Source organism: Nicotiana attenuata, unplaced genomic scaffold, assembly GCF_001879085.1.
Source record: "Nicotiana attenuata strain UT unplaced genomic scaffold, NIATTr2, whole genome shotgun sequence".
In the NCBI taxonomy this organism is placed as follows: domain Eukaryota; kingdom Viridiplantae; phylum Streptophyta; class Magnoliopsida; order Solanales; family Solanaceae; genus Nicotiana; species Nicotiana attenuata.
The window spans coordinates 8,844-73,968 of NW_017672337.1; the positions used below are offsets into that span (position 1 = coordinate 8,844).

The window sequence follows — 65,125 nt, forward strand, 5'->3', positions numbered from 1 at the left end:
GAGGCTTTTATCAGTTGGTCCCTTGGAGGTAGGTGAAGCTGAGGGAGAGTCATGCAATTGAAGCGAAAGAGACATGTGAGTTGGAGCAGATTCAGAAGTAATACTCCGGGATGGGGCGTACTCACTCCCCAAAGAATGGGAGGCAGCTCTATCAGCTTCCCGTATTATCTTGCGGGTCTTTTTGATATTCTCCCGAGTCTAGGGAGTGAGTTTAACAACCCGCTTCCCTTTTCCCCCTCGGGAGGAGCCATCCCTCCCAGGTTGTTGTTCTTTTCCCCCTCGTTGCTTTACCATGATCTGCAAAGGAAAGTCTATCATTGTTAGTTGAGGCATATGCAGTGAATTGTATGGTACAGTTGAAAGCATGGGTGAACAACAGAATGCAGAATAGAAAAGGCGCGGACCGCGCAAAAGAGTCACGCGGACGCGCTGGACTGGCGCGGACCGCGTAAAATTGGAGCGCGGACCGCGGTCAAGATGCACCAGAGACACCACTCTCTGAATCTCACTGACGCGGTCCGCACTGTTTTGATGCGCGGCCGCGCTAGACTGGCGCGGACCGCGTAGAAATGATGCGCGGCCGCATAGGGCAAAAACTGAACTGAGGACAGGGATTTTCATGTAAGTCCAATTTATTTGCTCAAATTATGGGTCCTAGTTGTCCCTACTCAGTTACTAATCAAGAAATCATACCCATTGTTTCACATAAACACACAAAATCTACCCTAACAGGTAAAACTAAGAGAGAAAGAAGAAAATAAGAAGTTATACTAACAAGAAGAAAAATAAAATAAACTAAACTAAACTATGAATGAGATTAGTGAGGAATGTTACCAGGGGTTGTGAGAATTTTAACTACTTGAAGCACGTTGTTGTTTTGGTGCACAGTGAAAAATTGAGAGCTCAGGTAGAAAATTGGCGAAAAGGTTAAAATGAAGCCTAGGGTCTCTATTTATAGAAAACAATCTGGGCGCCACTACTTATCCACCAGTGCGGCCGCGCAGAAATGGCCGCGGACCGCGCTGGATTTCCAGCACTCTTAGTTGCCTGAACAACCCACGCGGACCGCACTGTTTTGATGCGCGGTCGCGTGGGAAACTTCAGAGAGTATGCATTTTGTCCTTCTCACGCGCGGACCGCACAAAAATGTCACGCGGACCGTGCAGAGAACTTCAGAGACTCAACTTCCATTGCACCAGCCTGCGCGGACCGCACTGTTTTGGTGCGCGGCCGCGTAGGCAAACTTCAGAGACCTTATGATTTTTGCTACTTTTGCCCTGCACTGGTCCAACCTCAACCCTACAACATCTCACAAACCATGAGTTAAAAAATCCTGATCTACAACAAAAAAGTAAGAAGAAAGAAAAAGATATGGGTTGCCTCCCAAGAAGCGCCTGATTTAACATCGCGGCACGACGCATTTTACCACAATATCACTTCAAATGAAGGAGCGCCACCACGTGGCTGTCATCAATCTTCCCCAAGAAATGCTTCACACGATGCCCATTGACTCGGAAAACTTCACCACTTTTGTTCTTTAGATCAATAGCACCAAATGGGGTCACCCCAACAACTTCAAATGGACCACTCCACCTAGACTTGAGCTTTCCCGAGAATAACCTCAACCGGGAGTTGAAGAGAAGAACCATGTCACCCACCTTGAACTCTTTACCCCGAGCATACTTGTCATGGAGGTACTTCATCTTGTCCTTGTACAAAGACGAGCTGGAGTAAGCATGAAATCTAAACTCATCAAGCTCATTCAATTGCTCCACTCGGAGATTTGCTGCAACATCCCATTCCAAGTTCAACTTCCTCAATGCCCACATAGCCTTGTGTTCAAGTTCCACTGGAAGATGGCAAGCTTTACCAAACACCAACCGATACGGAGACATACCAATTGGAGTTTTGTAAGCCGTCCGATAAGCCTAAAGAGCATCATCCAATTTCTTCGACCAATCGGTCCTATTAGCATTCACCGTTTTGGACAGAATACTCTTTATCTCCCGATTTGAGACTTCCACTTGTCCACTAGCTTGTGGATGATAGGGGGTGGTCACTTTGTGATTAACGTCCATACTTAGCAAGCAATGAATCAAAAGCCTTGTTGCAAAAATGGGACCCCCATCACTAATAATGGCCCGGGGAGTACCAAATCTCGTAAAGATACTCTTCTTCAAAAATGCTACAACACTTCGGGCTTCATTGTTGGGAAGAGCCACGGCTTCCACCCATTTTGAAACATAGTCCACCGCCACGAGAATGTAAGTATTACCACAGGAGCTCACGAACGGACCCATGAAATCGATGCCCCAAACATAAAAAATATCCACCTCAAGAATTGTATTGAGGGGCATCTCATCCTTCTTGGAAATACCGCCGGCTCTTTGACATGCATCACAACTCTTCACTAAGTCACTAGCATCCTTGAACAACGTGGGCCAATAGAAGCCACAACTCAAAACTTTTGAAGCCCCCCCCCCCCCCCCGTGATGACCACCATAGGGAGAGGAGTGACAAGCCTCCAATATGCTTATTTGTTCACTTTCCGGCACACATCTCCTTATCACTCCATCCGTGCAAATTTTAAACAAATACGGATCATCCCAATAAAAATCCAAACTATCCCGCTTGAGTTTCTTCTTTTGGTTGGAAGAGAGCTCGCACGGGATGTACCAGTCACAATGAAGTTGGCGATGTCCGCGAACCATGGCATCTCGCACATAAAAACGGAAAGAAGCTGCTCGTCAGGGAACCTATCATTCATCTCAATACCATCACTTGGTCTCCCATCTTCATCTAATCGGGACAAATGGTCGGCAACTTGATTCTCGCTTCCCTTTCTATCCACAATCTCTAAATCAAATTCCTGAAGGAGTAGCACCCATCTCATCAATCTTGCTTTCGAATCCTTCTTAGTCATCAAATACCGAAGGGCTGCATGGTCCGTGTGTATGATCACCTTTGCCCCCATAAGGTAAGGTCTAAATTTCTCCATCGCGAACACAATAGCCAATAGCTCCTTTTCTGTCACTGTGTAGTTTCTCTGGGCCTCATTCATAGTCTTGCTAGCATAATACACAGGATGGAACATTTTGTTGATTCTTTGGCCTAGCACCGCCCCAACCGCTACATCACTCGCATCACACATAAGTTCAAAAGGCAAGTCCCAATTAGGAGCAGTGATTATAGGGGTTGTTGTCAACTTGTGTTTCAGTAACTCAAAAGACTCCATGCATTTCTCATCAAAAATAAACTTGACATCCTTCTCTAACAACTTGCAAAGCGGGTTCACAATTTTGGAAAAATCTTTAATGAACCGCCGGTAGAAACGGCATGACCAAGAAAACTCCTCACCCCTTTGACAGAGGTAGGGGGAGGGAGTCTTGAGATGACCTCTATTTTTGCCTTATCAACTTCAATTCCTTGCCTTGAGATTTTGTGGCCCAATACAATTCCCTCTTGCACCATAAAGTGGCATTTCTCCCAGTTGAGCACAAGGTTGGTTTCTTCACATCTTGCCAAAACCCTATCCAAGTTTACCAAACATTCTTCAAATGAATCTCCCACCACACTGAAGTCATCCATGAATACCTCTAAGATATCCTCCACCATGTCGGTGAAGATTGCCATCATGCATCTTTGAAAGGTCGCTGGGGCATTACATAATCCGAATGGCATTCTCGAGAACGCGAACGTGCCATAAGGACATGTAAAGGTTGTCTTCTCCTGATCCTCTGGGGCAATGAGAATTTGATTATACCCCGAGTAGCCATCTAGAAAACAATAAAAGGCCCGGCCCGCAAGACGGTCAAGCATTTGGTCCAAGAATGGTAGTGGGAAATGATCCTTTCTTGTCACCTTGTTCAGCTTTCTATAGTCCATACACACTCTCCAACCCGTAACTGTCCGAGTAGGAATCAACTCATTGTTGGCATTGGTCACTACCGTCATTCCACCCTTCTTTGGCACACATTGGACCGGAGAGGTCCATGAACTGTCCGAGATCGGGTAAACCACACCGGCGTCAAGCCACTTGATAACCTCCTTCTTTACCACTTCTTGCATCACCTCATTGAGTTTCCTTTGATGTTCAAGAGATAGCCGTGCATCCTCCTCCAAAATGATCTTATGCATGCAAAATGCGGGGCTTATTCCCCTGATGTCTGCCAAAGTCGATCCTATTGCCCTTTTTCGCTTTTGGAGCACCTCCACAGTGGCCTCAACCTGCAAGTTAGTAAGGCAAGAAGAAAGAATAACTGGAAGAGTCGAATTAGAGCCCAAGAATTCATACCTGAGGTGTGGAGGAAGTGGTTTCAACTCCAACACCGGTGGCTCCTCCATTGATGGCTTGGTTGGCAGGCTGAGGATATGGTGGAGGTGGTCTAGGCAAGGGTGCCTTTACCTTGGGCACCGCCGGCTCGGGTATATCAATGATGTGTTCCCTAGACGGGTTCACGGTCTCTTGAGTCTCTACCCCGGCCTCTTCATCAATATCAATCCGCACATCATTTGTCACTGTTGGTTCAACCACATTGTCAACATTCAAGGGTGCTTCATCATCATGCAACTCAACTTCATCATTCACAACTTGATTCTCAATCGAGGCATGCACATCACCGCCTCTTCCACTCCTAGTTGTAACCGCCATCACATTGTTACCCCCCTTCGGGTTCACTACCGTATCACTTGGTAGCGCACCTTTTGGGCGGGTATTTAGAGCTTGAGAGATTTGTCCTATTTGCACCTCTAGGTTCCGGATAGATGTGTTATGTGAAGCTAATTGTGCATCGGAATCTTGGTTCTTTTTCATCATCTGCTCGAAGATTATTTCTATCCGTCCCATATCACTTCCAGAAGAACTAGGCCCTTGTGACTGAAAGGGGGGTGGATTGTTTGGTTGTTGGAACATGGGGGGCCTTTGAAAGCCTTGCCCCCTACCACCATTATTCCACCCTCCTTGATTGCCATTGTTGTTGTTCCAATTGTTGTTGTTCCCACTCCAATTGCCTTGGTTATTGCCTTGATTACCCCAATTGTTGTTTTGATTGCCATTGTTCCAATTGTTGCCACCCTGTTGTTGATTGTTGTTGTTTCAATTGCCACCTCCTTGTTGATTGCCCCAATTGCCTTGAGGGCGCCATTGTTGATTTCCTTGATTTCCTCTATTTCCTTGATAGTTATTGACATATTGGCACTCCTCACTTTGATCATCAAAACACCCATTCGAATATCCACCACCATCGTTGTTGTTGTCAAATTGGTCACCGCTACCTTGAGGTTGTTGTTGCCCTCTTTGTCTCTTTTTTAGCATAGAAACATTCTCCATTGCATTGACTTGGCGCGGGTTTTGTACTTGTTGCAATTGCGCCTTCGCCAACTGATTCATTGTTGTTGTAAGTTCGGCTATAGCTTGGCCGTGATCACTCAACTCCTTATGCAGATGGATGACCGTGGGGTCACCTTGGGGTACATTTGCTCGGCTTTGCCATGCCGACGAGGTGTCCGCCATTTCATCAAGTACATCACATGCCTCTTGGTAAGAAAGTTTCATAAAGTTCCCACTGGCCAATTGGTTCACAATGCATTGATTTGTGGTGTTGATGCCCCTATAGAAAGTTTGTTGGATCATCGCCTCAGTCATGTCGTTGTTAGGGCATTCCTTCACCATTGTTCTATATCGCTCCCAGATCTCATGCAATGGTTCCGTTGGCATTTGCTTAAAGGCTAGAATCTCATCCCGAAGAGCCGCCATATGACTTGGAGAAAAGAACTTGGCAATAAATTTGTCCGCCAATTCATCCCATGTGGTGATAGAATGATTTGGTAACCTTTCTAACCAGTCCAACGCTTTGCCCCGAAGAGAAAACGGGAAAAGCCTCAATCTCAACGCATCCTCTGACACGTTTGTTTGTTTGCTGCCCCAGCAAGTATCTACGAACCCCTTCAAGTGCTTGTATGCATTTTGGTCGGAGGCGCCCGTAAAATATCCCCTTTGCTCGAGCAAGGTCAACATGACATTTGTGATTTGAAAGTTCCCCGCCCGGATTCGGGGAGGAACGATGGCACTTGCGTACCCTTGATTAGGAAGAACTCTTGGGACCGCTCTTGGCGGTGGCGGAGGAGGGTCTGGAATAGGATTGTTGTCATGTACATTAGCATTGGCATTTCGACCTCGCCGTGGTACTTGAGGTACCGGAAGCTCATCTTGCTCAACATCTTCAACCTCCTCCCCCGCCAAGGCATTGCCAAGAGGGTCATTTCCGTTTAGAGCCATGTGTACCTGATGGATCAACACAAACAAAATTAGTAAAAAGAAGGAAAGAGAAGCAAAACACAAAACTAGCTACACAAATAGTCAACACCGTAAGCTCCCCGGCAACGGCGCCAAAAAGTGATTAGGTCGCAGCGGACTCAACCTTTGGAAGAGTGGGCGCTAATACTTTTACCCAATAGTGGTATCGGGGTCAATTTCCACAGGGAGCTAGAAAGGGAGTTGGATATTTGTTTAGCCTAGAATTGCGTGTTTGCTTCTAATTGATCTTCTATCATTTTTGGGTTTTTGTGATTATCAACTACAATTTAACAACTACTAATTATAACTAAATTATGCGAAGAGATTTAATCTAGATTGTATGCAAGATAGAGAAAGGCACTAAGGTCGTGGCATTTACCTAGGTGGTCAACTAACGGGTCGAGATTCCTAATACGAGAATGATGATTATGGGGCTTATGATATAACCGTTGCACGATAGCACTCACTCTCACACCTCTCGATAGAAAGAGTGATTTTGCCCAATTGACTCTCTCGAGACCAATTGGGTAGGCTAACAAACCAAGCAACTTAGGGTTCAAGTTGGGTAATCACTCTCTCGAGGTCTTACCCGTTAATTGGGACTACCATTCTCATGGCTCCATCCCAATTCCTTGTTGGGTTAACTTTGGAGTCATAGACACTCTTTCTCAAGAAGAGTCAAGACTCACTAAGCTAGACTTAGTGTTTGCAACCACCAAATCCTAGTTAAAACATAAAATCAACCCAAATATCAAACACCCAACATCATTCAAGCACTAAACAATCACACCCATTAATTACCCACACTAGGGTTGAGCCACAACCCTAGCTAATGGGTTTAGCTAGCCATAATAGCAACAGAAATTAAAGAAGAAGTAGACAAAATCAACATAATAATTAACTAGGAAGCTAATCTACACGAATTCACGTTAAAACAAGATTAAAATGCCCAAAATAGGCTAAAACTTGAATCTCACGAGTGCTGCTGCTATCTGATGTCTAAAACTTAACCTAGAAATAATAAAATATTCTATTTATACTATGTCAGAAAAATCGGACAAAAATACCCCTGCGGGGCTGGCGCGGACCGCGCATAAATGCAGTGCGGCCGCGTAGGGGTCTTGGCCTTCTATCATTCACTTCTGGAACTGGGGACGCGGACCGCACAAAGAAGTAGCGCGGCCGCACAGGCTAAGGAGCGCGGACCGCACAACATTGAAGCGCGACCGCGTAGACACCAGCGCTGACCGCGTAGAAATGAGCGCTGACCGCGCTTGGAGACTCCTGAAATGGGTGCTCTCTGAATCTCCTAGCGCGGCCGCGCAACATATCAGTGCGGTCCGCGCTAGGTCCTCCTGTCCCTACTTCAATGATTTTTGATACTTGAGCAGGTTTCACTCCGTTGCGAGCTGGTTCTTGACTTTCGTCATCTTGTCGCTCAAATCTGCAATCAAGCGCACTTTGTAAGCATTCTGAGTCTATTTCATGACAATTCATACATAAGGCATAGGCAAGTATGGGCATAAAACGTGTTAAAATCACAGTTATCAGCGCCCCTCAACTGGTTGCAATACCATTTTAGATGAGTGATCGGGTCTCCGTGCCCGTCGTAGTTTTCAAACTTAGGGTCTTAAAGCGAGCCGGAAAGTGCACGTGAGGGAACATAAAAGATCAAAGTAGGACACACTCTTCTGGCCGCTTAGGCCTTGCATATTTTTTTAGGCTTTGCTCCAGACTCTTCATCTTCTGAGCCATTTCTTCCTGCTCGGTATTCTTAACAACTCTTTCTTGTTCAGCTGGGAAGTCATATTGCGGAGGTTGAGTAAATGAATCTGGGTCGACGTATGTAATTTTCGATGGAAACTGTGGACCTTGGAATGTGACAGTTGGAAGCTGAGTGTACCCCTTGAGTATATTTGATTGTGATATGGTGAAGACGAGTGCTGCAAAGAACACTACCGACGGTGCCCTTGAGACCGGCGCCTAAGGGAGAATCACAGGATGCATTCTAGGACCATTAGTCGGCATAGACATGTATCCATATGGGATGAACAACTTGGTCATATGGATGTTAGTGGCCTCGCCCGGTATAGGAATCAACTTAGGAAATTCAGGTATAACACTTGTCGGTTCTTTCCTGTTAGACCAAGCATCCCACATTTCCAGCACGCGGAGGCATAACATTCTGTTCTTTTTAACCGCAGCTTACTCTGGCGGCGAAATAGCCCGTGCCGGGCTGTCCTCGAGATTAACAATCAGAAGATTACCTTCAGAGACCATTGAAACCTTTCCCTTTGATCGAGCGAAGTATGTATGAGAAGCCAAAATACCACAAAACCAACCACCTAAAACATAACCTAACTTTATTCACACACAACAAAATTATTAGCTCAAAGCATTTAACAGACAGAGAACTGCACGCTGGGATGCAATGCACCTAGTAGTTAAAACGCTTCTATGCCTTATTTATCCTCATGAAAATTCTTTTTATTAATTAATTTTTGTATGCACTATATTATTTCGATACCAAGATGTAAAAAATCTTATGATGGGTAACCAAACCCAAATGGTTTAAAGTAGAATTCACATAAAGAAGACACTGGGCACCATTGTCATTTCAGATCTCAATAAAATAATAGAAAAAAGAAAGCGCGGGAAAGAGCAACCCCCTCTCAACTCCCCCCTCCCTTGCTCCCTCGTTTCAGCCTCTTTCCAGACCCTAAGACACTCATCAGAAAAACCGAACTCTATATCCAACTTCCGATTTCAATCCCTTCCCCAGCTCAAATAGCTATACCTTACTCGCCGGCGTTCACATCGTAAAAAGGATGAACGGCGGTGGAGATAATAGGCGCCGGGACTGGCGAGACACCACGAGGATTTCAAAGAAGCAGAAACTCATCCTTAGCTCCGAAGAACAACTCGAATGCAAGCTCGGATTCGATGTTTTCACCGAAGGAGATAAACGACTCGGCTGGCTTCTCACTCTGGCCTCTGTACTACTGCACCTCAAATTTTACCTCTTTTTTTTTTTTTTTTTGGAAATTTTAATGAATAAATGAATTTTAATTCTTTATGTTTTCTGATTCAATTTTGTAGTCTTCATGGGAGGATCAGGAGACCCGCAAAGTGTACAGTTGCGTCGATCTTTATTTCGTTTGTCAGGTAAAAATTATACTGTGATTTTGTTGATTATTTATGTGAAAAAAAGAAAACGTTATTTTTTGTGAGTTATTGATAGAATATTCTTACTGATGGTGTTTGTTTATTGATCTGAGAAAGGAAAAAATGAATTATTAATGTCTGTGGGGTTTTATGTGGGAATTTTTGATTGAAGGATGGTTCAACATTCAAAGCGAAGTATAAATTCAGGCCATATTTTTACGTGGCAACAAAGGTCAGTGATTTTTCTTGTGAAATGATTTAGCTTTCTATACTCAAAGAGAGGAAGGAGCTCTTTTTTTTTCTGGTGCACATTTCATATTTTTGTTGATGGTTGTGCTTTTGTTTGACAGGATAAAATGGAAATGGATGTGGAAGCATATTTGAGAAGGCGATATGAATCTCAAATTGCAGACATTGAAATTTTAGAGAAAGAGGATCTTGATCTTGTAAGTCTCTCAGCATCAAAGTTAGGATTCGCTTGTTTCACGAGTGCTCTCACTTTCAACAGTTCCATGTTGATGGAGTGTAGTGTATATGAGTGGGATCCCCCCCTCCCCACAAAATAAAAAGATCTATTGGATGGGTAAAGTGCGCCCAGAAATGCAGCTGGCCCATAACTTGATTTTGCATTCTATACACTTCCTATTTCCTGTTACTAGAATATTTTGTCAGCGGAGTCATCATTGTTTGAATGCTATGCACTAGAGAAAATAGGTCACATGTCTAGTCACGACGTGGCAAACTGGAGTCTGGAGATGTATATAGATTTAGGGAACTGGAACCACAGAAAAAATGCGGTGTTTTATGTTGTTATGTGTTTAAGCTTGTAAAACATGCTCAAACTGTTGGACTTTTTGAGCTCAGTACACAATTGTATGCAGCCCCCCTTGTAATTATCTCACAGGCTACAGGACATTCTTGCTGCTGAAATCAATATAGAACATTTAACAATAAAAAAACATGCTCAAACTAACACTGTTAGAGAGGTGTTAGAAAATAATTTACCCCCTTCACCCTCCACTTGGTATTTCCTTTCTGATTTACTAGGTAAGAGGAAACAACTTAACAAGGAATTTAATGAAACCATTTACGTTATCTATGGTGAAATAAGCATGAGAAATAACTTATTACACTGTATGGAAAGAAAGAAATAAGAGGTGTTTTGAAGGCAAGAAGGAGCAGCTGCAGTCTGTGAAATGTCGTTGTTTGCATTATTTGTACCATTGGAAAGATGAAAATGTTGTCATGAATTTACATAACACGCTGGACACGCTAGACTGTGTAGGATTTTAATGTTTTTAAGCCGGCACTATCTCTGTATTTACACAGTATCAAGCTGATACTGTTTTGATAAAATCTTCACCTTATCCTTAAAAAGAAAACACTAAAAAGGAACTTATATTCTAGCTTTCCCTGCTTTCTTTTTATTTAATGAAAGAAAGTTGGTGGCACTGATTTTTCTACCACAAATAAAGAAGGGTGTACAAGGGGCAACTACATGGAGATGTATATATATTTTGATCACCACAGTGTCTGGCCAGCTTGCACTCACCTGGACTAATTCCATGGGATACTTGTTACCTCCCACTAACATAGGTCGCCGGGTAACTCTGTCCACCAAGGTTTGAACAGATTGGAAGAAATTACCTAGTGTTTTTGCCTCTGTTGGGATTTGAACCTGAGACTTCATGGTACTCAATCCACTTCATTGACCACTAGGCCACACCCTTGGATGCAACTGCATGGAGATGTATATAAGTTGTCTTTAAACTGTTAATGAACTTAATTTAACTTTTATCCCATATATTAGTGTGCTTCCTTTTCAAGAAAGCTTGAAACACATAGCAATGTCCTACATTTTTGAGCTGCTGAGATTTTGCAGGAGGTTTAGAATTAGGTGTCAGCCTTTAGCTGCATTTCTACTAGCTTACAAGCTCAACTTTTCTCCATGGATTACAAATGTATAAAATTTAGAGTTGTCTAATCTCAAGGAAACTTTAAATAGCTGGATAGTTCTTAATATGGTTCAGTAAGCAGGGAAAGTAGGTCGGCATATGGCTCAAGTAAGAAGTAGATCTAGAGTGAATTGCACTTGTAAGGTCTGTGTATCTACGTTGTATTGCTCCAGACATAGTCACAAAAAAATGTTAAATGGCACATCACGAGGACAGGTTAAACAGCCAGGTTTAGTATTGATCCTGTGGTGAAAAAATTTCTAGCTATTGAAACTTCTACATTGTTGTTAAAAATTTCGACATCTGTTTACTGTTTGTTCTGGTTCATACCTACACTGTTTATTTTTATGCCTTCAGTATCTCTTCTGATGATTTTTTTGTCTTTTTTCAGAAAAACCATCTATCTGGCCTACGCAGATTGTATTTAAAAATATCATTTGATACTGTCCAACAGTTGATGCACGTGAAGAGGGATCTAACACATATTGTTGAGAGAAACCAAACGAAGTTTGATACCATAGAAGCATATGAATCTATACTGACAGGGAAAAGGTACTCTCTGATATTCTGAAATAATATCTATTAGCCATAAATGTACATTTGTTAAATACATAACGAAGTTCACATACCTTTTGAATGATTATCAGTTGTTTTCAAAAGTTTTACATTTCCTTATTAAATGACACCAATCATTTCATTTACGTTTTATTATGGTGGTACGTCAATCTTGAGGTGATTGTTTCCTGACATGCAGCAAGCAGCGAAGTCAAGATTTTATAGATTATATCACTGATCTACGTGAATATGATGTCCCGTACCATGTTCGCTATGCTATTGACAACGGTGATGTCCTTTCCAATGTTGTTCATTTTTCTGAAGTCTCTTGGTCAACACTTTTGTAATTTTTGGATTAACTGTTTTATGTGCTCTGATCTTAACGTTGAGATTTATATTTATTAGATGTTAGATGTGGCCAGTGGTACGATGTTAGTGTATCTAGTTCTGGGGTTATGTTAGAGAAGAGGACGGATCTCTTGCAGCGAGCTGAAGTTCATGTCTGTGCCTTTGATATCGAAACAACGAAGCTTCCTCTTAAGTTTCCTGACGCCGAATATGATTCCGTAATGATGATCTCATACATGGTTGATGGCCAAGGCTATCTCATTATTAACAGAGAGGTTCTCATTCTGTACTGCGTTTATGTAAACTTACATTTATTTTCTAATTCTAACTAAGTTTTGTGGATTTTGTTTTCCTGCCCATTATAAGAATCTGAGAAGTTATTAGTGATAGGCTTCATGATCTACATGATTTCTTCAGGTCTTCTTCACTGTGTTTGTCCATTTAGGGTCTTAGCATAGATTATATAGCTGGTTGTTGTTAATGTGATTCCTCTCTGGAGCGGCTCCCTAAGTAACATGTCTAAAAGAAATATGCTTATTTATTTTGGATATGTAGATTGATTATTACTTTATGCAATTATAACCTATTTGTTCTGATACCTTAAAAAGAACTAGTTCTTCTGAATTTTTAGTGTGTTGCGGAAGATATAGAGGATATAGAGTACACCCCAAAACCAGAGTATGAAGGGCACTTTAAAGTAACAAATGTGAAAAATGAGGTAATGGCATTATCTGCAACTTTGTACAATGTATATCTTTGCGATTTAGAATCACAATTCCACTATTGTACAACATTATTTTTGTCACAGGAAGGGCTCCTTAGACACTGGTTTGCACATATGCAAGTGGTGAAACCCGGCATCTATGTAACATATAATGGTGACTTCTTTGATTGGCCATTTTTGGAGACAAGAGCAACTCATTTTGGCTTGAGTATGAAGGATGTATGTAGCTCATTACTCTTAGACTGTTTTATGTTAGTCCTCTCGAGTAATTTATCTTTGAGCATTTTTTCTCTCTTTTCCTTTTTATGAATGGTTCTCTGGAATGATGCTACTTTGTTATTTTTGTTCCTGTCAATATCTAAATAATATGACTGTTTAATAAAGTTAAGAAAATTTTCCCGAAGCACCTAATTGAATATCTAACATTGCTCTCTATCCCATATCAACTTCACAATAATATAATTTGTCTGTGTCTAGGGGCAAAGATATATGAATTGTTTCCTTTTCTGAGGCATTAGACAAGTACCTTTTGGCTCAGTATACCAATGCTGCCAAAAAATCTTTTGTTTTCTGATTTTTCTCTGAACTCTTGCAGCTTATTGCTGTAATTCCAACAATCATGTAGTTCATAAAGGTTTCAGGTTCTTGTTGTGTTATGTTGTTGAGAATAACTTGTAAAATCGTCATTTTCGAAATTAGTATTATTTTCGTTTCTTTGCTTTTATGTTTTGTAGTTTCTCATTTCTGGCTTACACCCATGATACACACAAATTCTTTTTAATTTATCACTGCCCCTCTTTTGAGCTGCAGGAGCTTGGATTTTCTTGTGACAAGAATCAAGGGGAATGCCGTGCTAAATTTGCTTGCCATCTGGATTGTTTTGCTTGGGTCAAACGTGATAGTTATCTTCCTCAAGGAAGTCAGGGTCTGAAGGTGTATTTCATAACTTCTTTTGGTATTTTTATTGCTTATGCTCTCTTATTCTTCTTTTTCCCCGATTCCTTGTGATTTTACCTTTTACTGAAGATTTCATGTATTCCAGTAAGATCTTTCTTGTCTTCACACTATTTCTCTGCTTTTTTAGGGCTGCTGGTTGATAAAGTAATACTAAACTTTAATATTTTCTGTGAAATTCCACATATTTTTTGCCTAAAGAGCTCAAATCTGCTGAAAGTATTTCTCTTCTTTCATTATCTGCTTAGCTACGCTTGAAATTTATATGCTTGGAAAGATTCACGTTGGGCTGGAAGGTGGTTATTCCCTCTATAATCAGATTACATTTCTTTTTGCTTCTTCAGAATTACATAGGTTCCTACAGTACTTCCTTTTGAGGATAATTTTTTGGAAATCCAAAGAAATCGCTTCATTTTCTTTTGCTCATGAAATTCCAGCATATTTGGATAAACTTTTATATTGTAACTATATCTGACTCGGCATTGTGATCTCCGATGTAACTATTGCCATATTCCACTTCTAACTCAGGCTGTTACGAAGGCCAAGTTGGGTTACGATCCTCTAGAAGTTAATCCTGAGGATATGGTTCGCTTTGCAATGGAAAAACCGCAGGTATGAGCTACTTAAAATTGGTTTGTCTTAATAAGTTAACTTAAAAGATGATCTTTTGCTATAAAAGTGCTAAGACTTATGATTGATATACAGACCCGAGCTCCTGCTTGACAATTTATGATGGAAAATATGTGTATAGCTTCCATTATATATGGATTTCACAATCTTCATCAAATGTTCATTTGACTATACCAGTAGCTCGACCAGATCCAAGACTTATGTATGAGCTTTAGCTTGCAAGTCCATTTAGTTTCCCTGCTGCATCAATGCATGCCTTTGAACTTTTCTCTAGTCCAAAGACTGCTCACCGTTAAAAGGGATGTTTATTTACTTCCAAGTCATCACTGTTACTTTGTAATATCTGCCCCATTTTTGCACATTTCATGGTAGAATTTGAGGATTAATTTCTCTGGTTGCATGTGGTAGCCAAATTACCCTCTCTGATTTGAGGGTTGTGATCCATTTGTCTTCTCTCGATAGCATTTTGGAATTCTTACAAATGTCTTAATTTGCTTCGTCAGCACTCTTTCAGTACCACTATTAAGATGCATAGCCAGAATATATAAAGAATTGACCTTAGTAGATTCCTAATATGAACTTCTGTTTGGGTTGCCAATTCTTTTGGAGTATTCATCCATGGAATTAGCGGCCAAGAGTAGAGCTCATTCCACAATTGTGCTTGTGTAACCCTGATTTCCATTCTGGCTAATACTATAAATCTATAATTACTATTTCTTCCCCTCAAACAATTGTGATTTGCTGAGAAATATATGAGTGCTTAATCTGATAAAGGAGAAACATATAGAGAAGTGGAATACATTCGTGTCTTTTGCACTTCATTTGCTGGAGGACGTACAGTCTAGATAACCTAACACTTGTTTGTTTGAATGGTTTTGCAGATGATGGCTTCATATTCTGTTTCAGATGCTGTTTCAACTTACTACTTGTATATGACTTATGTTCATCCCTTCATTTTCTCCCTTGCAACCATAATACCTATGCCGCCAGATGAAGTCTTACGCAAAGGAAGTGGGACTTTGTGTGAAATGCTTCTTATGGTCCAGGTAGATGGCCTTTAGAAGCCTTTTCCTGATTTCTTTTCTGGTTCTCTGTTAGTTCCTTGTTTATGATTTTTAGTTTCATAGTTGGTGCCTCTTCAGTGTTTGAATTCATTTGACTTGGAAAAGAGGACAAAGAAAATCCCTACTCATGCATTCTGCTTTTCATCTGCATGGTAACGGTCTTGTTTTGGTTTTCTTCTGCATTTCTCGTTCGTGCAGGCTTATAAGGCAAATGTTATCTGTCCAAACAAGCACCAGTCTGATCCAGAGAAGTTTTATGGTAGTCAACTCCTTGAGAGTGAGACTTATATTGGTGGTCATGTGGAATGCCTAGAAAGTGGTGTATTCAGATCCGACCTTCCAACTAGTTTTAAGCTCGACCCGTCTGCCTATGAGGTAAACCATGTTGTAAAGATTTCTCTTCCTCCAGATTAGAAAAATTTATGCCACTACGACTTTATGACCTATTCTACTAGATACTATATTTCTTCACCATTTTAAAATATTACTATAATCACTTCTTTTACTAATATAACACTCTATGTAAGCTTTCTTTTTTCTGTTAATCCTCCACGGATATTGAAGTAGGTAATCTATTTCGGGACAAAGGAATAGAGGAGTTGTTCCTCCTCAAACCATCTACTCCTATTTGATAATACTATAAACTTTTTGGCACTAAGCATGAAGCCTTGGCTTAATATATGGATGTCTGTTGATTATATTTTCATGAATATTGACTTTGAAGGGAATAATATATTTGCTCTCCAACTGCCTCTTGACAAACATAACAAAATATCATAATGACGTGAATATATTTCCATCTAGTCTAGCAGATTACTACTCTATGTTAAGGATGAACTAACATTAGCTTGGACTCTGTTGCCTGGGTTGTTTCTTTGAAGAAAATGTCTTTGTTGAGCTTTACTTTAAACGAAGCTAAGCATACAAACTTTAAGATCATGCTTAGAGTAGACTAAGTTATCGTTTTTTGAAGATTAAGATGTATGAATCTGAATACATATCATATTATCTCTAAATCTAAACACGGGATAATTAAGAATCTTTGTTTTCTCATCCTATGAATGTATATATTTATCTTTATTTAAAAATTAGTAAAATAAAATTCAGAAAAATAATTACTCCCTCCCGCCATATTATATGGGTATGACATAGTTTGACTGGTACGAAGTTTAAAAAAGAAAGACTTTTGCAACTTGTGGTGTAAAACAAGCCATAGACATTTGTACGACTATAAATCTATTTATTAAGCATAAAATGATAAGTTTAACGTTAAATCGTTTCTAAATTTAGAAAGATGTCAATTCTTTTTGGGACAAACTAAAAAGGAAAGTAGTTCCACATAAATTCGGTGGGAGTATTAAGTATGATATCTACGAAGTGTTAGAGAAAATCTTAATTTACATAGTGCTGTAAAAAGTTGTGTTTGATGAAGTATGCTCCAACGACAGTGATGGAGGTGAGGCTGTTGGCGTGGTGGCAGGTGATGGTAGTGGTGCCCGATAGTGGTGGTTGTGAAATGATGGTTGGTGGCGGTTGTGTGGTGATGGTGCAGTGGCGTGTGGTAGTAAAAGATCACCTTGGCAGGAATCTCTAAGTAAAAAACATTTTCAGACTATATACAGATTTCTAAGATAAAGTAGATGGGTGGTGAAGCGGCTATGAAGGCACATGTACACCTTCATTCCTCATTGCGAATTAGCTGAAAAATGCTAAAAATGGATATTGGGAATGGAATAAGGATGTCTTTGGGAGGGAAGAGCTGAAAATGAGGGAGCTGTGGGAGGTGGAAAGAGTGGAAGGGGTGAGGGAGCTTGAGTAAAGGGAAAGGGCAAGGGAGAGGAATGAGGAAGTAACGTGAGAGCTAGCTTTGGTAGCACTAGCGTAAGAGACTAGTTGAGGCAGATATTGAGGGCATTTCGATCAAAGGAGGAGGATTTTGTTACTAAATTCAATCATAGGGTAGCGGTTGTAAATAAAAGAAGGAAGCTTATAGAGTCCTTATAAGTAGATGCGGTGCTTTTTGACGAAGAGGAGAAGGTAAAAGGGACAACAATGACATTTTTAATGTTTGTATATGCAGTAAGTGAGTTGGAGACTTAAATTGAGCGGATTATGTTCAACCAAATAGGCGAGGAGAAGAGAGAGAGAGTGGTTGGAAAGGGCTTTTGAGGAAGATGAGGTGAGGGGAAAGGTGGATAGCTGTGCACGAGAAGTCTTCGGGGCATGATTATTTTACACTTGCTCTCTAGTTTCTTCCACAATGTTGGAGCACAATTAAGGAGGAGGTGCTAGAGACTATTGCTGCATTCCAATAACTAGGACAATTCCAGAGAAAACATCAATGTAACATTTTCCGGCTGTCAACATCACCCTTCTTGTAAGCGCTCCTTAGAATGTGAACTGTTAATTTGTTAGAATATTAGAGGTAGTGTTAACTGTTTGTCCCTGATAAGTTAAGTATAAAATGTTGTTTGATGGAGCAATATAGAGAGAGGAAGAGGGATTTACATATGGTGTTCATCGACTTAGAGAATACTTACGATAAAGTGCCGAGGGAGGTGATGTGGAGATGTTTGGAGGCTAGAGGTGTTCCTGTTGCATGCATTAGGGCTATTAACGACATGTATGATGGTGCTAAGACTCGGACGAGAACAGTGAGAAGGGACTTGGAACACTTCCTGGTTGTGATGGAGTTGCATCCGGGGTTAGCCCTCAGCCCATTTCTGTTTGCCCTGTCGATCGACGCGCTGACGCGTCACATTCAAGGGGAGGTGCCGTGGTGCATGTTATTTGCTGATGACATTGTACTGATTGACAAGACGCGATGTGGTGTTAATTAGGTTAGAGATTTGGAGATAGACCCTGGAGTCTAAAGGTTTCAAATTGAGCAGGATCAAAACAGAATACTTGGAGTGCAAGTTCAGTGGCGCGTCTCAGGAAGTGGACGAAGACGTGAGGCTTGATTCACAAGTCATCCCTTGGAAAGAAAGTTTCAAGTACCTTGGGTCTCTTATATAAGGGAATGAGGAGATCGACGAGGATGTCACACACCGTATTGGGGCGGGATGGATAAAATGGAGGTTCGCTCCCATGACCAGAAGATGAAGGTGATTGAAATGAGGATGTTGAGATGGATGTGCGAGCATACCAAGTTAGATAAAATTAAAAGTCAAGTCATCCGTGAGAAGTTGGGTGTGACCCATGTGGAGGACAAGACGAGGGAGGCGAGACTTAGATGGTTCAGGCATGTGAAGAGGAGAGCCACTGATGCTCCGGTGAGGAGGTGTGAGAGGCTGGCTTTGGAGGGCCAACAAAGATGTAGAGGCAGGCTGAAAAAGTAATTAGAAGAGGTGATTAGGCGAGATATGGCGTTGCTCTAGCTTACTGAGGACATGACTATGAATAGGAAGGTGTGGAGGTTGAGAATAAAGGTAATGGGTTAGGTAGCCAAGTGTTGTCCTTGTTTGTGACAACATCTTTGATACACCACTTAGTGTCTTTCGTGTATTTTCGTATCCCTAGACTTCTGTTCTACTTGTTGTTGTCTTTGTTTCGGTTTTCTTATTGCATTACCTAGTGCTAAAATTGTATGTTTGCTTCGGTTGTCAGATCGGTTTGCTTGTTATTGCCCTTTCCCTTTTCCCTTCCTGAGCCGATGGTCTACCGGAAACAGCCTCTCTGCCTTCTTAAAGGCAGGGGTAAGGTCTGTGTACACTTTACCCTCCCCAGACCCCACTTGTGGGATTATACTGGATATGTTGTTGTTGTTGTTGTTTGTCTCTCACCCTTACAAATTATTTGATATAAAACCTTATAATGAGTACATCTAATAAAAGTTCTTTTCGTCCCAATTTTTATGTTCTTGGTTGCCTTTTATGGAGCTCAGCAGTTTAATGTTTTTGTGAAGTATTAGATTCGAGTTTGATGGTTAGTTGTGAAAATGGTGGTTGGAAAATGTATAAAGGCTATAAAGATGTCAGATGGAATGAGAGTACATGTTAATTTTACTATTTTGAATCACAAATTTTGTCATTTAAATGACCAAGCGTATGACCTCCTTGCTTAAATAACAATTTTATTTTTCCATCTCAAAAAAAGAATTTGTGTCATTTAAGCAAGGAGGTCATACGCTTGAATAGACTAAAGCACAAATGCAGGGTAGCGAGTCGGCCAAAGAGTACAATAGATATCTCATAATTCATTATCTAGTATCAACTACTCAGGAGTTGGTTGTATTCTTGTTGTGTACACTAACTACATCCTATATTCTTTGAAGACTTGCCTTTTAAAATCTTTGGTGTATATTGTAATTAGCTTTTGATACTTCCGAGGGTTCTTCTATTCCATTGTACTAGTGACTAACATTAAGTTTCTCAACTTCTCCAGCTATTGATCAACAACCTTGATAGAGATCTGCAGTATGCCATTGTAGTTGAGGGGAAGATGGATTTGGAATCTGTCATAAATTATGATGAAGTGAAGAATGCCGTTATGGAAAAGGTAATGCGTCCTTCGTTTTTCATTTTTAATAGTTTTGGCTGAGTTGAGGCATTCAGCCATCTTTATGTGTCTTTTATCTGCCGCATGAGAGATTTGACAAGTATTCTCCTGGCACCGAAGGCCATATCCGACATGAGTGGGATTTGTTGTCTTGGAAGTTCGAGATTTCCTTTTTGTTTTCCTCTTATTGCGTAACTTAATAATCTGAGAAAAACTTTAGATGTATGCTGAATCTTTATCTCCTCTCAGACCATTTTTTTTAAAATCATAAGCGTCTTAACTATCTAATTGCAGTTAATGAGATTGCGAGATAATCCTTTAACGGAAGAATGTCCCCTCATATATCACCTTGATGTCGCTGCAATGTATCCAAACATCATATTGACAAATAGGCTTCAGGTATGTCAGTTTTCATTTTCATTTTTTGAAGAGTTTCTCTGGCGTGTTAGTGTACATGACTTTTGTTACTTTCTTTTGCCCATATTGAATGAATTCTTTTTCCTGTTCTGAACAGCTTAGATAAGTTGGAAGTCTGTCTTTCAGTTTTAAATGGAGGAAATTGTGGGCCAACAAGTTATTTTTGTATGTGTATATTTTAGGAAATTGATAAGGTAAAAAGAATTCCCCAGACCCCACACCGTGGGAAGACACTGGTTTTGTTGTTGTTGTTGCTAAAGTAAAATGAATTTGGGAGGGTAAAACACACTTTAAATTTTTTTCTCTTTTTGAAAAGTATATGTTAAAATTTATTTTAGGGAAGTGGACATATCTTAAAGAATGTCCCAGAGGGAGGTTGACTGTTAATTCAGAACAGAGGGAGTACTTTTTGCCAATTTGTTCACTACCTACCAAATGTCAAGACAAATACTATATCCCTTTTTTGGACAAGGTAAATAATTTTACTAATGGTGGGGAGGCCCCATATACTAGCCGTATGGCAAAAATAAATTTTCTTTTAACATCTTTGTTTGTCTGGAATGCAAAGAAAACTTTGCTACAGATGATGTTTATCACAAGTGATGCCTCTGTTTCGAACTGGAACCTTGTGTACATGCTTCTGGTTCTAAGATAAACTTTGGTTTGCCGCATAGGGCAGCACAATAATTTGACTACTAAAGCAGTACTATCTCTGTGCGGTTAACTATGCTGATGTGGAACATATTGACATTAATATTTCAAACTACACTCCAGTAGCAGTAGCAGAGGCAATGATTTCACTAAGGGGTGTCAAACTATAAAGAAGTAAACACACGAAGAAGTTAAGGGGGTTCAACATAAAGTATATATACATAAAAATAAAGTTTTGACTCGGCTACACAGTGTAATTTCTCCGGCGAAGGAGTGTCAATTGACACCCCTTAGCCTAAGGTGGCTCCGCCACTGTCCAGTAGCTGGAATAAACAGGCGAGAATTCGGTGGTAAGGAAAGAACAATTAAGGACTAGCAATACATGATGCTAGATATTGAAGACTAGTAGGGTTTTGTTGACTGCTTAATGCTTATCTTGCATGACTTTTAAACCTTTTACTTTTTCTTGTTGCATTCTGCTTTAAAGTCAGCACCTTGGTCTTTGGTGATTAATTTCTTGTAATTGGAGATAGTAATTGCACACTACCTTGTCTAAAGGACCTGCTTAAAACTGGATATTTGCAACAATCTTGGGATGAAGATAACTCACATGCTAGTCATTAGAACAGTAACTAAGGGCATTCTGGAACACCAAACTTTAAAAGAATAGAATCTTAAGAATATAATTATCTGTCAATTAGAGTTTCTAGAGGAGACAAGGCAGAAGACAGGGTATGAGTAATAAAAGTTTCAATCAGAGACTCGCTAGAAGAATGTGAATCATTTAAATAGTAGATTCTAAGGGGCATACTTCACACAAAAACAATCATATCTGGAGTCGATTAGAATGAAATATCTATTTCTTCTACTTCTACCCTTCGTGTGGATCTTTTATAGCTGGCACCCAATCTACACTCAAAACATCAAGTGCTGAACAGCTGGCACATACTGACTGTTACTTCTGTTTCCTCCCCTAATGGATGAGGAACTTGATGTTGGGGGCATTGCATCTCTTTGTTGTGCATGTAGTTTGCATTTTATATTTGGTGACCATTTTAAATTAACTATAATTACTTGATTCCATCAGCCACCATCAATAGTTTCAGATGAGATATGCACTGCATGCGACTTTAATCGTCCTGGCAAAAAGTGTCTCCGGAAGCTTGAATGGGTTTGGCGTGGTGAAACGTACATGGCAAAGAGAAGGTAAATTTTTTAGTCATCTATTACAAAATAGGCACCTTATATGGATTGCTACTGAAACTTGAAATTTTGTTTATACCAAATATCAGTGATTATTACCACATAAAGAGGCAGCTCGAGTCTGAACTTGTCGAAGTAGGAGATGGTCAACGATCACAGTCTTTTCTTGATTTGCCTAAAGCAGATCAACAAGCAAAGCTGAAGGACCGCTTAAAGAAATATTGTCAAAAGGTAAGTGCTGAGTTTGGAGTGCGATCTTCCTTTCACTTCCTTTTCTGGCACAATTGAATGGTCCATTTCGTTCTATTTTCTTAGGCATATAAAAGAGTCCTGGAAAAGCCGGTCACAGAACTTCGAGAAGCAGGGATCTGCATGCGAGAAAATCCTTTCTATGTTGACACCGTACGGAGGTAAGACCTGGTTATGTATCGTTTGTTCATCTATAGTATTTTGATTTGCTGTACTATGACACCATCAGTTTGGAATTTTTCAGCTGTTCCCAAGTTTTCTCATATGAATTTTTGTTTTCTGTTAAAAGTTTCCGAGATAGGCGATATGAATACAAAGGGCTTAATAAAGCTTGGAAGGGTAAGCTGTCTGAAGCAAAGGCTAGTGGAAATTCCATAAAAATTCAAGAAGCACAGGTGCATTCATGTGTCTTTCTACTAGTTGAGCTCACTCTGGTTTTGATGAGTATAAATAATGTTATATATCACTAATCGATCTACATTTTCATTGATTTTCACAGGACATGGTAGTTCTGTACGATTCATTGCAGCTGGCTCATAAATGCATTTTGAATTCCTTTTATGGTTATGTCATGCGAAAGTATGTTTATTTGCTATTTCTCAGCACACTGTCCTGTTCTGTTCTATGTAGCAATATATTTCTTCAGGCAATGTCACTACAAAGTTTCCTTTCCCCTTCTTCAGGGGTGCAAGGTGGTACTCAATGGAGATGGCTGGAGTTGTTACGTATACGGGCGCAAAAATCATTCAGAATGCTCGGTTATTGGTTGAAAAAATTGGAAAACCCCTCGAATTAGACACAGATGGTATCTGGTGTGCATTACCAGGCTCTTTTCCTGAGAATTATACATTCAAGACAAAGTATGAATTAGTTCTTAAGATGCATCGTTTTTTCAAGTGTTATTGCTATCACCCTTTCTTCTATTCTTGTAATCCGTGGGTATATATTTATTTTCGAAGTAAAATTCTTTTTTGTAAAGGTTTATCCTTTATATTAAGAATTTTTCTCTGCTGTGATAATGGATATCATGATGATTATGGATATGTATTTCAGAGATCCAAAAAAGAAGCTGACGATCTCCTATCCTTGTGTTATGCTGAATGTTGATGTGGCAAGAAACAACACCAATGATCAGTACCAGGTTTGAGGGGACACCGGTCCTGTACTTTGCTTGTTTCACTTTCAGATGGTTCTTGCATGACTGTTATTACTTGTTGTAACCTTAAAGAAACTAGAAACATCGTTTTCTACTGTATAAAAGAAACTATTGTGTTCTTCCATTTTTCAGACTCTGAAGGACCCCATCAATAAGACGTATACAACACACAGTGAATGCTCAATTGAGTTTGAAGTCGATGGACCATATAAGGTGAAGCACAAACACCTAGCACTTATCTTTAAACAAACTTCAGTGTTCATTTTGTCATTCCTTTTTGGAACTTTCTGCTGTTTAATAAGGCATGATAACTCACTAGAACATAAACTTACCAATTTCAAAAAAGAAAAAACTAAGGCATGATAACTATGTTGATCATCCTTCTAATTTGTTCTTCTGCAAGTAGGCAATGATTCTTCCTGCTTCCAAGGAAGAAGGTATTCTGATTAAGAAGCGCTATGCAGTTTTCAACGATGATGGTACGCTTGCTGAGCTTAAAGGTTTTGAGATTAAACGTAGAGGTGAGCTAAAGCTCATCAAAGTTTTCCAGGTACTCTCTTCATTTGTTGAATACCCAACTTATCCTTTTCTTTCGGGTAAAAGTTGTTTCTTCTTCTCTTATATACTTTCTGAAATCGTTTTCTCAGTTATTGTGTCCATTCACTTGTCACCAATTGCTGTAAAAAAGAAAGAGCATATCCAGCCTTCATGTTGTTTTAGTTTCTGATTCCAGCCGTTTCCTGATTCAGCATAGATTCCATTTTCTTTTGTTGTTATGTCGCAGCTGTCAGGTTCTGAGACCCTTTACCATATATATATTTGAATCTGATAGATCTGTTCATCTAGAGCAATATTAAATAGTTCGGTTTGCGGAATGATAAGGGGACAGCATTTGCTCCTTATTTTAACATGTAGAATACTTGGAGTAGGCTTCTTTAAATGATACCACCAGGGTATTTGAAGAAACTCATCTAAAATGTAGTTCTTTTTTCTTTTCTTTTTAAAATTCAGAGGAACTTTAAGATATAAAACGGGTCAGCAATCAATGTTCAGTGTTTGGGAAAATGGTGTAGTAATATGCAAATTATTAGGTTGTGACTTTCTCAGTTATTCTCTGGCAAAATGTTTTCTAACAGTTGATGAGACAAATATCTAGGTAACTCAACTTGCTAATTTATGGAACCCCATACCAGAGTACTGTTTCTCAGAATGATTTTACCGTGTGCATTTGTAGGGGTAACATATGGTAATCTTGATTTCAAGTAGCTCACATTAAACTTTTTGACCATGGTCTATATCAACTACCAATTGGTACAATGTTTACTCCCGATGTAGTTCTTTCCGTAGTTGACTTATTTGTTATGGCAAATCTTGTGACGTCTTGGGTTTTTCTTTTTTTGGGCTAAAAAATTAGGATCCAAAGGGACTTTAATTCCCGTCTTTTCTTATATAGAAGTCCTAGGCTATACCATGTTAGATAAATGAGTGACTTTAGATGTTGAGAAGAAAAGTAACAAAGAAAAACTAGTTAAAATTGATCTTTTCTACTGTACTAAGAATTCATGTCCGCTGGTTGTTATATCTAAAATCGTGTGATTCTTTCACATTGCCTTGTGGGTTAGTATTCTTAGGCATTGGTCTTCCCATTGCTTGGTATTAGATGGTGTTAAATTCAAGAAGAAGAAGAAGACTTCTATGTATTTCTTGTGTATTTTACATCTCACATCAAACATGTCTTTATGCAGAAGTCCTAAACTATTCTAGGAAATAAAATAAAAGTGAATAATGACGGAATATTCAGTTAAGCTAATTATGATACAATCTTCTTACTATCAAGCTATTAATTAAAATATGATTCTTATCCTACAATTAAGCTGGTCAACACGCCCCCTCAAGTTGGTGCAAAGATGTTGCACATGCCCAACTTGCAAAGCAGTGTATGGAAAGTCAGTTTGTTGAGACCTTTGGTAAACACATCGGCTAGCTATTTTTCTAATGACATATGGCACAGGCTTAAGACACCACTCGTGACTTTTTCTTTGATAAAGTGTCGATCAATTTCAACATGCTTTGTTCGGTCATGCTGGACTGGATTATGAGCTATACTAATGGCAGCCTTGTTATCACAATTCAAGGAAAGTTTCCCCTTTTCAAACAATCTCAATTCCTCTAGTAGCTTTTGTAACCACAAAAGTTCACAGACACCTTGGGCCGCAACTTTATATTTTGCCTCTGCACTTGATCTAGCAACTACACTTTGCTTCTTGCTTTTCTAAGTAACCAAGTTTCCTCGTACGAGTTTACAATAGAGATCTAGCCCAATTCGTGTCTGTCAAGGCTTCTATCTAGAGGTGACCATGTTTGGAGAAAAACAGACCTTTTCTGAGAGCAGACTTCAGATACTGTAAAATGTGAAAGACATCTTGCATATGAGGGTCTCGGGGATCATGCATGAACTGACTCACAAGGTTGACTACTGAATAGGCTATGTTTGGTCTAGTGTGGAAGAGATAAACGTCTTCCAACCACTCTTTGATATCTTTCTTTATCAACTGACTCTTTAGTTCCACTTTGTAACTTGTGATAACTTTTAATGGGCGATTCTGCCGGTTTGCAACCTGTCATAGCAGTTCCTTTCAAGAGATCAAGAATATACTTCCTCTGAGAAATAAAGATTCCTCTTTTTGATCTAGCAACCTCAATTCCCAAGAAGTACTGCAATTTTCCTAGATTGTTGATTTCAAATTCCTCTGCCAACAACTTCCTTAACTTCTTCAACTGGTTAATCTCCTCTTTGTCATCTCTTATCATCAAGATAAACTATCAGAAGAGTGAGTTTATCCTTTTGATGTCTTATAAAGAGGGTGTGATCATCATTGCTTTGTTGGTAGCCGAAGGAGATCATTGCTTTGCAGAATCTATCAAACAAAGCTCTAGGGGATTGCTTAAGTCTGTGCAAGGCTTCCTTCGATATGCCTACTTTTCCTTGACTTTGATCAGTATCAAATCCAGGAAGAATCTCCATATACACCTCTTCTTCAAAATCTCCATGAAGAAGTGCGTTCTTCACATCAAACTATTGTATGTTGCGATCAAGATAGCTGTACAAGACAAAAGAATTCTGATAGTGTTCATTTTAGCAACATGGGCATATATCTCTTGATAATCCACTCCATAAGCCTGAGTGAATCTTTTAGCCACCAATCTTACTTTGAATCTTCCAATTGAGGTGTCAGTTTTGTGCTTCATAGTGAAGGCCTATTTGCAGCCAACTAACTTCTTTTCTGGTAGTGAAGTGAAAAGTTCCTATGTTTTATTTTTTGACAAGGCCTTCATTTCTTCAATCATAGCTTGCTTCCATTTAAGATGTGCAAAAACTTCCCTCCGATTCTGCGGAATAGACACAGAAGAAATAGATAAGGCAAATGCCCTATTGGAGGGAGACGAAGAATTATAGGAGAAAATTAGGTAAATGGTGTTTGGTGGTGCAAGAGCTGACTCCTTTTCTGTGAGCAATAGGCAAATCTAACTCATTAAAAAATGTAGATAACTCACCAGAAGGTTCAGCTTCGGCAGATTGCATGATGACTTCTCCTACTCTATTTCTACTTGAGTAAGTTTTCACATCAGGCCTATCCAAATGCCTAATAGACTTCCCGTGAATTCTTTCTCCAATTTCATTTTCTACAGTGGTAGCGGTAGTGATAGTGGTTTCAATAGTGGAACTTGAGAGAATATCTCCTCCTCTTTATAATATTGAAATAGGGCTCAGATTCTCGAAAGATAACATCCATGCTGACAAAGAATCTCCTAGAGGGAGGATGATGGCATTTGTACCCTTTCTATGTTGGAGAATACCCAATAAAGACACACTTAAGACCTCTAGGATCAAGATTCCCAAAGTTTCTAGTGTGAAGAAACCAGATGCATCCAAATACCTTTGTTCTAGTGTGAAGAAACCAGATACATCCAAATACCTTTGGAGGAACAATATAATCATTCTTACCCTTTAAAGCTTGCAAAAGAGTCTAAAAATTGAGGGTTTTAAGTGGCATTTCATTGATTAGATAGGCAACTACTAGAATGGCATCCCCTAGTAAGGTCTTGGTAAATTCATGGTAAATACAAGAGATCTAGCGACTTCTAATAAATGCCTATTTTTCTTTCAGCAAGCCCATTTTGTGCACTAGTATAAAGACAACTGGTTTGATGGATTATACCATAAGACTCCAAATAAGCACCAAATTTTTTATTTATGTATTTTGTGCTGTTGTCAGTTTCCAAGATTTTTATCTTAGCCTCTGTTAGATAGTTATGTGTAAATAATCTTAGTCCCATATGTAGTAGGAGTAGAATATGTCCCAGTCCCATATGTAGTAGGAGTAGAATATATATTATATATAGCGTTCACTGTATCATCGTTAATAACTAGATTTTTCTCCCATGCATTCTCACATGGTATCGGAGCTTCAGTGAAAAATTATCGTTGTGCGTTATTCCAACAACATCCGAGAAGAAAGATCTCGCCGCCATGCAATTTTTCCGCAACTTCGTGTTGTTCCCCGGGTTCATCACTTCTACAGTGGTACTGTGCATATACCAATACCACTATCAGATCTGAAACCCTTGTGCGACCAAACCCTAGAAATTCCAGTCCCATCGGAACAGAAAAGTCAATCACTGTGCATCTTTCCGGTTGGCGACTCAAGATTGATTTGCGTCATCTCCTTATCGGTAAGTGTTGTGCGATAACCAACACTACCATCTTGTTCGGAGAAGTCAGGCGGCAAAATCCCAGTCAATCGCTCTGGCAGAAAGTCCCTCACGCGCCTCCACGTGCCGTTAGAACTAGGGTTCCGGCGAGCTACAATATCTTTCCAGCACCTGAGCCATTCCGGCCACTTTTTCACAAAACTTCTTCAGGACAACTTACTCGTCAAGTGATTCGGAGCCTACCCATATAAATTACATCAAATTGTGACAAATTTTATTTTTTCTAGCGTGAACAGTGCACTTTTCCGGCGTGAACAATGATTTTCCGGCGTGGACAGTAATTTCCAGAAAAGTTTCTGTTTTCTGGTGGTGTTTTAGAACCTATTTGGTAGTATCGAGTTGAATGATCAACTTGCAAATATTTTCACCAAGTCCCTCATTGTCCTCGTATTAGTTACATACGTAACAAGCTCGGTACATATGATTTGTATGTATCGGCTTGAGCGGAAGGGTTAGAAAGTTATGTGTAAATAATTTTAGTCCCATATGTAGTAGGAGTAGAATATGTCCTAGTCCCATATGTAGTAGGAGTAGAATATATATTATATACAGGGCTCATTGTATCATTGTTAATAAATAGTTTTTTCTCCCGTGCATTCTCACAACCTCAAATTGAGTACTAATCATCTTATAAAATGACTGAAAGCAGGAGAAAACTTCACTTTTGGTCTTTAACAAATACACCCAAGTCATTCTAGGGCAACAATCAATAAAGTAACAAACCATTGACTTCTAGATAAAGGATCTGTTTGAGTAGGACCCTATACATTAGAATGAAAGCCAAAAAAGGAATTGTACTTTTATTAGCACTTAAAGGATAAAAATTTCTAGTATGCTTGTAAATTCACAAGCATTACAAGACAAAGATTCAAACTCAGTTCTTGAAAACAAAGTAGGATATAACTTCTTCAAAGCAAAAATCGATGGGTGCCCCAACCCTCTAAGTCACTGTATTATTTCTTGGTTGGCAACCTTATTTCCTAAACTAACCCTCCTTCCATTCCCAACCTCAATTACCTTTGTCCCCAAAACTAACCCTCCTTCCATTCCCAACCTGAAAAGATACATTTTCAGTAAACTTTTCCCATCCCTTCAATATGTTTCTGCACAACCCGCAACCATAAAGCATAGTGACTTTCTCTGTCCTTCATCCCCCTTCCAACACCCCGCATTTACCCTCTATCACCTCCCTCGGTCCCTCCAAAAAGCATTTTCCTCTGTCTCGAATCTCCATGACCACTTTCCTAGTAAGGCCTTATTGAACACCCTTAGATCTTTAACCCAAGACCACTCCAACACTTGGAGAGGTGACTGTCTCTCGCCTCACCAAGTGAAACTTCCTTGCTCCATCTGACAAATCCGATAGAACATTTCCTTGAAGTCTTCCAACTTTCCGGTGATACTAGCTGGTGCCTGCAACAAGGACATAAAATATGTGGAAAATGCTCGATAATGTGCTCGTAAGTACTTCCTTTCCACCTTTCGACACATATCTTTTCTGCTAACCAGCGAGCCTCTTCTCAGCCCTTTCTCTAGTACCGGGTTCCAACCTGTTTGATCCTTATGTGAAGCACCTAGTGGCAAGCCAAGGTAGATCGCCCCGATTTTGCAATTCAAAACCTGTGCTAAATCTGCTACATCCTCCAACACTTTTGAGGTTGATCTTTAGGCCTACGCGACCTGAAACCATGTTAGCACCTGTCCCAAGTGTTCCAGTTGATCCCTGTCAGCATCACAAAAAACCGAGGTGTTATCGGCAAACAAAAGACGTGAAACCTTGATGCTGGTATTTCCCCCAACTGCACCAGTGAAACCCCTCAATAATCCCCCACCACAGCTCTATGCATCATTCTGCTCAATGCCTCTATAACAAGAATGAGAAGCATAGGAGATAATTTGATTATCAAAGCTACTACGACCCATTCGCTCAATCTTGAACAGTGCGGTCAATTAGGATCTCCTATATCAGATCAACTGAATGTTTCGGTGGTTACTTGATAATATTAATCTACACCTAATTGTTCATTGGATTTGTCTATCATTGTTGGAAGATGAGGAATAACGGCATTCTCTGCTCTGATATTTGAATAGATGCTTCTATTTGCTTTGTTGAGTTTTTGTGTTTTCATATGAATTGATTCTTGGGTAAAAACATATGCAGGCTGAGCTTTTTGATAAGTTCCTTCATGGATCAACCTTAGAGGAATGCTATTCAGTAGTTGCTTCAGTTGCGGATCGGTGGCTTGACCTGCTTGATGTAAGTGAAGATTTATCCGAGTAAACTGTTGTCATGTTCTTGATAAATGGACCTTGGGCCTAACTCAACCTCAAAAGCTAGCTTATGAGGTGAGGATTGCCCAAGACCATATAAGGAGACCAAGGACCTCAAATCCCACCGATGTGGGACAACTTAACCCCCCCCCCCACTTCCAGGCCTGCAAACTGGAGCGTGGACAACATAAATGGGGCCCGGTAACAATAATTGGGATGGGCCTGGCTCTGATAGCATGATAAATGGACCTTGGGCCTAACTCAACCCCAAAAGCTAGCTTATGTGGTGAGGATTGCCCAAGACCATATAAGGAGACCACAAGGACCACAAATCCCACCGATGTGGGACAACTCAATAGTTCTTAATTTCAAGCATGCCATGCATAACTACAACTTATTATGCAAATGCGATCATAGTGGCATTTGTTAAAATTTATCATAGTTGCAGTTATAAGTCTATTGTTTCTCCAGAATCAAGGCAATGATATTGCGGACAGTGAGTTGCTTGATTATATATCTGAATCAAGCACAATGAGCAAATCTCTAGCCGATTATGGTGAGCAAAAGTCATGTGCGGTAACCACAGCAAAAAGGCTTGCTGATTTTCTGGGGGATGCAATGGTCAAAGATAAAGGATTGCGTTGTCAGTATATTGTTGCATGTGAGCCAAAGGTATACCTGTTTGATCTTAGTTTGGTAGTTCCCCTCTTCTATTCAAAGCTATCAACTTGCGTTTCCTCATCAATTATGAAATCAAGTAATGAAGATATTGTCATGACTTTTATTTGGTGTTGGCTTTTACGTTCACCGTAATACTGTGAAGGGAAATGGAAACACATCCAGGAAGTTGGTGCGGAAAGCCGAGTAAAAACCAGAAAGGGCTGCTCGGCTATGTTCTTGATCAAAGATGGAATACTTTGCTCTTAGCTTCATTATTCTTATCTCATTTGGATGAAGTCCTGTTAAGATGTCTCTAACTTCCGAAATAGTTCTTTTCGACAAGTTGTGGTCAATTCATATTAATATCCTCGTCTTCGCAAGAAACTATCCTACGATATGCCCCTTCTGAAACGCTAAAAAATTCTTTCCCTATAGGTGTTCCATGACAGTGATAGCTAGCTTTCTGTATTCATCTATAAATTTGTCATGTTTCTTCATTTGACATCATCCAGCGATTGACTTCCATTTACTGGAACCTTTGTTATCTGAAGCTGTACTGGTTTATCATAACTTGAAAGCCTTACTAAGGGCCAATAACTGGCTCATATAACATTTTTTGCATTGTTGACATAAGTTGTTGGTTCAAGAGCAAAACTCTACCACAAGAGTAAATTTCTCTGCGAACATGCTTGGTTTCTTGAGCTTATTTACGTGCCATTTTTGCTACTTCACTTGCTTATAGATATTCCTCAGCTTTCTTGTTAGCTCCTCTATAGTGCATCATTCACAAACTGGATGTTCTGATACTATTCTTTCCCAGGTGGTGATGTTTCTACAATTGGAATAAGTCTGTCCAATTTGAATATTGGGGGAACAGGAAGAAATTTTTAAAACTAGGGCCACTAAAGGTTATATTGATATGATAGATTATCCTAAAATTGGAAGAAATTATAGAAGGCATGTTGTATTTTGAAGGAATTCCTATCATTTCTGTTTGAAAAGGTAGTTCATGCATGCAGTTGACTCACGGATTGAGGGTGAACTGGCTTTGAAGAGATAGAGTACCTACCCTATAAAATTTTTGTTTTTGTACTGTGATGTCTCTTACTTGCCATAAATTTGGCTAATCTGTTTCTTCAGTTAATTTTACGGTTGTCTTATATGTGCAGGGAACCCCAGTAAGTGAACGTGCTATTCCTGTTGCAATATTTGAAACTAATGCTGGTAAAGTTTTGTATTAACTTGCTAGAATTTATCTTTTACCTTACACAAAGAGCATTATTTGCTTACATACATTTGGGTATTCAGAGATCATGAGGTTCTATGTCAAAAAGTGGTGCAAAATATCATCAGAAGTTGGAATACGTTCCATTATTGATTGGTCTTATTACAAGCAACGGCTTAGTTCAGCAATCCAGAAGATTATCACAATTCCTGCTGCAATGCAGAAGGTATGTGTTGTCTGTCTAATCTTATGTAAGATGTGGACATTTGCAACTTCCATTACATAATTCTGGATCTTTCAGGTTTCAAACCCTGTGCCAAGGGTGGTTCATCCTGAATGGCTGCATAAGAAGGTTCGTGAAAAAGAAGACAGATTTCGCCAACGAAAATTAAATGATATCTTCAGCTCAGTGAACAGAGATGATGCAGTGCCCAGTAAAAATTCTAAAAATCAGCAAAATATTGAAGACCTGGAAGACTTTAGACACAGCGGTAAATCGTCTATATTTGGTCCGAGGCCTGTTGTACATCGTCATGGAGTCAACAAAGATCATCCAGTGAACACTAGTGATCAAGTGGACAATCAACAACAAAGTGTTCATGCTAGCAGTCTATGCAAGATGTTACCTTCACAAGAAATTGCTGCTGTGGAAGATATTGACAGGAATGTAGATTATCATGGATGGCTACAGCAAAAAAAGAGAAAATGGAAAGAGATTCGTGAAGGGAGGAAACGCCAAAGGTATGCTTATCTATATAAGAAGGAATAGTTTTCCAAAATGTAGCATATTTATTGCAATTACTGATGTAAAACTCAAGCATAGGAAGTAAGGCAATTTCTATATACTATAACTTGCACGATGTGTTAACTGTCAAACTATGCGCAGAAGAAAACTAATGTTGCAGCCCAATAATTATTGTTACTAGACTAGCCTAAAAAGGAGATTTCATTGGGCATTAGAATTGGACTTTCATGGGATAGGACTGCTACCCGAGAACGGTTCACCATAAAGGCTGTTGAAACTGCACATGCTTACCAGTAACTGGTTCTAATTCATTCTGGTTTGATGGGACAAACTGCAGGGCTGTTGCTGAGGACCATGCTGCCCCTCATTAGAAAAGTCCTTTTTATTTATGCCTGCATGAGAATAAAATGTGGTTTACTTTGATTTTCCTCATAAAGCTCATAAGTTGGGATTGTTTTTGTAAGGTAAGGAAAGATAAGTAGAATGATGGTGTTTGACAAGTTGGCAACTATCAGAATGAAAACTTGAATTATCCTCATCTTCAATATGTATAAGTGACATACCTTAGTAGAAGAAATAAGGGTGGCCAAGCCTATAGTGCCAAAACATAAATTCATCTTTATCTAGAAAGAAATACTTCCAGAAGTTTGAGTAGGTCCATTCCAAAGATACATCAACATCCAAGTAGGGAGTTGGTCAGTGCTGTTTTATTGTCTTCCCCAAAGTTGCATCCTAAAATTTGCAGCGAGAAGGGGAGAATTTGGTCATACTATATGAATGTCTTGAGATTTTGCTAACAGAGAACAATTTTCAAGAAGTTTAGGAACATATAAACCAAATGCAGCGATAAGGTGTCAGAAACAATAATTAAACCTTTTCCTGCAATAGAAGCTAAGGATCGATTTGTTTGCAATTGTTAGAATGGCAGAGTAAGAAGTGTAAGTGAAAAAAAATAACGTGAAAGGCAAGTCACGTGATCGCCAGCACCTGAATCTACTATTGAAAGTGCAGGATCAGGTAACATTTAGAGCAAGAAGAATCAAGACTTACTGGAATTGACCAAGAAATCTATACACATTCTCTAATTGTTCCAAAATGAATAACAATTTAAGACATAATGGAAGATCGAGATTTTGAATTAAAAAATAAATGTACCATCCTTAGAAGTTTCCTCTGCTGACGACTAATCTAATGCAGATGAAAAAATAGAATATAGATGCTATCGCCCTAGCAAAAATACATTGTCGGCTAAATAATGTTCGCCAGAATAATGCTCGGGATAGTACTCAGAATAGTAAACCAGAATAGTGAACAGTAGCGAGATAATATAGTCACTAGAAAGGATGTGGTGACAGAAATCTGATAGTCATAGAAAACAAAATGAAGTGGGAAAGAATTCTACAGGCACTAGAAAGAGCACTAGAAAGAGCAGGGACAGAGTTTTGACAAGGTCCCTGGAACACAGAGAGAATTGGGGTTATTTCTTCATAGTGCTTTGGTACCATGAGAACATACCATAAGAATACAGTACAACTACAACAAAACAATTACTATGCCGCAGTCCCATAGAGTATGAGAAAGAAATTTTCTCAATTGATGACTGGGTTAAATATGAAGGAAGAATGAGCCTCTTACCTACATCATTCATAGCATTACATTTCTCACAGGTCACACCTACAACAAAACAATTACTATGCAGCTACCTCGTTGTGCAAAACAATATGGAATATCACATCGCTGTACAACTTTCATTATTGTTGTCTTGAACTCTAATAAATATCTCCTTAAATATGCACAAATAAGTCAAATCAGGCACAACATATATTCAGATTCAAATATTTCAACATCTCTTTTTCGATTGAACTCTCTGTGGTGCATCATTGCTTGTTCTTATGATGAGGTACTTGGTGTTTGTTAGGTTGGATACTTCAAGGACAGTAAACCATGTTAATGGCAGTACTGAATTGTCTCATCACACGGTAAACCACAAACGCCAGGGTAGGACTGGGGTTAATTCCTACTTTGAGCGACATGAATTAGCTCTCACACGAAGTCACTGGCAGGTGATGTTGCTCATATGATTTTAATGAGCATTCTGCTGAATCCATTTCTTCCATTGGTGCTTATGTAATTTGCTTTTCCTTCAGATAGTTCAGCTTGAACCTACTTCACAGCATGGACAATTTTTTGCATGGGTTGTTGTGGAAGGAGCCATGCACAAAATTTCAGTAACTATCCCCAGAGTGTTTTACCTCAACTCCAAAGCTCCTATAACAGAGGAATTTCCTGGAAGACGTGTCAACAAGATTCTTCCTCATGGACGCCATAGCTACAATTTAATTGAGGTACATTGATCATAATCAGTTCTGGTTATCTTTTAATATCCTTGGCTGCAAAGGTTCTAGGTTCTCTCATTGCACTTTTGCTGTTTTTTACTAGGTTATTATTGATGAGGATCAATTCAAGTCAGAGAGCAAAAAGCTAGCAGCTCACCTTGCTGATCCCGAAGTGGAGGTTAGCATGCCTTTTGCCGAAAGTTCTGTGTTATTCATAAATCTGAACATGTTGCATGCATGTTCTTCAGTCGTAAATGGCAATCACAAATGTAAACAGCATTTTACTTTTGATGTCAAGCTCTAAATGATACAACAGTCAACATGTGTTTTTCGTTCCATTTTCTTTTAAAAATTGGATCCATTGTATACTAAATCTACTGTTAATAATGGTTTTGATTGGGCAATTGCACATACATGTTATTCTCTGGAATAATGTTCTTGAATTTCCTGCTCTTGATGTTTCTTTTGCCTTTCTATATTCAAAAACTTGAAATCTGTAGCTTGAGATTTTGTTATGCATGACCTAGTTTTACTTCATATTTGTTTTATATTTGTCTTGCCCTTTTATTAAGAGGATGTACTGAAAAGCGGAATATAATGAATTGACAATAAAAAGAGTGTGGGTATAGATCCAATTCAAAATGTGTATATTGATAAACTTGAAACATCATAATTACCCCCCAAAAAAACTTGAAGCATCATACTTTTTTTCTTGAATCTTCTTAATTTAAGTGCAACACAGCCGGAATAGATGACCTGTAGAATGAACTAGTAACGTAATGGGCAATATCTGAATATGAATGCTAAGACAAAATTGTCAGATCGGTTTATTTGTTACTGTCCCTCCCCTTTTCCCCTCCCGAGCCGAGGGTCTTCCGGGAACAGCCTCTCTACCTTCTTAAAGGCAGGGGTAAGGTCTGCATACATTCTACCCTCCCCAGACCCCACTTGTGGGATTACACTGGGTGGTTATTGTTGTTGAAAGCTAAGACAAAATTCCTAAATCCAAGTGCATTTGCATTTTAACAGAATTTTAGATACTGTGCCAAGTCTGGTGTTAATTGGTACAATATGGTCTCAAATAGTTATTTTTTCTTGGTACCAATTTATTTCTATAAAATTAGATTTAAGTATGGAAAATCATAGATCTCAAGAAAATAAGTCATGAATTATCAATACTATTAACTGTATGTTATGGGAGGTCTTTACACTTGTTAACCCCCACACCCCAAAAAAAGATGTGAAGTCTTCCATTACTCTATACTTAATTTATGAATTGTATATCATTAATTTGACATTTCTTTAAGCGAAAAACAAAAAATATAGTTGTGTAATTTTTCTTTACATCGGTGAAAGAGATAGAAAATTAAAAGAAAAAGATCGTTAAGACAGATGTTTCACCAAGACCAACCAATTTTCTAACCAAGACCAATAAAAGATTACAAAGTAAAGAATGATGAACTTCAAATTTTCATTTTCTTTTAACCAGCGCCTTCTCTATACTTGAGATGTCTATGATGTATTTGGTCCTAATAGAGCACCAGGTTTTGTAGAACCAATAAATAGATATGCTTTTGGCTGTTGAAATAGGATGATATATTTTTTGATAACCGATAAATTCCCGAGGGAAAGTGGCACAAGGTTCGTAACTCGGTAGATAATGGGGCCCGGCCCTTCTACCCTTTTCCACTTAAATACCGGGCTTTTGTCCGTGGCAGGTTTTGAACCTGTAATGTGAGCCTATCCTGCATCAGGAGTTACTCTCTTACCACTAGACCAAAGCCCGGGTGGCAAAATAGGATAATATTACCAGCTTAATTATTTTTCATTTTCATGGAGAACATTTCCTTTTATCTTCTTCCTATTTGTCAATAAAACTTCCTTTTTCTACATGAGGAGAAGATCCCATGTAAATTATCTTTACTAGTAACATAATTTTAAGTTGTTACTAGATCAGAACCATGAATAGCAGTAGCACAATACTTAATGCGGAGACAGTCTTTTCGTGGACAAAACTTGCATGCAATATAAAATGGTGGATCTTCCCCTTTGTTAATATCAGCCTTAATACCTGAGTAGTAATTCCCAAGGTGTAGATATACTTCCACTTTCATCGCGTTTCTAAGATTTACTATTTATTTTTTCCTATGCACTCCAATTTTCAGTCAGCAAAGAGTGTGTGTGTGAATATAAACCCTATATGTCAGATTTATATGTTTCATATTGTGACACGTTTTGCTGAAAAAGCATTTCTCTTTAACTCTTACTCTTCTGGTCGAACATTGAATATCTATCTGTCTATAAATGCTGCGACATGGCTTACGAGATTGTTTGATCAGGGAATATATGAAACAAAGGTTCCATTGGAGTTCAGTGCTATTCTCCAGATGGGTTGTGTTTGTAAAGTTGATAAAGCAGCTAAAAAAAGGAATCCACAAGATGGTTGGAGTTTGAGCGAGCTGCATATGAAGACAACCACTGAGTGCCCGTATTTGGATCAGTCAATAACTTTCTTCTACTTATATCACAGGCAAGTTAGGCTCCCCTTTCATTCTAGTATATACCTGCTAAAAACTACAGCTAAACATTTCCATTTCAAGTTTGATATTTTATGTGCTTATGATGAATCATGATACATTATGTTTAATTCAACATGCATGGTAAAGACTTGTTCTATAGAGGAAGCATGTTGGTGGGTGACACTGTCTTATGAGGATAAGATATAACAGTTCTGTTTCACCAAAATTAAATCTTTGAATATATTTTTTCTTGACCGTAAAAAAAATAAAATTCTCTCCACGTATTAAAAAGATCCTCTTTGCATATTATTCTGATAGTAAGCATCCGGGTTCCAAATCCCAAATTCTGAGGTAGTCCTGTAAATCTCAAACTTAAACTAAAATTACCCGTGGTTGACTATTGGTACTCTATAGACACGATTACTCGTAAACTACCAGGTAAAACCCATTCACTTGCCAAACTCTTTCCTGCTAAGAATACAGCAAGCTAATAGAGCTCTAATATATAAATATTGCTCGGAAGTACCAAAATCATTGATGTCCAAATTTGCCTGCATTAATCTACTTGGGTTCTGAGGTGCTGCCTTATTTTGCTCACTTCTGATGTAATTTACTTGGGTATTACTTGCGGCTTATCTATTTGGCTTGTTTCTTCGATTGATTATCCCATTTCTTAGTCAGACCACATTGGATGTTAGGGGATAAGGATTTCAACTGCAAGCATGAAAATAGAGTTGATTTGCTTCATTTTTGGTGCAGAGGTAGTGGGATTGTATTTTACATGTCATTGTAATTTATTTTGTTTAATGTTTGCTCATTCAGTTTTCTCTGAATATTGCAAGTCCTAGTGGGATTTGTCATTTGGCGCAATATATGCTAATTGCTTTGGCCTAACTTTTGCCTTCTCTTCTATCTATCAAAGATACCTTTTGGATCCAAGGATGCAATTACTTACATGTCTTTTTCCATTGATCATTGTCTTTTTGGGTACCTGGCATTTACCTCATCACTAGGAGTCCAAATATAGTAGGGTAGCCTATGCTTTTGTCCTGAGGGGAAAAAGAGGAATCCTTGTGCTGCTCCTCAAATTAATGGCATCTAAGTGGTTGTTTCATTTTGAAGATTAAGATGTTTGAATATGAATATCTATCTAATTATTAAGATATTATCTCTAAACCTGAAATCTTCTTAGTTAAGATAGTTTGTTTTTTCAGCATTTGAATGTGTGTATTTATCTTATTTAAAAATTAGTAAATATAAAATTCAGTGCCACCAGCTAATAATGCACTGCCTGGTGCTTACCATTAATAAACCGATTGTTTCTTCTTCTGGAGAAGATTTTTGTTAGCAGTGAGCCACCAGCTAATAATGCACTGCCAGATGCTCCCCATTCACTCTAACCTCAAAAAAGCTTCTAAAGGGTTCCCATACTGCAACTGAGGGGACTATCAATAAAAACATTACTCCATTGTCTCACATGCTTTAGGGTTTAGTGACATTTTCCAAAAAGGCGACCCAATACCTATTCTGTCTAAACAAACTTGACTAGTTCAACCAAAACTAAATCCATACACTCTCATTTGCTTTTGGAAGAGAAACCAAACCCAATTCTTCCCGTTCATCCTCCCAAAACAAACCCAAAACTAATTCAACCAAAACTAAATCCAAACACTCACATCTATACATTTGTGGTTCAAAATAGGACCCTTGTTCTCCCAAAACTAAACCAAATATCCACGCTTTTTCTAATTCAAATGCTACATAATAAGAGCCTTAACATTTTGCTTTAAATAACCAACTCTCGAATTTTCCCCTAGGTGTAAGCAAACATGCAGTTCATCGCTGGTATTGATAAAGGGTTTTGCTAGAATGATATTAATTGTTCTCACTTCAATTGCAGGCATGTTGCTTTTTCTGAAATCCAATATCCATTTTCGCCACCAATTTTGTATCTATCATCTAGCTTTGGTCACACCAATGTTTAAGTCTGCATAAGCATAGATCGTGCTAGTTATTAAGAATTAACATTTGATATCTGAATTACATTTCAGCTTGTCCGATGGACGAGCCATTTATGTGGGATATTTTCCTTCGTCCAAGATGATACATGTTGTGGTTGTTAATCCATTTCAAAACAAGGAATTATCACCACACATTCTTGAAAGACATTATTATGAAGCTTGCCAAACATTGTCTGGTCAGCCTATCACACAAAAGGAAGGAATTAGTTTTAAGGTAAGGTCATCCTTCTTTCAAAATAACATTCAACTAATAATGTCTATGCTTTGGTCTCATTTTTATTCTTTTTTGTATTTTGGCTCCTATATAGGTGGATTATGTCAAGCACATCAAGGAAGCGGAGAGGATTCTACAGAGAATAATAAATGAGCATAGGTTAATTTCCATTATCTTAATCCTTATCGTTTTTATTTCAGTCTGTGGGCTGATAATGTATAGTTTCTTCAGCCTAAACAATGTTCCACAGAATCTTCTAGAATCCTTAATGGCCTGCTTGTGCATATGTTGAACCATCTCTCATACTGCATAATATTGTTTTTGCTAACAAAATGGACGTTGGCCGTAACTCAATCCCAAAAGGTAGTTCATGAGGTGATGATTACCTAAAACCATACAAGAAGACCACAACCCATTCCCTCAACCAATACAGGATACTCTAACAACTCCCATGCTCATGACTGGACATCTGAAGCATGAATAACATATTATCTGGGCCCAACATTGAGTAAACCAAGAACAGAGGTGGGTCTTGCTCCGATACCATGTTAAGCAAATAGACCAAGGCTTAACTCAAGCCCAAAAGTTAGCTGATGAGGTAAGAATTGCCCAATACCATATAAGGAGACAACAATCCATCCCGTCAACCGATGTTGGACGCCCTAACAGGTGTAAGCTACTTTACTGGGAGGAGAATTAATTTCCCCTTGTTTACTGAACATATTGAATTTGATTAGCTTGTTTTTGGCTAATAGAAGCATTTATCACCCAATTCCTCATTGGTAAACATGTTTATGAACTTAGCAGGAACAATAAGAGCACACTACCATGAGAGAGAGAGAGAGAGAGAGAGAGAGAGAGAGAGAGAGAGAGAGAGAGAGAGAGAGAGAGGAGAGAGAGAGAGAGAGAGAGAGAGAGAGAGAGAGAGAGAGAGAGAGAGAGAGAGAGAGAGAGAGAGAGAGAGATGCTGTACTACTTTGGATATTGATGGCATCTCAACACTAATGACATATTTTTGGAATTATAGAAGTTTGTGTATCTCTTTGTGTTTTCCTATATTAAAAGCTAAGTTGCTCCGACACGGCAGTTTAGGTGCCATACCTGTGTCGACACGACACTAGTATGGGTGTGGGTATGGATCCGACCGGATCTGGTCAAACAATTGGGTAGATTGACTCACGACGGACAAAAAAATTCGGATGAGATACTATTTGATTCCCGAAATAAGAACCAAAACTAGGGTAAATTTGAAGAAAATAGCATATCTTGTCTAGGAAATCAATCCTTTACTTATCTCCAACTTGAGAATAAAAAGAAATCCACACTTTATTAGTTATATGTTTGTATTCCACAAATTTCTCATAATTTACAGATATTTTTATTTTTTTGGATTTTTTTTAGCCGGATCCCTGCACCCGTATCCATACTAGGATCCGTATCCCCAAATCTTATAATTTACATCTCGAAGGATCCGACCTCTAGATCCGCACCCGTGTAGGACACCCGCACCCCTGTCCAGCAACTTAGCTTAAAAGTATTGAACTTGAATCTTCAGGAGAGGTTCAGCTTTTCTAGAGCATTTCGTTTATATTTAGTTTCATACCATTTTGTAAGCTTCTCATGTTAATCGGTTGGTTGACATACAGGCATCATGGGCCTGCAGTTGCCATGATTGAGTGCCCGGATGCCCATTCGCTGAAGTCTGGTATACGAGCTTTGGATGATTTTCCTTGCATCAGTATCCCTTGTAATGCTCGGGATAGCCAATATCAGGTTCAACTACTGCTGATAGTACCTGATTAAGAAGGAGAAATTGCTTTGTTTTTCTCAACTATATTCAATGAAACAATGAAAAATTCTCCTTTTCAGGCACTAGGCTGGCAAAATGTTGCAGCAAAGATTGGAATGCAGCGATGTGTTACATCCTCCCAGTGGTTAAATGAAAGGATCACTCTCTCAAGATATGCCCATGTAATTTCAATCTTACTGTCTCCTTGCCAGTATAGCATAATCAAAAAAGTTCTGAACGTTAACGTTTCCAATTGCCTCATTCTGCAGGTTCCCATAGGGAATTTTGATGTTGATTGGCTCATGCATACAGCAGATATCTTCTTTTCTAGAGCACTGCGTGATCAGCAACAGGTTGTCTCATTTATATTGCATGCTATTTCTTTACTTGATGACGAGTTTAATCTTTCTGATTATATATAGTGCTAAGATATCCACCTTCATTAAAGTTTTTTAAATTTCAGTTGCCTATGTTTCTCTCATTTTGTACTTTTGCTAGCACGAATTTTGATTGAAACTCTCAGCAACTTAAGTTTTCTATATGCATCATAAATATCTTTTTTAGATATCCTTTACAGGATTATATAAATTTTGTTGATTCTCACAGGTCTTGTGGATATCTGATAATGGCATCCCTGACTTGGGAGGCGTAAATGATGAAGTATCGTCTTTTATGGATGAGGTCAGCTTTACATATCAACTTCTTTTATAATAATATCTGCTTTGTTTATTTTTCTCACTGGTTATAGAAGAGAATTTCTAGCGTTCTGCCACCTTCCTTGAGCACATTTTAAGCTATCTTGTGCTTTCTGAAAGCAGGTCAATCAACCGGTTCTTACTTACCCGGGTGCATATAGAAAAGTTACTGTTGAGCTGAAGGTCTACATTTCCACCAGTTTTCATCCAGTTACTTCTTTCCATTATATGTCTTGGAAAAAATACCCAATACACAAAGGTAATCCTATTACGACTTTTAGATAATTCTTCTTATGTCTGCTATTGTCTTCAGATTCATCATCTGGCTGTTGATGCTCTTCTGAAAAGCAACCAAGTAAACGAAATGGAAGGAGGCACTTTGTTTGGATTGGACCAGGACTTGAACTCTACCACGAATTTTACTAATGATAATTACTGCTTTGACGCAACGACCTCCTGTGCACCTGCATTTCGTGTACTCAAACAGTTGATCCAGAGATGCCTTACGGATGCAGTAACATCAGGAAACATATTTGCTGATGCAATGCTGCAACATTTGTATCGATGGCTCTGCAGGTTGTAACAACCTTGCTTCTTTCACCTCTGTTTTCAGTCGTATTTGATTGCTAATGCTACATCTGTTTTCTAACTATTACAGCCCCCGGTCTAGACTGCATGACCCAGCTCTCCACAGTATGCTTCACAAGGTAATTTTTGTAATTAACAAACTTCTGGGTTGTCTAAAAAAGAAACATAAAGAGTTTTATTTGGAAGTCAAGATGCATGACATTCCTTCTTGTTACTAGTACTGGGACAATCTTTTCTTTAACTCCTAAACAAATGCCTTTATAGAAACGTGCACTCCTGAGATCTATTTCCCTAGAATGTGTTCCTGCATGCTAATTCATTCACATATAGTTTCTCCATTTCTTTGCACCTATCAAAACTGATGCTTTAATATTTCATAATTGGCAGGTTATGCAAAAGATGTTTGCATTGCTTGTGGCTGAACTCCGAAAATTGGGTGCTGCTATTGTGTTTGCCAGCTTCTCAAAAATTATAATTGACACTGGAAAGTCAGATGTATCTGCAGCCAGAGCCTACTGTGATAGTGTTATTAAAACAGTACAAAATAGGTCAGTCTATCTCTTGAATCTGAAGATTTTTCCTCCAACACATTTAGTAACATTTGGCTTTCTCCCCTTATTCTTATGTATCTGCAGAGAATTGTTTGAGTGGATTGAACTTGAGCCCTTGCAGTTTTGGCACTCGTTGCTTTTCATGGATCAGGTTAGCTATTGCAGTTTACTTTTCTTTTTCTTGTTATTAATATTTTGGCTCTGTTATCTTTTCCTTCATTTCTCCAAGGAACGGATTTATGCATATGAAATCACAATAACTAGGTTTTTTGATGTGTATAAGTCAATGCTGATACATGCTGTACAAATTTTGGATTACTATTAGAACTGCTCATGTTCTGAATCTCTTGCTGTAACTTAATGGTTGTCAAATTTCCTCAGATCAAGAATTTCCCTGAATCCCTGTTTTTGAGTTTATGGTGATGAATTTGATGCCTAGAAATCTCTTGACAGTAGTTTTGTGCTAACTATTAAGGCCCTAGCCAGGCTTCTTTATGATGGGAAATGACTTGGTATTTTTTTTTTCAACCCAAATGAATGTTATATATGACTGCCCAAGTGTAATCTGAATGAAATTGCAATGCACCAGATTAGTAGGTAGAATCCATTTGTAAATAGGATTGGAAAGAGTTGGGTTGCTTGGGTATTCATTATTCTGGGTAAAGAGGTAGAAAGCTCATGCTCATTTAATGGTTCTGACAACAGATATTTTCTTTCTTTACTCATTTGTTTAATTTGTATGTCTTACCATTTCCCTTTTATGATAGTACAATTATGGGGGAATACAAGCTAGACTTAGTGATGGGCCTTTAGAAGTTAACTCAGAACCAGGTGAAGAAAGCGTGTGTGGTGAATCACAAGTCGACATTGTGTCAAGCTGGAACATTGCAGAAAATTTACCAAAGGCAACTCAGGTATTTCCCGCAGCTAGTAATTATACTGGAATTTTGCTTTCGTTACATGAAGGTGCAACAAGGTACAAGTGGACCTACCGTTGTTAAAAGTGTCAATTAACTTGGATGCACCATAGTGCAACAATATACAGTTGATCCTCGGGTGTCCTTGATAAGGTGTTCTGCCTTGTGAATCTCTGCTGGACTTTCATGCAGGATCATTTCATTTTGATTGTTTCGGAATTTATGTATATTCCATGGAAATTCGCACAAGAACAAGCTACACATCGAGCATCTAGTAGCGATGGTGATTTATGTACACCATCAATCACTGCTGCACTTGCTGAAACATTTGATTTGCAAATGGCGGAAAATCTAAAGAAGAAGGTATCTGCTATGACTCATTTGTAGGCATCCTTAATCATTTCAATTTTGTACTTGGTTCTTTAAAGCGTGAGAACTAAACTTTAGAAAATTCTGCCTGCAGATCCGAACTTACTTCACTGACAAACTTCTGAAAATTGTTTGTGACCCTAATCTTCAAATGAAAGTGATGAACAACTCCCAGAAGACTCAGGAGACATCAGATGCAAACTCACAATCTTATAGCCATGTCCAGAAGGGGGATCCAGCTTTAGAGTTCATTAAGCATGTCTGTGCAGTTTTGGCCCTTGACCAGAATGTGCAGCATGAAGTTCTGGTATTAAATGTTTTCGAGCTTTCCTTTTCTTTCTAATGAAAGAAATATGCATTAGTGATACCTATGCATCATTTGCTAAAAAGACTGAGTCTCTTGTCTATCCAGCCTCCTTGGGCTTTTAATTAACGTGTTCTGGCTCTTAATGCTTGTTATTTTGGCTTGTAAGCACCTATGCATTGATATCGTGACAAACCTGCCAAAATTAGTTGAGTTATTCTCTTTTAGCAACGATGCAAAACTTCCAAGGCTCCTATGTTTTGGTCTATTATCTGCTGCCTTCTTGTCTTTTTCCCCTTCTGTTGCCCCCAAAATGATATTTTTTGTAAATGCGAAGGACCTCTTCTCATTTACCTATGCTTTCATTGGTGATAAGTTATAACTAGTAGAAATGATTTTTGTCTTGCATCATGCAGTCTCTACTTCTGTCTGATGCCTTTTTCTGGTTTCTCTTTCACTGAATACATCATCTTTCCATCTCAATAAACCAGTGTGTTTTGATAATGTTTTGATCTCCTATTTTGTTGGCTCCTTAGAACTTAGAGATTCTGACTTGAAAAACTATGATCACTTTGGCGCATCATATCATGCTAGATTATTTAGTGATATCCATTGAAATGTGGAGCGCTAAAATAAATTGTAATGGTGTGTTGATTATGGGGCTAAACCGCTAAACATAAGTTGGATATTCACTAGTATGATTCTTCAGCAAGAATAACATTTCATTGCAGCATGCCGTTGATAAGTTTTTATTACTTTCCTTTGTGCAGATCATGAGGAGAAATCTATTAAAACTTGTTCGTGTGAGGGAATTCGCTCCAGAAGCAGAATTTCACAGTCTCTCTGTGTCGTATACCCTTCCAAATGTCATTTGCAGGTAAATGTAGGGGAAATAGGTGTTACTTTGTTCTGAAATGAGAAAGGATGGCAGTATCTGCCACTACTGGACTTTGTCTACTATAGAATCTTCAGGATATTAGTTGGTTTCTTATTTCCATTATCTGTTACTTTCAGTTACTGCAACGACTGCAGAGACCTTGACCTGTGTCGAGACAGAGCTTTGATTTCTCAGGAGTGGCGTTGTGCTGTGCCCCAATGTGGGCAACCTTATGATCGTGAAGCAATGGAAAATGCTCTTATTCAAATTGTGCGGCAGAGAGAGAGGCTATACCATCTTCAAGATCTGGTTTGCCTAAAATGCCACCAGATTAAAGCTGCACATTTAGCAGACCACTGTACTTGTGCCGGGTCATTTAGCTGCAAGGAAGGTGTCTCGGAGTTCTGCAATAAAATGCAAGTCTTCTTCAACATAGCTGTAAATCAAAAGTTTCAATTACTCCAAGAGTGCACTTCTTGGATTTTGGAAGCCAGATAACTACAGCCTACAGGTATCAGATAGTTTCACCTCATCATCAGCGATAAATTGTTTGAGATCTCAACATTTGCTGGCTGTTCTGCATGGTGCAAGGTTTCCTCATGGTGTCCAAAACAAGATGTAATTTTTATTGATAGACATTATATCGCGGAGTATTCTAGGAGTCCATGACATGGGAGCTGATTGGTTTTAGAAATTCAGCTGTTTCTACAGCTTCGGTAATTACTTTTTGGCTGGATAGTCAAGCTGGTATAATGCCCCCAAGGACTGCTAGCACTGGAGAAGTGCCAGTTACCTCTACAGCTGCTCCCTTTTTCGGAGAGGAAAGATGGATAAGTAAACGTTGCATCCAATATCCCATACCAGATTCCAGATTTTGCTGGTTTGGTAGAAAATTGATGACTACATACAGAGAATACATATAATTGCTTATTTGGAGGCACTAATTCGTCATCTTTTACAAGAGTTCCGTATCACGCGCTAGAAATGATGTATTCTGCATTTATGTTACAAGAGTTAAGCTGTATATATTCGTATTGCAAGAGTAGACGAAATGTAAATAGTCATCCTTTTTCAAAGCTTGTTGTGAAGCGTACATCACTCATGGGGATTATTTATGTAGTTATGAAAATAATGATTTTAATCTCTAACTTTGGACTTGACAAGGAACCAGCGGTATCTTAGTTTAGCTAGATATGCTTTTGACTAAAGTTGATTACAGAATGAACTACTGAATAGTGGAAGAAATACCGTAGAAACATAAACTTGTAATTTAACACTTGTATGTTTCTTACTCCTTTTTCCCTCTGCTCAAGGGGATGTATGTACTTTTCTGCTTTACTGAACAACTGAACTTGTTTTTTAGTAATAAAAAGGTTTACTGAATTAGGCTATCTTTCATAGTCTACATATCCCAATTCACTACCAAGACTCTGGAGGGTGAGGTGTATGCAGACCTATGAGAGGTAGAGATAAGAAAAATGTTTTCAAAACCAGTTTGGAAAAAAGACACGAGTAAAAGTTATGGTGAAAATACTATTGAAAGAAGGTGAAAATACTGCCAACAAAAGTAGTAAAGATAGCGCAAACAACAGTAACAAATTTGTAGAATAAGACAATATGATAATAAAAAGTTGTCAAACCTAGGAAACCATAAAACATTTGCTTTTGTTGGCGAATCCAGTTGCCAGTAACAATCTATACATCAAACAAGGAGATAAGTACAAAGTTTCCTCTCTTCCAGAGTATGAATCGTAAGTCATGGAAACAAAGTCCTCTACGAACACACTTCTAACACTAAAACATGAGCTACTTCATTGCTGCACTATCTGACTTGAGTATACATTTTTTTTTTTTGAAATGGTAAAGGACTTGAGTATACATACTTAAGCGTGGGGTTCTTTACCAGTAAAAAAAGATCAAATTCCCCTTCAAAAAAAAGGATAGAAACAAGGTGCAAGAAAGGAATAAAATGCAATAAAACATAATAAATTATTGAATGTGATGGTAGTAATATATACGACCATGTAACCATTGTTTTCACCAGAAGAACCATCTTTTCTTGGCAGGTTCAATTTCAGCTGGCTCATCCTTCTTCCTGTTCTCCATTCCCCCCTTCAGGGCCTCCAGCCTTTTCCTGTACAAGGATTAGAACTTAAAAAGAGGCTCCACATAAGAAAGTATGATATGCGTAGTAATCAATGGAACGACTGTTTGCATATGGAGCTTCTTTTCTTCTTTGTCAGCAATGCTCTTCCAGAGGTTCTCCTACGACTTCACTTTTAGTTGAATAATTATAAATAAAAAAGAAAGATTGTAAGTCTCGCAAGGACAACATAAGCCACTAGGGACTGGCTGCCAAATACTCAAGCTTAACTCTGCTTTGTCAAGACCTAGTAGTAGGTTTGATAGGGTTGTCCGCCGAGGTTCAAGCTTAAGACAGATACATCTCGTGAGACTTACAAACCAAGTCCAGCTTATACATATATCAGCAGTTTAAATTGTTAATGTTTTGTAGCTGCATCCTTATTTGGCAGAGGATGTATCTAAACAATCCATAGAATATAGCAAAACTGCTTGTAGCACATGCAAAAGTAAATAAATTAGATGATGACTAAATCTAAACATACTTATTATCAAATTTAACGTTTCACCAAATTACAGTTTTATACCACAAATAATGGCATGCTTAGTTTTACCTTGTGAAACAAGTGGATTTTACATTAGATGATCCATAATTTGAAACACAAATTTTCCCAAGGTCCCTTGCTTAATAAAGATTATGCTAGAACCAACTGCATCAATTGCCAAATGCCAAGGAAGGGGCTATGCAAATAACTAACAGAAAAATCAGTTACAATATCATACTTGGTATCAGTTAGGCGACCATGTAGACTCCATCGCTGCCGAAAACCATCCATACCTTCAGCTCCACTTGCCAAAATCAAGCGCCTAGAAAAAAAAAGAAGACATGCCACAGAATACTTATTATATATTACTTCACATAAAATGCTATAGACAAAAGAGTAAACTCCATATTCCAACTTATGTTTTTCTTTTTTTTGTGCAGCATCCTGATAATGGTTTCAACTAGAGAACAAGACAATCACAAGAAAGAACATTGGCACCATTACCAGAACAAATATAGCTTATGTTAAAACCATTTGTACATTCCACAATTAAAAAAAGACGTGCATTCAGGGTCATTGAAGTATTAGTGACTTCAAAATTTGGAAGGACATATCCCTAGTTTATAAATAGAATACGCCTGCAACATAATAATGACTGTCCCACCGGAAGACGGTAACAGATTGGAGATGAGTAATTTTATAGAAAGCAAATTGGCAACCACAGGAGTTGGCCTAAGTTAAAGGCAATTCTAAACGCCTCGAGGTAACCATGGGAACTAAAGTCTCATAGGGCTAACACCTCTACATATGAGAAATCTGTTCAAGCACTTTTAAGCCCTTGAGTTGTTTGCCCTGTATGTCCAAAAATACATGCACGCTTTCCCTCTTAAATTATCTGCCTTGTACACCAATTAAATTATCTGCCTTGTACACCAATATTCTATAATTAAGGATTTGATGACTAAGAATATAGTTGCGTACATACATTATTATGCTTCACTAGTTAAAAGGATTTTGTTACTTTTTTATTTTGAATTTTTTTCATTTTAGTAATTTTCTATATTTTTAAGATTCTAAAATTTTAAATGTTATTTTTCTCTTTAAAAAAATATTAAAAATAAAAATTTGTGGGGCTTGCGCCCGTTCCATGATAGGTAGCATGCCCCGCCCTTTGCTTCCGTCTTTTAAAATACTTCGTATGAGCTTAATGTATGAATTCGAAACAAAAATATAAGCTATCACTTTGAGATTAAGGATGATACACTTGCAATTAGAAGAGAAAATATCAAAAGCAAAGACAAACTTGATTGATATATATGGAAAGCACTTCTTGCAATCATTAAAACCGTGTCAGTACTACATTTTATCGTAACAACATGCCATTGATGATAACAACGCTAAATCTAAGGGCAGCCCGGTGCACTAAGCTCGCGCTATGCGCGGAGTCCGGGGAAAGGTCGGACCGCAAGGATATATTGTATGCAGCCTTACCCTGCATTTCTGCAAGAGGCTGTTTCCACGGCTCGAACCCCTGACCTCCTGGTCACATGGCAGTAACTTTACCAGTTACACCAAAGTTCCCCTTCTATTACGAAGCTAAATCTACTTCACTAATATACATAACCAGCAACTTGTTTATGAATAGAACTAGCTTCATTAGTTCGTTAGCCAGTGAATAAGAAGACAAACCAATATAAGCTATCGCCTTGAGATTGATGAGCTTAAATTATGAATTCAAAACGTACAATATAAGATATCGCCTTGAGATTGAGGATGATACATTTGCAATTAGAAGAGAATATATCAAAAGCAAAGACAGACATGACTGATAATGAGAAGGGAAGTGAATAATATGGAAAGCACTTCTTGCTCTCACTAAAACTGTGTCAGTACTACATTTTATCGTAACAAGTGAACCGTCTCACATGATCGTGAAAAGGGAAACCAGACCTGAAACATCAGCAATAACACAAGTCTAAAATTCACTCTGATTCCAATCGGAATCACACCCGGGGCATGCGTTGATGATAACGAAGCTAAACCTACTTCACTAATATACATAACCAGCAACTTGTGTATGAACAGAACTAGCTTCATTGGTTCATTAATCAGTGAATATGAAGACAAACCAATATTGAGATATAGTCCGTCTTTATCAGGTCAAACACAATGAATGAGTAAAGCATGTTTTTATTGTTCTACAGACGAACACAATTTTTAAATCAAAGGTCAGGCCAGACTCCTCGAAAGCAATACTACTATTGGTGTATTTTCACCTAAAATAATAGATTGAGACTACTTAAACTAAGCATTTTACATACCAAGGCTCATACACAAATAAACTACACAGGTAATAGTAATATCATGCAAAGGAGCTGCAATTGATTCTAAGAGATAGCCGGGAAGTTTCTATTGACTAAACATTTTTTCGATAGTTTTTCCATTGACTAAACATTTAATGAGTCATAGCTAAGGAAAAGACAGATTCATCAATATCATTACTAATCTTTACTCTTAACATACCTCTCCAGTAATGTGACTTCTGATTCTAGTTGAGTGGCTCGATCTTTTGCTTGATCTAGAGGCATTGACAATCCTAATTTCTGTTCACTATCTTGAAGGCGTTGCCTAAGCTCCTTATCCTACACATGAGGACTTCACATTAAACTGCTGATATAAAATTAGTTGTTCAAGCAACCAAAAACCTCATTTAAAGTACATGAAAATCAAAACTATATGAGCAAAAATGTTAAAAAATTTAATCCAGTTGTTATCATTCTCACCCTTCTCTCTGCACATTGCCGATACAAAGCAATCTCATCCTGACAGAATGGCTCAATATCATTGATTTGTAAGCCTAAAAAACAAAGCCTTGATTGATGAGCACAGTAAAGCACATGAACCAAAAAGGGATATTTGAGAAAAGGTAGACATACAAAGGAACAGATTCCTCAAGATTCCGTCGCAGAGATCAACACCTTCGAGTACATGAGACGCTATCTCAGGTGGAATGAGAGGTGATGGCGGGCCCATCATCAGATCATCACCCACCAGGATAGTTTCCTCCATTGTCTGCTGTGAATCAACTAAATACAAAAACACACAACAAATATAAACATAAGTCGAACTACTAGTCCTTTGCACTGCAGCTTCCACAATATAGTTCAGCAAGTGCAAAGTGCAAGTAATGATGAGTCTCAGAAGCTCAGGCTGCAGTTCTATAAAAAGGGTCCCTTTTATATTTGTTCCTCCCCCCATCCCCCTTAAAACAGTGTTTTCAAAGGCAAAAAGCGGAAGAGCACAAAGTGTCCGTTCGAGCTTTACACACCACTAAAGCTCGCGCTTAGTGAAGTATGGTGAAAATGAGGAAAAAGAATATATGTAATTATAAAAAAAACTACACGGACCAAGAAATTGAAATATCTGCAATCAAGTGAAAGTACAAATAGTGTCAGTAAAATTCAAACATGCATGTTAAGTTCATGAATCAAATGCAAAAACATGATTTATACTTCTAATTTAGACTAGCGACTAGATTTCTTACTTTAAATCTCTAATTTCACATGACTCTGTACTTAATCTTTCATCAAGAATTCATCCATCATTTTAGTGACCATAATACTACTTCACCAATATTTTCAATGACAGGAAAATCATGATAACATTTCTAAGTTATTGAATAATTTACATTCTTTAGGCTTAAGAAAATCAAAATGTAGCTTGGGGAAAGGGGTAAAATGAAAAAAGAGAATAAAATGTTGAAGAGAAAAGTGGGTAATGCAAAGAGTATTGAGTTACCATCCATGGTTTCCTTCTTTTGCTATTGCCCACCAGGTGTTTGATTCTATGCACAAAAGAAGTGATTTTTTCCACAGACACTCCAATGAATTTCTTCAAGATGTCAAGTCGATACAGATGCAACGGGTAGTTGGTAAGGGTGCGAATGTATTTCTTGTGTTTGGCAGTTGAAACACTGCTGCACTTCGCTACAAAACAAACCAAAAAGAAAATTATGAGAGTTAAGAATATAGAGGAGAGAAGAGAAAGATCTATTTTTCTTTTTTTAACTTGTGCAAGTGTTAATCTCCTATTTTGGTCCTTAAAATTTGTCAAAAACAATAATTTTAGTTCTCTTTCTTTTAATTTCTTTTTGTCAAAAATAAATGTAGTCATATAAATTTTATTGGAATTAAATCCGTAAATTAATTGGAACTATATTTTAAAATTCAAGATATATCAGTTCAAATAAATTTATTGGACTAGTATAATGGGAGAATGACACAGTTACCCACAAAAACAAAACTATTTGCCCTTGTCTACCCATTTGTTTTTCTACCCATCAAACTAATTATATTTCCTACCCATAATAGTTTTTGTAGGGAATTTTTTCTTTATTCTCCAATTCTTTTTTATTTCTATGCTTCTTTTCTTTTTTTTTTCTCGTTTTCTTCTATTTTTTTCCTTTTTCCTTTTCTAATTTCATTTAACTTCTATTTCTTATATTCTTTTTCTCTTCATAATCTAATTTCATTTACTGTTTTCACTATTTTTTATTATTCTTTTTTTATACTATTACTAAGAAAAAATCAAATTGTGTACCAATTAAATGTAGCTAATAAAATAAAAAAATATTAACTAACATATGATACCAGTATAGTATATAATTATACCAATAGGGTATACAATTGTACGCAAAGAGTTAAATTTTGTTTTTCTTGTTTTGAGTTTCAAAATAACCACAAACTCAACAAACCCAATTTATGAGTTTCGAAGCATCAAGGTCCTCCAATGGCAGATTAATGTTTTGCAGAAGTCAGAAGTCTTGGAATTCAAGTCATAGAATAAATCAAAACGAAAAAAAGATTTGCATTTTCAATTTGCCCTCCCCGCTGGGTAAAAGCTTAAAGCAAATTAAAAGGAAAAGGCAAGTGAATTTACGGGTACTAAGTATACTATTATGGTATATTGTATACTATTACAGCATACGGTCACAGTATATTGCATATTATTATAGTATACTATAACAATATATTGTATACGATAATTGTATACTGTTGCAGTATACTATATGCTCCTATAGTATATTGTATACTGTAGCAGTATACTGTTAGGTAACTGTGTTCTTCTTCGATTATTATAACATACCGTTGCAGTATATTGTAAACTACAATAGTATACTATTGCAGTATAGCTATATACTCCTACAAAATATTATCTACAGTAGCGGTATACTATTGGGTAGTTGTGTTCTTCTTCGATTTTCAGCTGAAAATTTCGATCTCAATCACCTAAAATCAGCTCCAAATGCTATCAAATTTTGGTATGAACTTCCAGAAGGTACTATAAGAATTATTTAACAGCACCCACTTTGAATTAAACAAGGAATCTTCAAAATAAAAATTTTAAATTCAAGAGCTTCAAGCCCAACAATGGTGAATATTCAAATACGCATAAAAATTAAGATCCGGGAAGCTTACTTGAAGGTACTATAATCAATATTTTATAGCACACACATCGAATCAAACAATAAATCTTCGAAATAAAATTTTAAATACAGGAGCTTCAAGCTCATCAATGGTGGATCTTCATACACACACAAAAATTAGAGCTGAGAAACTTAATATATAACTGCAACAACACATGGGTTCAGAAATATAAATAAATACAAAAAAAAAAACATACTAATAGAGAAAGAGGATTTTGGAGTGAAACTCATGTACAATAATATTGAAGATAGAAATAAAATTTGAAGAAAAATTCACAAGTCAAATCACTAACTGCTGTGTGAAATATGATTTCTCATGGTTTGGCTATGGGATTTTTAAATGAAAGAAATGGTTGGGTGAAATAGCGTTAACTGAGGCATTAAATGAGGGAATTAAGCTAATGCATAGGCCGGATAAATAGTTTGGGCCGCATGGGTAGGAGAAGTAGGGTTGTGCATAATTTGGTAAATACCGAATTACCGTACCGAAATCGAAAATTATGGCATTTGGTATATTGGTATTTGGTATGGTATTTGGTTTAAATTTTAAAAAAATTGGTATTAGGTATGATATTTGGTATTTTAAAATAAAATACCGAAATACCGATACCATACCGAAATATATATTATATTACACAAACACATATTATCAATTACAACATAAATATAAAATATCTAAAATTTTACTTTCCTTTATTCTCTAAGTTCATCAATTAACTCTAAGCAAGTAACAAGACATTTGTAATGATCAAATATTATTTTATCTACAGTTTTTCTATTTGGGTCAATATTTGCTAGTTTTGGACAAAATTTTTGTCAACAAATATTTTTATTTATTTTTTATTTTTGAGTACTTTAATTAAGAATATTAGAGTGTATGGCTCTATGCACTAGTTAGTATTCTAACCGAATAATGCGAAGTTACCGAACCGAATAAACCGAAATCGAAAGGAGAAAAACCGAACCATACCGAATTTAATTAGGTACGGTATTGATATAGGATTTTAAGAAACCGAAGACCGAATCGAAATGTCTAAATACCGTACCATACCAACCGACGAACACCCCTAAGGAGAAGTAAATAATTTGTGCGTAGGCATTAAAGGATAAATAGTTTGGAATTAACGGGTATAAAGTGAGATTTTTGTTGGGAGAATGACACAGTTACTCACAAAAATAAAACTATTTACCCTTGTCTACTCATTTTTTTTTCTACCCATCAAACTAATTACATTTCCTACCCATAATAGTTTTCATGGGAAATTTTTTCTTTATTCTCCAATTCTTTTTTATTTCTATGCTTTTTTTTTCTTTTCTCCTTTTCTTTTTTTTTTCGTTTTATTCTTATTTTTTTTTTATCTTTTTTCCTTTTCTAATTTCATTTAACTTTTTTTTTTCTATTCTTTTTCTCTTCATAATCTAATTTCATCTACGGTTTTACTATTTTTTATTATTCTTTTTTCTATACTATTACTAAAGAAAAATCAAATTGTGTACCAATTAAATGTAGCTAATACAATAAAAAAAATATTAACTAACATATGATACCAGTATAGTATATAGTTATACCAACAGGGTATACAATTGTACGAAAGAATTTTTTTTCTTGTTTCGAGTTTCAAAATAACCATAAACTCAACAAACCCAATTTATGAGTTTCAAAGCTTCAAGGTCCTCCAATAGCAGATTATTGTTTTGCAAAAGTCAGAAGTCTTTGAATTCAAGTCATAGAATAAATCAAAACGAAAAAATGATTTGCATTTTCAATTTGCCCCTCACGCTGGGTAAAAGCTTAAAGCAAATTGAAAGGGAAAAGGCAAGTGAATTTCCGGGTAATAAGTATACTATTATGGTATATTGTATACTACTACAGCATACTGTTACAGTATATTGCATATTATTACAGTATACTATAATAATATATTGTATACTATAATAGTATACTGTGGCAGTATAACTATATACTCCTATTATATATTGTATACTGTTAGGTAACTGTGTTCTTCTTCGATTATTACAATATACCGTTGCAGTATATTGTAAACTTGTCACGACCTCAAAACCAATCCGGTCGTGATGGCGCCTATCATGAAACTAGGCCAGCCGACACGTTCCCAAAATAATTCGACATTTCATTGAAACTAAAATAACAACCTTTTTAATACTGAAATTTCCATAAAAGATATAAAGTCAAAAATCAAAATGCGGAAATAAAGCCCGACCTGGGGTGTCACTAAGTCATGAGCAAATACTATGACTGTTCTGAAATATAACAAGACTAAGATAGTCTGGAAAATCAACTACTAATAACTATAGGGAGATAGGAGGGAGAAGAGCAAGGCTGCGATCGCCATAACTACCTTGCCAACTCCAAAATATCCGCGGCGAATGAAGATCAACGCTCACTAGCACGTCCAACAACCCCTAGTCTACACACAAGGTGCATGGAGTAATGTGAGTACACCAACTCAGTAAGTAATATAGGTAAATAAAGGCTGAGCAGTAGGAAACACATAAATCCACATCATGAAACTTCAGAAATTACAACATGCTTTCAAATCAGTATATGAGTCAAATCATCTCGTTTAAAATCCAGTTTTCGATAAAAATCATTTGAAGATGCTTTTCAATAGTTTCAACAAAGGCTCAATGAAATTTAGAGTAAAAGTGATAAAATCATAAACAACCCCTCGAGCGAAACATGGGTCGTATACAGCCCCTCGGGCAACATGAATCATAAACCGCCCCTCGGGGGCATAACATCACTCAGAATCAGCCCCTCAGGCGAACCTCACAGTCACTCGTAAACAACCCCTCGGGCACAACATGAATCAAGAGCAGCCCCTTGGGCAAAACATCATAGCACTCACTAAGGGTACCCGGGCTCACTGGGGTGTGCAGACTCCGGAGGGGCTCTTACAGCCCAAGCGCTATAACAAGCCACCTCGTGGCATAATACATCAGGCCCTCGGCCTCTCATAGTCACAAATCAGTAACAACATACTTCGGCGCGCAACCCGATCCCATGATATCCTCACAACACAGGCCCTCGGCCTCACTCAGTCAGAAACCTCTCAAGCCCCTCGGGCTATCAGTAAAACAGGGTGCTCAGCCCAAATATCATTTTATGCATCAAAACAGAGTAATAAAGACTGAGTTATGAAATCAGTAAAACATAGCATGACTGAGTACAAATCTTAAATCAAAACAGTGAGGAAATAATAAGAAAAGGCCCCTAAGGGTCCAAACAGCTTTGGCACGAGGCCCAAATATGGCATTCAACCAAAATTATAGGAATTCTTTTTAAAACACACAAGTATCATATAGTTTTCAGTCAAATACGCAACTTAATAGTTGCTACGGGACGGACAAAGTCACAATCCCCCAACGGTGCACGGCCACACGCTCGTCACCTAGCATGTGCGTCACCTCACAATAATGAAACAATGTGAAATCCGGGGTTTCATACCCTCAGGACAAGATTTACAATCATTACTTACATCAAACCGGTCAAATCCCTACTCCGTGATGCCCTTGCCTCTGGAATCGGCCTCCGAACGTCCCGAGTCTGATCAAAAGCAATACAATGCAATCAATATAGGCCAATGAACCAATTCCATACGAAAAATTATCAAATTATACCAAAATTCCTAAATTCACCCAAACCCGACCCCTGGGCCTACGTCTCGGAATCCGACAAAAATCACAAAACTAGAAACTCCTTTCACTCCCGAGTCTATACATACCAAAATCATCAAAATCCAACATCAAATGGTCCCTCAAATCTTCAAATTAAACTCTCCAATTTCAAGCCCTAATCCCTTCAATTTCGTCCCTAATTTCTACTAATTTCATGCTCAAATAACTGAAAATTACCATAATCACCAGGATTTGGCTCAAGTAACTCACCTCAATGTAATCCCCCTTGATTCCCTCTTCAAAACCCTCCAGAAAGCTCCAATCGGATGAAAAAAGGTGAAAATAACTCAAATTTTCACAAAGGGTCCAATTTATACCTTTTGCCCAGGCATTTCCACACCTGCGGCCCTTTAATCGCACCTGCGCAACCGCTTCTGCGGTCCAAACAACTGCACCTGCGGTTTTCACTTAAAAACCCAAGACCGCATCTGCGCCCCAGGCACCTGCGGGCCCGCAGATGCGTCAAACACACCGCATCTGCAGTTCTCCTCTTGGCCCTCAAATTCTGCATATGCGGCTTCCCCACCGCATCTGCGACCTTGCACCTGCGGTCCCCAATCCGCAGGGGCGGAAACATCCGAAGTAGCAGCTTCAGCTACACAATCTCAATTCCAAATCCTCCGTTATCCATCCAAATTCATCCCGAGGCCCTCGGGACCTCAACCAAAAATACCAACAAGTCACATATCACCATTCAAACTTATTCAAACCTAACATTCAAAACAACATCAAAACACCAAGTCACCCTCGGATTCTAGCCTAAGAACTTCCAAACTTCCGAATTCGCAAACGATGCCGAAACCTATCAAATCACCTCCGAATGACCTGAAATTTGCATAGACGTCAAAAATGACACTACGGACCTACTCCAATTTCTAGAATTTCATTCCGACCCCAATATCAAAATTTCCACTGCCGACCGAGAAACGCCAAATTTTCAATTTCGCCAATTCAAGCCTAAATCTACCACGGACCTCCAAATCACATTTCGGACGCGCTCCCCAGTCCAAAATCACCTAACGGAGCTAATCGAACCATCAGAATTCACATCCGAGATCATTTAAATACAAGAAAATATCCGGTTGACCTTTCCAACTTAAACTTCTAAATAGGAGACTAAGTGTCTCATTCCACACCGAAACCACTCCGGACCCGAACCAACCAACACGATACGATGAAATATAGATGAGGAACACACAAAGAAGCAGAAATAGGGGAAACGGGGCTGTAACTCATAAAACGACCGGACGGGTCGTTACAAAACTATAATGGTATACTAATTGTAGTATAACTATATACTCCTATAGAATATTGTATACCGTAGTGGTATACAATTAGGTAGCTGTGTTCTTCTTCGATTTTCAGCTGAAAATTTCGATCTCAATCACCTTAAATCAGCTCCAAATGCTATCAAATTTCAGTATGAACTTCCATACGGTACTATAAGCAATATTTAACAGCACCCACTTTGAATCAAACAAGAAATCTTCAACATAAAATTTTTATATTCAATAGCTTCAAGCCCAACAATGGTGAATATTCAAATACACATAAAATTTAAGATACGGGAAGCTTACTTGAAGGTACTATAATCAATATTTTATAGCACCCACATCGAATCAAACAATAAATCTTCAAAATAAAATTTTAAATACAGGAACTTCAAGCTCATCAATGGTGGATCTTCATACACACACAAAAATCAGAGCTGAGAAACTTAATATATAACTGCAACAATACAGGGGTTCAGAAATACAAATAAATACAAAAAAAAAACTAATATAGAAAGAGGATTTTGGAGTGAAACTCATGTTCAATAATATTGAAGATAGAAACAAAATTAGAAGAAAAATTCACAAGTCAAATCAGTAACTGCTGTGTGAAATATGATTTCTCATGGTTTGGCTATGAGATTTTTGAAATGAAAGAAATTGTTGGGTGAAATAGCGTTAACTGAGGCATTAAATGAGGGGAATAAGCAAATGCATGGGCCGGGTAAATAGTTTGGGCCGCATGGGTAGGAGAACTGGAGAAGTAAATAATTTGGGCCTGGACATTTTAGGGTAAATAATTTGAAATTAATGGGTATAAAGTGAGATTTTTGTTGGGAGAATGACACAGTTACCCACAAAAACAAAACTATTTACCCTTGTCTACCCATTTGTTTTTCTACCCATCAAACTAATTACATTTCCTACCCATAGTAGTTTTTGGGGAATTTTTTCTTTATTCTCCAATTCTTTTTTATTTCTATGCTTCTTTTCTTTTCTTTTTTTCCTTTTTTTTCTTTTATCCTTTTCTTTTTTTCTCGTTTTCTTCTTATTTTTTTCTTTTTTCCTTTTCTAATTTCATTTAACTTCTTTTTCTCTTCATAATCTAATTTCATTTACTATTTTCACTATTTTTATTATTCTTTTTTTATTACTATTACTAAAGAAAAAATCAAATTGTATCAATTAAATGTAGCTAATAAAATAAAAAAATATTAACTAACATATGATACCAATATAGTATATAGTTATACCAACAGGGTATACAATTGTACGAAAGAATAAAATTTTTGTTTTTCTTGTTTTGAGTTTCAAAATAACCACAAACTCAACACACTCAATTTATGAGTTTCAAAGCTTCAAGGTCATCCAATGACAGATTAATGTTTTGCAGAAGTCAAAAGTCTTGGAATTCAAGTCATAAAATAAATCAAAACGAAAAAAAGATTTGCTTTTTCAATTTGCACCTCACGCTGGGTAAAAGCTTAAAGCAAATTAAAAGGGAAAAGGCAAGTGAATTTACGGGTAATAAGTATACTATTATGGTATATTGTACTATAATAATATATTGTATACTATAATAGTATACTGTTGCAGTATAACTATATACTCCTATAGTATATTGTATACTGTTAGGTAACTGTGTTCTTCTTCGATTATTACAATATACCGTTGTAGTATATTATAAACTATAATAGTATACTATTGCAGTATACTCCTACAGTATATTGTATACCGTAACGGTATACTATTGGGTAGTTGTATTCTTCTTCGATTTTCAGCTGAAAATTTTGATCTCAATCATCTCAAATCAGCTCCAAATGCAATCAAATTTCAGTATGAACTTCCAGAAGGTACTATAAGCAATATTAACAACACCCACTTTAAATCAAACAATAAATCTTCAATATAAAAATTTTAAATTCAAGAGCTTCAAGCCCAACAATGGTGAATATTCAAATACACATAAAAACTAAGATCCGGGAAGTGATGTTCGGTAAACAATACATATATTTCACCATTGTTGCCTCATATTCTAGTACTTTTAATTGTCATTTGAGTATTAGTTATATTATTTTGTGCTTAATATTATATTTTAGCTGTGTAGGAATAAAGCAGTATGAAGATGAAAAGATTTGGAGCAAAATTGAATAAAACGCGGAAGAAAAAGAAAGAAAATTAAAAGAATATAAAAAGGGGATTTTGCGCCCCCCCCCCCCCCAACCCCAACCCCAACCCCCAAAGTTGAGACAACAAAAGAGAGTGTTAATTCAAGAAAAAGGCAGCAAGGAATTTGAAGGCAAAAAACGTTCTGCCTCCAGCACCATGGCCAGTGCTAGGCGCTTGTCGGGACGCTGGGTACTGGATTTTTCCTTCTTCGTTCGGGACAAGGTTATTTCGATCCAAGACTCCTCCAACTCGTATAAAAGTAGTATTAAACCTAATTTGGAGGGGATCTAACATACTTTGTATCATGCCCCAAACCTGTGGAGGCGTAACTGGCACCCGGTGCCGTGCTGGCCCGAGCGAACCACTCTGTAACTCATGACCGTTCGACCAAAACTAGAACATACATAGGCCAAGTTAGCTGAACTCATTCCTTTCGTAACTCTCATGGGCCCACATGGCCACAACTCATAATATATAACTATAAGTGGGCAACACTGTATCACTGAATTATTTTTCTTAAAACATGAATACATATGGGCCGTCAAGGCCTCTGACATACAGTACAAAATGAACCTTTTTCTACAAAGCCTCTAAGATTATTTGACATAAAATGAAACAGGGTACCGGCCTACCCATAACTCCGTAGCAAAACTCTGACACGATGACTCATAGACTCGGCTGCACTCCGAATGAGGTGGAGTCTTACCAATCCTTCGCTGAATGCCAATCTCGTCTACTATGAGGGCTCGTCAAACTGATTATTTATACCTGCAAGCATGAATGCAACGTCCCCAACAAAAGGACGTCAGTACAAATAATGTACCAAGTATGTAAGGCATGTAAATCAGTATATAAAGGACATGGAAGAAACATGGAGTGAAGGACTCAACTTGTAAGACTAGATAGCTCTGTAAATCATGAAATATTTATAATATCATGCATATGCGTATAAATGTCATTTAATGCATAGGTCTGTACGTACATAACATCATCAAGCATCTGAGGGCATCCCATCATATCATTTCAGCCACTGTGGGCAGTATCATCATTGTATACCAGCTGATCAGGTGGTGTTGTGTATATAACGCCATAACCTTTCCCATATCCCATATACATACATACATACATACATACATACATATATATATATATATATATATATATATATATATATATATATATATATATATATATATCATGGGTCAATGGCATGTATAAGTGCATGAAATGCATATGAAATACGTTGATAAAATCCCTCGGTACGTCATAAGACCATTATGCCTCTGATTAATATCATGAAATAAACTTTACCAACTTATATATTCTTGAGACCCATGAACAGATGATAGAATAATATGACACACGGGAGAATACGAATATACACATCTCTAGCATTTCTACGAATAGAGTAATTTATGGAAGTTGTGCATTTGCTCGTTTTGCTTGTGTCGTATAGATCATTCCAAAAAGGAAAAATTGATAGCCTTAACATACCTGGACCAATTCTCTTAACAATCCCTCTAGCACACGTCTTTTTCGAAGAACACGTAATGCCGGATCAAAGTAGAGAAAAATCCTTATAATTCCTAAAAACAAGAATTGACCTTTTACATTACATTGGCAGTTTAGACAACTTTATAACCTCAACCCTCCATTGCTCCACAATTATTTATAATCAACCTGGGGCTGAACTCAACCTCAAAAAGCTAGCTCATGAGATAAGGATTGCCAAAAAGGCCGAGAAAAGAACTAAATCAAAATAGTTGTTAAAAACATCCTTTTTGACATCCCTAGTCATACAAGGAAACCAATATGTTCCTGGCCATATTGCATCATACAAAGATGCATACCAGAACTAAAGCTTAATTAAAACTTCTGTACACAAGCTGATCCAAGAGGAAGTTTACCAAAGCTAATTCATATATCCTCATACACCAACATAAATGACTAGCGACAAAGTAGAAGCCCTTGAGTAACACTAACTATGATTTCGTTAACCCATGAATCAGCAAATCAACAACATGAAACCATATTAATTTCACATCCAAGAAATTCCCTTAAAGCAAACATTCAAATGCTAAATAAGCTGTTGTGACAACTAAAGACAGTGAGACTGGACAAAATACGGTTTATACCCAATTGCAAACCCTTTCTATAACTTCCCCAAATGAACTATGATATGGATTGAAAGAGGAAAGATCTATGATGTTTGTCAAAATAAGGAGAGTGGAAACAGCCATCAATAAATAGGAAAGTGCACGAAGAGACAAAATCTCCAGGTTATGTCTCTCTTAAAGATTTATCTAAAAAGTAGTCCATGTGTTATCTAATTTGGTTTCCTAAAATGAAGAATCATCAATTTGGAATTGGAGAGTTGCCACGTTAAGGGAAGGTTAAGCTTATCCAACAATGGTAATTAATTAGCTAATCTTTCGTTAAAAAATCAATAATTAATCTATTATCCACATAATTAAGAATTATCTCAAATTACTTAAAATACTACTCACTTTCAATACATATTATATAACTTACTATCATGGTCATGTGGTAAAATAAATACATACACTATTATTTTATTAAAACATCCATGTAAAAATACATATATTTTCTAAACTTAGAATTTTCCTAATCTCATATAAAGAGTAAAAATTTTCGTACGCTTAATTCTTAAAATGGTAAAAGGATAACCTTCTTTTCTTGTGAGAAAATAATTTCTATATTTACTATAAAGAAAATCTCATAAACTTTCTCATATTTTGTGTATTATTTAAAGCATATTCGAAAGTAGTAATATTAATAACTATATAAAATTATATTTTTTTTTTCAAACTATTTTACAAAAATATTTCACTCAAGATACCATATCAAATGTATATAACGGTAAGGTTGTTAAACTTACGGGGTGTAACACTTTGGAGGAGAATTCACGTGGAGGAACACACACCACGCTTGAAGGAGGCTCCTAACTAGTTTTTCTTCTCTTCTCTTCCTTTAATTTCATAGTTTCTTAGTTCTAGAGTTTTGACTGCTTCATGAACGTTGTAGTTTGAAGCTTGAATTGTTCTTATTATTTTATCATATTGATTTATTTATTCAATCTTGCGCTTAATTATTTGGTTGCTTGATCAACAATTGAATACTATCTACGAATCTA

At 37.7% G+C, this 65,125-nt stretch overlaps 2 protein-coding genes across 2 annotated transcripts; one reads left to right on the top strand and one right to left on the bottom strand.

The window, feature by feature from the left end:
• Window positions 1-8,977: 8,977 nt before the first annotated feature.
• Window positions 8,978-48,077, top strand: LOC109212813 (DNA polymerase epsilon catalytic subunit A-like). The gene is made up of 49 exons (XM_019376497.1): window positions 8,978-9,291; window positions 9,395-9,460; window positions 9,633-9,692; window positions 9,811-9,906; window positions 11,807-11,967; window positions 12,170-12,258; window positions 12,376-12,593; window positions 12,950-13,036; window positions 13,127-13,261; window positions 13,853-13,975; window positions 14,525-14,608; window positions 15,508-15,672; window positions 15,889-16,065; window positions 20,077-20,190; window positions 20,485-20,589; window positions 22,346-22,464; window positions 22,551-22,692; window positions 22,777-22,871; window positions 23,000-23,105; window positions 23,210-23,289; window positions 23,394-23,570; window positions 23,764-23,851; window positions 23,999-24,079; window positions 24,273-24,416; window positions 30,801-30,896; window positions 31,382-31,582; window positions 32,740-32,794; window positions 32,879-33,021; window positions 33,097-33,536; window positions 35,459-35,603; window positions 35,688-35,885; window positions 35,980-36,054; window positions 38,216-38,406; window positions 40,447-40,630; window positions 40,725-40,789; window positions 42,277-42,403; window positions 42,500-42,601; window positions 42,689-42,772; window positions 43,026-43,100; window positions 43,238-43,297; window positions 43,428-43,690; window positions 43,773-43,821; window positions 44,090-44,250; window positions 44,338-44,404; window positions 45,021-45,167; window positions 45,363-45,533; window positions 45,634-45,846; window positions 46,614-46,720; window positions 46,858-48,077. The coding sequence occupies exons 1-49, from the start codon at window positions 9,124-9,126 to the stop codon at window positions 47,216-47,218; spliced, it is 6,660 nt and encodes a 2,219-aa protein (XP_019232042.1). The 5' UTR covers window positions 8,978-9,123; the 3' UTR covers window positions 47,219-48,077.
• Window positions 48,078-48,338: 261 nt separating this feature from the next.
• On the bottom strand, window positions 48,339-53,441 carry LOC109212815. Its single transcript, XM_019376500.1, has 6 exons — window positions 53,146-53,441; window positions 52,284-52,433; window positions 52,131-52,204; window positions 51,871-51,989; window positions 49,586-49,669; window positions 48,339-48,854 (listed from the first exon to the last, which is right to left on the bottom strand). Exons 1-6 carry the CDS (start codon window positions 53,150-53,152, stop codon window positions 48,758-48,760), a joined length of 531 nt encoding a protein of 176 aa, XP_019232045.1. The 5' UTR covers window positions 53,153-53,441; the 3' UTR covers window positions 48,339-48,757.
• Between the last annotated feature and the right edge of the window lie 11,684 nt (window positions 53,442-65,125).

Bases quoted from the DNA above. Each gene is read 5' to 3' on its own strand.
- LOC109212813 (XM_019376497.1), top strand. From the start codon at position 9,124: ATGAACGGCGGTGGAGATAATAGGCGCCGGGACTGGCGAGACACCACG. The intron at 20,191-20,484 runs GTAATGCGTCCT...ATCTAATTGCAG, and splicing joins AGAATGCCGTTATGGAAAAG to TTAATGAGATTGCGAGATAA. The intron at 44,251-44,337 runs GTCAGTCTATCT...ATGTATCTGCAG, and splicing joins ATTAAAACAGTACAAAATAG to AGAATTGTTTGAGTGGATTG.
- LOC109212815 (XM_019376500.1), bottom strand. The intron at 51,990-52,130 runs GTGAGAATGATA...CCTCATGTGTAG, and splicing joins GGCAATGTGCAGAGAGAAGG to GATAAGGAGCTTAGGCAACG. The intron at 49,670-51,870 runs GTATGTTAAGAG...TTTTTTTTCTAG, and splicing joins GAAGTCACATTACTGGAGAG to GCGCTTGATTTTGGCAAGTG.